The sequence below is a fragment of the Ceratotherium simum genome, chromosome 20 (assembly GCF_057802395.1).
Source record: "Ceratotherium simum simum isolate JZ-2026a chromosome 20, ASM5780239v1, whole genome shotgun sequence".
In the NCBI taxonomy this organism is placed as follows: Eukaryota; Metazoa; Chordata; class Mammalia; order Perissodactyla; family Rhinocerotidae; genus Ceratotherium; species Ceratotherium simum.
Genome location: NC_141919.1, coordinates 43,980,718 through 44,052,806, shown reverse-complemented (window position 1 = coordinate 44,052,806; position 72,089 = coordinate 43,980,718). Strand labels below are relative to the sequence as shown.

Below are 72,089 nucleotides of genomic sequence, written 5' to 3'. Positions count from 1 at the left end.
ACTGTTGAGTTTGAGATGAGTTTTATGGCCTAACAACACATTTCCCTCCAGGTTAGCCTGGATCCTTTAATCCTGAGACCAGACACAAATCTACCTGATTAAATAAGTATTCAGCAAGTATTTCTCCATCTCAAAAAGAGATGAAATATATCTCCATGACATATCTCATCAAATGCTATATTTAATTGTAGATAGACTACACTACCACATTCTCTGAATTACTAGATGGTTGACCCTGTTAAAAAGTAACTTTGAAAAGCAAGTGAAATATAGTGGTTAAGAGCTTAAACTCAAAAGTCAAATTTCTAGATTTGAATCCTGATTCTGTCAATTTCTTGCTATGAAAGCTTAAGGAATATCCATAAAATCTATGCCCTGGTGTCCTTATTTAATAAAAAGGAATATTTGCACTGATCTCAAATGATTGTTGTAAGGTTTAAATGTGTGTGTGTGTGAAAAGTACCTAGCACACTTAATAACAAATATAATTGTTAATGACATTATTAATACATTGACATTAATAGAGATGAATAAAGACATTCCATAACTCAGAACATTTAGGCTAGTTATAAATTTTGTTTAATCCACAATAGCATAAGTTATTAGAGAAGGAAAAGATTCTTAACAAGAAAGAAAAAGGTACATGGAGTGGATCTGTCCCATAGAGTAGTTCTACTAAGTGGGAGAGGCTTTAGTATCTGTGAAGTATAGATGGCTGCTAACACCCGCACTCAATATTACCCAGAAGACTTTGCTTTATGAACTGTGTGCCTATTACAGACAGAAATGTCCAGGAGAACATCAGTCCTTACTCACTCACACTGTCTTATAATTCAGTGTTTGAAGGGAACTACTCAAGTACCACTTAAGTATGGAAGCTGTAATATAAAACTAATGCTTATCTGTTACTTATGTAATAAGTGGAATTTCGATTTTTTTCTTGAAATTATGGATAATTTTCTGCCCCTTTCCAATATTTTATTTTTATTTGTATATAGCTTTTATTTTACTTATTTGGGAAAAGTTATCCCGACTCCTATATTAATGCTGCATTTATTCTTATAAGGCATATTTATAGATAGATCAAGATATCATAACATTTATTCTGATTATTTCATCAAATACATTTCAAATGCTAAGATGAGATCTAGATTGAGTTTTCGCAGTTGAAAATATGAATTCCTTAATACCTATCTACTTGGGGATATTATTACTTATTGTCATTGCCTGTGATCTAAACTCAAATAAATTCCTATTGATTTTATATTGTATATCAAGAAATAACAATCATTGCTGATGCAAATATGACAAAACTAATGACCTATATTAATTTCTCTGCCCTTATTTATTTTATATATGTATATATGTGTGTGTGTGTGTGTATATATATATATATATATATATATATATATATATTATTTTGAGGAAGATTAGCCCTGAGCTAACATCCGTTGCCAATCTACCTCTTTTTTGCTGAGGAAGATTGGCCCTAGGCTAACATCTGTGCCCATCTTCCTCTACTTTACATGGGACACTGCCACAGCATGGCTAGATAAGAGGTGTGTACGTCTGTGCCCAGGATCTGAACCTGCAAATCCCAGGCTGCAGAAGCGGGGCAAGCGAACTTAAGCACTACGCCACCGGGCTGGCCCACTCTGTCCTTACTTAAAGTAGCTTCCTTCAGAATTTTTAAAGGCAAATAGAATTTTCTCTTAACTAGCATTTTCCAGAAAATTATATAGAATTCTATTTGTGGTTAGAAGCCAAAAAGTAAAATACCTAGCATTAAATGGAACTATTTATTTAGTTTATTCCCTCTATTAAAGAACTAGTGTTTTAAAATTCCAAAATAAAATAGATCATACTGTTCCGGGAAAAGTTTACTCTCTTTAAGTTAGATAACATAAATTTGTGATGGGAAAGCTTTGAACTGGAAATTTCAGTCTCTCTTAAGCAACTTTCAACAGCCTACATCAAGTACATTAAACTGATAGCATGTAAACTCAGTTTCTTAAAGCAATCCCTGCTATTCATCCACAACAATGTTTTCAATGATTTGGTCTATTCTACAAAGGAATGAAAACAAGTGAATTACTAAGAAGTGCAATGTTTCTAAAAAGGACTAAAATTTCTAAAATTTATACTTCCTTAAATGGCTTTCATTGTGAGATGCTCAAGGAAAGACGAATAGAGATTGGATGACTATTAGGTCAAATTCTTCTAGGTTAAGTTGTCCAATGGGGAAAGGTAAAGATAAGTCTTTCCAATGGAACATAGAAATGAAACCAAATGGTGGTAAAAGTGGAGATGGTGGTAAAAAAGAGATAAGGTCAGCTCAAAGCACTTCAGGTGAGCTCACAAATTTGGGTTATAATGCAGATGTCTTCCCAGAAATGTCTCCTGGATGTAGGGATTGGTGATTTCAGTTTCCTGTGGTATATTACGGTTAAGTAGCTGGTATTACAGAGAAGGACAGTGACCCTTTAATTGGACACTTGGATGAGCTAAGGGATCCCAAGAGGCAATAAAATTCAGGGATTAAGAGTTTAGGTTTTAGATTGACAGACTTGGTCTTGTTTGTGCGCTGTCACTGGCTCACATTTTCTTCTAGTCAACTTATTTAACCTGTCTGTGGCCCTCCTTATCTGTAAAAGGAGGCTAGTAGTGGGATGTAAGAAACACAATTAATATTTGTTAAATGAAAGAATCTTTTAGAATCATCTGTTTTCTCTAACTTGCTTATCATGGGAGAACCAACAGGAGTTGGAGAATAAGAAAAAGATAATTGTGCCTCTCCCACCAGTTTAATCCCCTCTCCTCCTCGACTCATGGAAGCAAGTGTAGAGTTTGCCTTTTCATTCGCTTTCCCAATCTTTGTTGTTGTTTTCTAAATGTAGCTCATAGTATTTCCCACAAGGAAGGAATTAGGATGATGTTAATTTACAGTATCAGCAGTGGAACTAAAAATTTCAAATTCATAATAAGCGTTTTAGCTTTGGATATATAAGTACAATCTGAAAGTGTTAGGTATAAATTTTCCTCCAATATCATGTTTTATATCTCTGGCAACATCTGCCACTAGCATGTTTAAAAGAAACAAAATTATTTTTCTATAGATATCTGAGTGAAGACATGTTTGTTTACATGACCTAGAGAACAAAAGGTAATTATTTGGAAGGAAACAAGTATACTAAAACGAAAAGATACAAAAGGATAAGCAGAGATATCCACGCATAATATGGAAAACAGTCATTTCAGTAAGACAGATGATATTTTGTGACCCAGGGAAGTCAAAACTAAAAAAGGTTTAATAAGAATAATGACCAAAGCTATGTTCACTTAAATCATTCCCTTTACAGTCTATGTTGAATATATTAGCCAATTATATGATAGATATTGTGGAGAGAAAAATTCAACATTTTAAAGTAGCAGAACAGTTTTTACTTAGGGCCAACATAAAAAAATGCATGGTAAAAATTCAAGTCTGATAAGATTTCCTTCAATCTGGGACTAAGAGGGAAAAAAGATGTGTTCAAAAGCAGTACCAGTTGTTCACCTTACCACAATGAGAGGATGCTCAACAGCTAATTTGTTAGATACGTCCGTCTCTTCTTTTACCAACAATCAGCTACATTTTCATGAAATGACTCACTGTTCTGTCACAATACAACTGTTGATTTAGCTTAATTTTTTTAAATAGGCAAATAAACTTTTTTTTCTGTTTGTCTTTTATAACCCTGAGGAGGCATTTCTGCATTGGAGACAGTTTCATTCCACCTGAAATCAATGCAGTTGATAAGGCTTTCATTCATTGCTTTGTATACCTTTGCTCTCCAAAACACAATACCTGTCAGTAGTTGCCAAGCAACCATGACAACTGTGTGGTTCCTATACACTGGTCATTCATTGCCATTATGCAGTATTGTAATGTGTGTGTGTGTGTTTAAATAAGAATACAACTGTGAATCAGAATGAGACTCCTACAATAAACAAGGATAAGTGGAGACATATGAAACTTTTACTGACATTAGGTAATTTAGAATTCTTTTTATTCTGATTCTTTATGAGTGCAGATTCCAAGAAAATTGATCTTCTTTTGAAATTTAGAAAAATTTATTTTTATATCTATATTCGACTTACTGGGTATGCGTATTCATATAGTTGATGGGCGTAGAAGATGAAAGATTTTGAAGGATAGTGAATGTGCAGGAAGGTGTTGTGAGAAAGGTTGTCAAGACTGTAGGTATAAAGGTAAGGGTCTGTAGTGTCTCTCATCCTAGACACTCATCTTGTTTCAAGCTTTAACTATATTTTATTTTATACATATATAATTTATTTTAACATTCATTTATCTTAAAATGAATTAATATCCTACTATAACTTTGATATAAGATTGTTTTAATTACATATGTATATATTTATTTATTCATTTTTTAATAAAATAATTTATCAAAAAATATCATGTACATATGGTAAAGATGATTCAGAGATAAGGGGGAAATCCCAAAGGGAGAAGGCAATTTATTGAACTTTGACTCATTAGTAGACTAGATGATCTATATAATTCCCTGAAAATCTAAAAATTCTCTGATTCTATGAATGCCGTTTAAGTATCACCTAACCTGGGCCTTCAAATCCACTTATCATCAGAGATTATAATATCAGGAGAACCTTAAAAGGGATTGTGACTAAAATTTTCTGAGACTTCATACTTATTACATACATGCTACCTACTTCAGGATATGAACCTAGAAGGGGTTCTGGTACCAATTCCAACATGAGGGAGGTTTCCCCCACCAACAAGAAATGCTCTGGACACCAGCTGGTGTCCTACAACTCAACTTAATTCTGACACTACCCACCCAGAGATAGCATCAGATCCCATAGGTTAAGGGCTCAGTCCCACAAGACTGCCTCCCTTCCCCCCAATTCAGATGCCAGTCACATCCCCAAGTTATCATCTGTGCTTCTGAGTAACCAGCTACAGGTCGTAGCTTCCCACAATCCCCTCCTTGGGTTCCATTAATTTGCTAGAGTGTCTCGCAGAATTCAGAGAAACATTTTACTTACTAGATTACCAGCTTGCTACATAAGAATATAAACCAGGAATAGCCAAATGGAAGATATGCATAGGGCAAGGTATGTTGGATGGGGCATAGAGCTTCCATGCTCTCTCCCAGCAGTCACTCTCCCCACGTCTCCACATGTTCACCAACCTGGAAGCTCGCAGAATTCTGTCCTTTTAGGTTTTTGTGGAGGCTTCCCTACATAGGCATGGTTGATTAAATCATTGACCAACGGTGATTGATCAAACCTCCAAGCCCTTCTTCCCTCTGGGGAGGTCATGGGGGTGGGACTGAAAGTTCCAACCCTCCCTTTACATGATTGGCTCCTCCAGCAAGCAGCTTTCATCCTTAGGTACTTTCCAAAAGTCATCTCTTTAACAGAACAAAAGATACCTTTCTTGCTCTCATCACTTAGAAAATTCCAAGAGGTTAGGAGCTCTGTGCCAGAAAATGTGGATGAAAACCAAATATATATGAGAAATATATTTTGGTCATTTGAATGACTAAATATATATTTCTCGTAACTCACAATATTGCACACCAAAATGAGTTCAGCTATCCCAGTTACATCAACCTGAACCTCTAAGTACTTGGCAGAGCTCTAAGAATGCAACAGTAATTAGGACAATTTCTTTACTTCAACTTACCAAAAAGAAATATAAAATATTTATTGAAGATTCCACAAAGGAAATATCTCTCCAGATAAATAAATACCTTGTCTTAGTATCAGTGAGTACATAGTAAAACAATGATACCTATTATTTTATTCTGAGGTTAGTAAGAACTTTAAAATGTATTTATGAGCCTGGAGATATATATATATATATATATTTTGTGTATTTTGTGTGTGTGTGTGTGTGTGAGGAAGATCAGCCCTGAGCTAACATCCGATGCCAATCCTCCTCTTTTTCCTAAGGAAGATTGGCCCTAGGCTAGCATCCATGCCCATCTTCCTCTACTTTACATGGGATGACACCAAAGCATGGCTTGACAAGCAGTGAGTCAGTGCATGCCCGGGATCCGAACCTGCGAACACTCGGGCCGCCAAAGCAGAGCGTGCACACTTAATCACTACGCCACCAGGCCAGCCCTGAACCTGGATATATTTTTACATGACAGGCATTCCTTGAGATTTCATGTGTGCAAGGTGTTGCCTACTAAACTTCTACATTTTTTGGGCCATTTAGTGTATTTAACCATCACATTAATGGCCATAATAAGCCCAAACTCAGGAAAATACATTGTACTAGAGAACAACAAGTGGATATTTTAACAACCATATACTTAATCTTCCATCTGTTTCCAAAGATTGCAAGTATATTTTGTTGCTATCACATATTAAATTTTAGTGCCTGAAAAAACGATACAATTGTGCAGTTACTTAAAATATATTCTCAAACATTTTTTCCTGTTTTTCTAGTGCAAAAGTCTAACTTGCGTGCAAGACCCAAGATTTAAGTGACTAACAAGAACTATTTAAAATAGATATAGATGATAAGATTAAAAAAGTCATGTTAATTATCCAAAATATGACAGTTTCAAAGGGTTTATATCCATGAATTTGTAGTTGAAAGTTGAAAACAAGTCAATAGGGATGGCAATAATGAATTTCAGAAAAAGAAGAAAAAAATAAACCCCTCCTTCTCAAGTTCTGAAACAACTGAGAGAGATAAAGGAGTTAGGCATGTAAAAAATTACATTTTAGCTTTATTGCTAATAATGGCAAAGTTAGATTGTGTCTTTAGATGTGCTGAATGAGAGATGAGGAGACAGAGAGAGGCGAAGTGTTAGTAGAGTGGCCCTCCCTGTGTTGTGTGTAAATTGTGAGTTAGAAATAACTTATGGGCTGGCCCCGTGGCTTAGAGGTTAAGTGCGCATGCTCCGCTACTGGCGGCCCGGGTTCGGATCCCGGGCGGCACCAACGCACTGCTTCTCCGGCCATGCTGAGGCCGCATCCCACGTACAGCAACTAGAAGGATGTGGAACTACGACATACAACTATCTACTGGGGCTTTGGGGGGAAAAAAAGGAGGAGGATTGGCAATAGATGTTAGCTCAGAGCCAGTCTTCCTCAGCAAAAAGAGGAGGATTAGCATAGATGTTAGCTCAGGGCTGATCTTCCTCACAAAAAAAAAAAAAAAAGAAGTAACTTATATTGCATAGTGCTTCCCTTGGTAAAGAGTGAACTCAGAGCTTTACCTCGCTATATAGTAAAAACAACACTTAAAACACCCAGATCAATGGTATTATCTAAACATGATAGAGGAGGAAACCAAAGCGCAAGATGGGGAATGTAACTCACAGAAGTTCATAGAGCTCATTAGCAGCAGAAGCAGGAATGGAGTTTGGAAGCTGGCATAAAACAGGCATGCATTTATTCCTGACATGGCAACAAAACAGTTGTGTGACACCTAACAGTATCCATCACCTCTCTGAAACTATTTCCTATCTTTCAAGGTGAACTACAACTACATTTATCTCAAGATATTGGGGGGATTAAATTGAATTAGATAATATTTGTAATAGCACTTGGCTTATGGTCAATTATTGAACAAATGTTAGTTCCTGTTCCTTTTCCTATGCCCAAGTCTTTATTCCCAATCTGGATTTTTCCATTATTTTACAGTGTCTCTCTTTATCAAAGCTATTTCTAACTTGGAATAGATTGGACAAGTAATATGTAATAGATCCGTTCAAAGGAAAATGTAAATATTGGCTCAGGCAGAGAATTTGGTTTTCTAATTAAATACTAGCAGGCATGATATGGTACATATGAAATGTTTTCTAGCTCTGCCCCGCAACACCTGGTGCCTCAGTTGCCTACCATTGTAACATTTGCTCTGCTTCTGTCAATGACATGCTTTGTAAATACATTTCAACATCTGGACTTTATGAAAGAAATAGCAAACTATCTTGTTTGTTTTTTTTTAATTAAACTTTTTCAGCTTTCATACGTGTTTTTCCCTTCTTTGAAGGCAATAAATGTGTTAGCCTGGAAATAAAAAGTAAAGAGGGTGTTGGAACCTACTTTTGTGCTACCTTGAAAAAGTGTCATGGCCCTGATTACTCAGGCTGCCATTGCTCATTGGTATTATTATGTTTTGGGGACAGTAATTTTTAATAAATACTTCATAAGAGTTAAATCATAATCCCCCCACTTTTCTACTGAATAAATTTCAAGAGTGGCCATAATTTCACGGTTTGAGCCCTCTTAAAAACTTATTCATAGGAGCAAAACAAGTAAGCTAATATCTCAACATTTACTCACTAGTATGAAGCTCACTGCTTCAATAACTTAAAGAAAGTTATTTCCATGGGTGTAGTTGCTTTTAGAAGAGTGGTTAGAGGCAAAATAATTGAGCTTTAGTCCTAAGTTCATGAATTCAATCATTCAGCGTTTACTATATGTAAGTATCCCTTCTGTTCTAGGCAAAATGCTATATCTTGGCTTATTAAAAAAAAATTTAAAAAGACACAGCACCTATCCTGACAAGGTTCATGGTCTAATAGGAAGAAAGATAGGGTAAACAAAGAAAAAAATGACAAGTGCTTTAACATGTTGTTGGGAATGGCCAACTCTTACTAAATTATTGACTTAGGGGAGATTAATTATCATGCATATAATTCAGTTTCTATACTGAAAAAAAGCACACATTTCCTTACCAGTTTCATAAAGGTGTGATGAAAATTCAAGTGCTAACCTTTAAGCTCCTTTTTTCCCCACAACTAGGCAACTAGGATGATCAGTTCTCACACAGTTGAAGAATAAAGATTTTAAGGATTATCATCTTTATCACTTTTTTCAGTAATTTTTCAATGTTGACCTAAATCAGCAGGCTTTATTCACAAAATTCTCACTGACTCAATCTCATTTAGACAGTATCTCAGCATGTTACCAATGTCTACTGACTTTTCTTACTTAGAACTCATCTTAACAATTTGCAATTTACTTTAAAAATGGTATTGTTATCTCCTAGAATACTATGCTTGATTACTTTTCCTCAATCTTTTTAGAAAATTAGCCCCATTCTGATACTTTACTCTTCCTTTGAAGAGTGTTAAATAGGAGATCATTAGCTCGGAGATTGTGTACTCCATGTTTTAGCTTTGTCCTAAACTCTTAAGCACCTCAGAGAAGCCTTAGCAGACATTAATTGATCTGGATACTCTACCGTCTACTATTCAGGAAAATATAAGCAATACTACTGAACATTGATGATCCCGCACAGAAGCTTAAACCTGAAAATATTTAAAGTACAATAAAGATTCATGGATTAAGATAGGTATCAGGAATAAAAAGCACTATATATTATTGGATAGGATTAAAATTGTTAGATTTCTCCAGTTCACTAGTGTCTAAGGCTATAGACTCTCTAATACCTTTTTCAGACCCTGGACTAGACATGGTGCCAGTTATATTTCATTAGCCAGCTTTCAGTGGGGTCTTTTTGTATTCTAGGATCCAGCTGAATCTGGACATGCTATTTTGTGGGATACAGTGAAATGCAAGATAACTAGAAGGATCACAAGATGGATCTTAGATCTTCTGCTCAGAATACCTTATGTCACCTCTTCTATTTCACTGGTCAAAGCAAGTCACATGACTGAACCTTATGACAACGGGACAGGGCAGAATAATAATATTTCTCCTACAGAGAGCCAGTATAAGTAACATGACATTGGTTAGAGATGTATTCTATTACAGATGTGGTAGCAAATAATTAGAAATAATAATACAATTTGTTATAGATTAATTTTTAGTTACAAATTGTCATTTTCTTCCCTTCAAATCACAGACTACATTTAGTCCTCTACTGAGAAAATTCACAAAAGACTTGAAGTCCAGAATTTTGAAATAATTTCTACATCTAGATCAAATATGGCTCCTCTTGATCTGGGTTTATGAAATAGGATGTCAGGTTATTTGCCACTCCTCTCCAAAAAAATACGTAATAGTAGGACCAAGGACAAGATAATTGCAATAAATGCTTCCTTTAAGAAAGAGAAAAAATAGAAGTCATACAGTACTCACTGGCCCATAAATATTCTAAAATCTTGCTGGCAATGTTCCTAGATGAAGCTCCAGTAACGCTCCCCCATAGTTGTTCTTCAGTCCATCAATCACTATTCTCCTGGCTCCACCCCTCCATGGTCTTTTCTTTATATTCTCTTTGTTGGAGCAGACACATATGGAGAGAGCTGCTTCCTGTTTGTCAAAATGGGAGTCTGGGTTAAACTTACTTATTTTGTCTTGAGCAGCTACAATCGTGTTTACTGCTCACTGAGCTCTTTGAGTCGAACAAGTTTCTCAAAAAATTAGTTGGCTTTTTAACTATTTGATCCCAGTAAGTTCTGGATGCCAATAGTGACACCCACCCTTCTTTTTGATATATGCCTCTTTCTCCAGACTTACTGACAAGACACTTGAGCATTTCAGGTTTCATTGGCAGATTATGTCCTTAATCTTGTTCCCTTGAGCCATGTTGCCCACTGAAAGTTCAAGGAGCATACCTTAATCAATTAAGCAACTTTTAAAGAATTTTTGAAGACCATGCTCTTGATTTGAACCTAAGATTGACTCTAATTAGCTCATCTTGTATTATAAATTTTCTGTCATATCTATTTTGATTATCTCAGCTTGGATTATTAGTTTTCTGGCATTCCTAGACACTTGAATTTGGCCGGGGAAGAACATAGCATAGACTCTTATCAGAGACCCACTAGGCTCTGTGCTTCCCTCTTTCCCTGTTTAACTCTCTTTCTCCCTTTTGCCAGTACAGGAAAGTTCAATCTAGTTTTGCAGGTTTGAAGTAGAGTTAATGAAGAATACTGATTCTGAATAATCACACATTCTTCCACATCTATTATTTTATGCTTGAAACAGAAATTTTTAAGAAAGTATTGCATTTTTCTTTGTGTTCTGCTCTATTACCCTCCTCTTGAGACAAGTATGGTGGATTTTCTACCTGTCCAAATTATGATGAGAAGAAGAAAATGGGCATAGGAAACTAAAAAAAAATACAGTGATTGCTTTTCTAAATATTATCCTCCTGCAGATGATCTTATTAAATTTTCTTTCCTCCCTCTGTTACTATTGCCATTTTCCTTTGCCAGAGAGCTGAATCAGAAGCTATTGAGACAAATTTAGGTATACCATAATGATGACATTATACTAAATTCTTTACAAAGAAGATTTTTGTGAAAGTCTCAATATTAAAAGTTTGTTTCACTGGGAAGTAAGAAGTTGTATAACCACACTAAATTTTGGCTTTTTATCCATTTGGACATTTTTATAAGGTCCTGGCTTGGGTAAATTAATAAGAGTAGCTCCATTAACTGACATAGGTGATTTGTCTTAAACCTTTGTATTCAATCTTTTTATTATTATGTTTCTCTTTTATACCATTTGGTTAATTTGGATTAAACTTGTTTTTTTTTTTTTTCCTGTTGAGGAAGATTCACCCTGAGCTAACATCTCTTGCCAATCTTCCTCTTTTATTAACATCTTAGATATTTTAGGAAGTTAAGATTTTCAATTGTAGGCAAATGTCGGACAATGCTTTATTTTTCAGTCTTTCTTTTGTTTATTTTATATATTTACTGCGAACTAGCTACAGTAATATGGAGAAGACAGGCCTTGAAATGAGCTTACAATACAAAGTGATGAATAAATTGAGATGACAAAAATGTCTTATGAGAAAGTATTAGATGATAAACCAACTTGAAACCAATCGGGAGTGGAAAACAGTACAGTAATTTGAAAGTTTAAGATAAAGAATTGTTAACTATAACAGAGTTTTGGACTAAAGAGGGATTGGTTAATAGAAAGTAAAGAGAACTCTGAAGAATATAAGCATAGCAAATATAAGGAGCAGCCACTGCCACTAACTATGAGATAGAACATCCAAGGAAGAGCCCATGTCTTTCTCCCAAAGGCTGAGATCCAGACCTTGTTGGAGAGGGCTTGCCATGGCTCCCTGGATGGCAGCAAAGTAACTGTGGTGTTGCACCTGCAGAACTTGCTGGAAATCTACCCTCTAGAACTTTATAGAAACAGACTCTCTTGGATGTTGGCGAAAACTGTTCATGAAGAGGTATTTCGTCAGAAATACTCTGCTACAAAAGTGCAAAGAGGAAAGTGCACTGTAGGATCCAGGCACTGGAAAAGCCATACACACTACAGGAACTGACTGAGCAGAGCTCACAGGAAGCAGGGAGCAAACTCTTTTCTCCTGCTGTTTCTCTTTAGTACTTGCTATTGACAAAGTTTGACATGTGCCAGCCAAAGAAAAATATTTAAAGGGCCCAGATCCATTTTCACAGAACAAGCAAAATAAAAAAATGAATTTGGAGCTGAGAGGCCATAAATGGATAACTGCCATGGATGGCTACCCAACTGAATCTATGGGGAAGAGGGTTTGTCAGTGAAAATGTACTCAAGAAGCTAGCATTTGAGTTGAGATCTAATGAATGAGCAAGATCTGCTGCTGCCAGCAAAGAAAGAGAACTAGTTACTCTAGAAACAAGTTCTTCCTACCAATCAGTGCTGAAAGCTGATTACATGTGACAAAAATCTTAAAATGTAAAGGTATGCGCACAAACACACACACACAGAGGGAATCTTTGGAAACATAAATGAAGAAATAAAATCTAAGTAGTAAACAGGAGCTAGTTCTGGGCTTGCTGATGATGTTTGCCAGTAACAGGAAACCAAGAGTCTTAGGTGTTCAGAGCTGTTCATGAAAAGTGACAATGTCTTAAGCCTGTGCATGATAAAAGGTAGAAATTAGATTCTCATATTCAGCTTTGAAGCTCAAGGGAAAAATATAAATCAGGAAAAAATCTGCCCCAACACAGGGACATGAAAATAGTAACTTTCTGCCACAGCACTAGATAGAAAAAAACAAAAAATAATTTTCTCAGAGAGTCTGTAATGAAGTCTCTGTACTTACATAGGTTTTGGGCTTAAACGTGCATAACCAAGGCCTCTCAGAAAACCTAAAGCCAGTAAAATTAACTAAACATATCTAGAGTTAGTAACTCCTCGGGCACTTGACACGGAACAAATGCAAATCCTCTCTGAGGGACTCATCATCAACAAAGATCCTCAGCATCTTCTCTGATTAAGATTAGGCAAATATGAGCTCAAAACCCCAAATTAAAAACACACAAAAAATTAGGCCACCCAAAGAGAGAATGATCAGACAAATATAAACCAATGTTTCATAAAGCCCCAGGGCATAGCCAATGTGTAAAATATGTAAAGAGAGAGAAAAGGACAATCAGAACTATACATAGCAAGAAATCAAAATTCTTTAAAAAACATAGATTAAAACATGAAAAGAACTTTCTAAAAACAGAAAAAATTATGCTCACTGAAACTGAAAATTTATTCAACAAGTTATACAAAATATGGAGTACACTTGAGAAAATAAATTGGTATAGAAATCTGAAGAAGTTATTGACTGTAGCGTGAAGAAACAAATAGACGAGGTATCGACAATGAAATTACAAGATGTAATTTAAGTTGAATTGGAGTTATAGAAGGAAAAATTAGGGATTAGCTGCAAGATATTGGAAAAATAGTTGAGGAAAGGGAAGGAAATAGCTAGGCAGAGGGAAAGAGCAGTTGGGGTTAAGGTGTGTTATGGACTAAATGTTTGTGTCCCCCTAAGATTCACATATGGAAGCCCTACCCCTCAATGTGATGGTATTTGAAGATGAGGCCTTTGGGAGGTAGTTAGGGTTAGATTAGGTCCTGAGGGAGGGGCCATCATGATGGGATTAGCGGCCTCTCTCTGCAAGGACACATACTGAAGAAAGGCCATATGAAGATGTGGTGAGAAGTTGGCCATCTAACCCAAGGAGAATGCCCTCAGCAGGACTGATCAGGCTGGCACCCTTATCTTAGATTCCCCAGCCACCAGAATTGTGAGAAAAATTTCTGTTGTTTAAGCCACCCAGTCTACCTTATTTTTGTTATGGCAGCCCAAGCTGACTAAGACAGGGTAGGAGAAACAAAACATCCTAGGAAAAGAAAATGTTACGTGCAAAACTCCAGAAAGTATGTTGGCTAAAAATTCAGTCTTGGCTATATTATTGTAGAGTTCAAGTTCAGAGAAAAAATCAACCTGGAATTCCATGCAAAGGCCAGATCGTGAAGAGCCTTGTCACCTGTTCTTAAGGGTGGATTATATCCAAAAGGCAAGGGGAGCCTTTAAAGTATTTTTAGAGGTCGATTTCAGTTTAGGTAATGTTGAATTGAAGATTTTAGGTAAATATTGCATTAAAACTGATTATCTGTGGTTTAAAAAGCTAGTTGTTGGATGTGAGCAAAATAGCCGATTACACAGCTCCAGGCTCTCATTCCGCCACAGAGACACTGAGTTAACAACAATAACAGTTGAGGGAACTGGGGTGTGCTAATCCCAGCTCTGACTGGGGGCACCCCCATCCTTCTTGCTACAGTGCAGCTATGCTGTCCTTTTAAATAACTATCTTTTCTCTCCTTTGTTTTTCAATTCTAAGTTTGTAGTTTTTATTGAAACAACAATCCTATTCAGAGCTAATGACGTCTCTGCTTAAGAGCTTTGGATACTTTTTAATAGATTAAATCAAAATTCTTTGGCAGAACATTTTAGGACTTTCATAATAAATCACAAATAACATTTCTAGTCTCACTACCGGTTCCCAAACATCATAGATCTTATGATCCAGTACAATCCCTCAGATTTCGTGTTACCATTCATTTGCAGTGTTGTTGGTCAGATTAAGAGTATAGATTCTAAAGTCAAATTATCTGACTTCTAGTTCAAAATCTTCCACTCACCACCTGTGTGACTTTGACATGTTACTTGCCTCACTAGTCCTTAGTTTTCAAATATGTGAAAATTATACTGCATGCTCAATTAATGTCAGCTAGTATTTTGCTTATATTGGCCTTCTCATTCTCAACTTGCTTTTGAAAACTCAATGTAATGTCATCTTCCCTGTAAAACTTTCCCGGATTTTCCCTGCAAAAAATTCATCACTTTTTCTTTTGTGTTTTGAAAACATTTTCTATAAAGCTTTGCTAAAGAGCCTTTACTATCTGTTATCTACCCACTTATCTATTACTCTCTCTATCTATTTTCATTTTCCATTTCAGTTTGTAGGTCTGCCCAAGTAGACTGAAAACCAACTTGAAAGCAGGGACCATGTGTTATTCTTCTTTGTATTCCAAATATCTAGCATATAAGGAGTTTTTTAATGAATGTTTGTTGAATAAATAAATGCAAAAAATATAAAGGGATTCAATTATCAAGAAGATCATGCAAAGTTTGTCCCCAAAACACGAACACATAAAATTAACAAAAATGAGCAACCTTTAAAGTACCCTAGTTTTTAATGTTTTATTTCATATTCTCTTTAGAAAATTGCAGAATATCAGCCACAGTGAAAAAGTGTGAGTATTACCAATGCAAAGGGATAGAGACAGACTAAGAATTCTTGCTGCTTGATTATAAGGATGCAATGCAATTAGATTTGGTCTCTTCCCAGTTTAATTTAGTTTATCCCCTTGGGAGAGATCCATTCACCATATTTAATTTAGCTGTAACTCAGTGTAGTAAATATTTTCCAAAAAAGAAATCTTAATGAGTTGAAGACATGCACCAGAAATTTCTGATTTCTCTATGAAAGTGCTTTGTTTTTATTGTGTTAATAATACTTAAGAGGTAAATTTAACTTCCTAAAGTAATTCTGCTTAAGAATGTCATTAAAAACACCTCAATTTAGATGCCAATAGACCAAATTTAGATAGGATTTAGAACTCTGTTGGAAATTTTAATTTTTCCCCAATCTGAATAAAGGAAAAAAAGGTGATGATAGAGAAGAAAGGGAGGAAAGAAGGGTGGAAAAGAGGGAGGGAGAGAGAGAAGCGAATGAAGGAGAAGGGGAGGGGAGGGAAGGGAGAGAGGGAATCCCACAATGACCTGTGCTAGATCAAGATGAGACGGTGGAGTAGAGTGCTTGAGGGAGTCATTATTCGACCCAAGTCACAAAGTCGTTTTGTTGAAATGCTCAGATTTTATATCTCTATTACTTATGATAATCACCACAACTTTGCAGTTGACATTTAGCGTCCAACTTTTAGCGCACATCCAAAAGAAAAAGGTGTTCACCCAATTTCTGATTGAATATCAGTGATGCAACCCTCTAAAAAGAATTCTGACCCGGGTTACACTCCTTATCTTATTGTCACCAGCGTGTCAGCCGTGGATTGAAGCCTGCTCCTAGAAACCAGAGCTTGGATACATTGTGTAGTAGGAGTTGTGTTCATTGCCCTGAACTAAGATTAAGGACGTTGACCAGCTCTCACGTGGTCAACGTCCTTAATCTTAGTTCTACTATAGGAAATTCAACAATCTTGGAAAGCTTCAAAAATAATTGCACAACTGTGAAACTTCATCAGTGCCAAAGAATCTATGGTATCAAAACTAATATTGACTATGATTCCAATCTGAAGGGATCTTACCAAAGAATGGTAGTGTATATTTCAGCATTCTTTCTCTTTCCCTGGCTCCCATGTGATTTCCATCAAGTTAAGAGATCATTTTTCCATGTTCCAGGATATCTTCACCAGGGATCTAGAAATCACGCTGTGATATTTTCCCTTTTGCATTATTATCAGTGATTCATTTTCTGAAACAAGGACTTGGCTGACAACTTGAAAAATGGCAGAACAGAATCCTCCTCAGCATTCGTCATGATATTGCCTCCGTGCTGTTTAAAGCAGCAAAAACTTTATTTTGAGAAGAAACTAAGAAGATACGTGTATGCGTATGACTTGAAAACACTAGGGGAGAAGATAGCTTAGGGGGAAAACATGTAATTTAAAAAGTCACTTTTCTGGTCTCACATCTATAAAGTAAAGGATGAACATTGATATCCTTGACTTTGACAGACAAGATTCAGAAATGAAAGCTTTTAGAGCTTGTTTTGAAAATCAAAACAAAAGTAAAACATATAATTTCTTGGATTCTGATCATAATTCAGCAGAAAAGAGAGGGAGGGAGAGTATCATAGAGAGAAAAATGTTTATAAAGATAGTGGCCCTGAAGCATAGATTCGGTAAAGACAAGGAAAATGTTAACCCCAATGGAATCTAAACCAATATGCACAGGGAAAAAACTCTGCAGCTGCACCTTTTCACCGTTGTGCATATTCTTTTGAAAAGCACTTCTGCCAAGTGCAAAGGTGAATGAATGGTTTTATCTTTGGGCAAGTACTGCCAAGAGAAATCAGATTGTGAAGGGCTCACCGTACCCCAGCGCAGTGAAAGAGCAGAAGCAGCAAGAGCATGAAGGAATCTTATTTAAACGCTATCAATCTGACGGGGATTGTAACTATCTCTTGCAGACAATTTCAAACTTGGGTGGTATGAGGGGAAATGCGTGGATTTTGGAGGCAGACACATGGGAGTTTGAATTTTGGCTCTGCTACTAATTGTATAACCCTCAGAAACAGTGATGTGAAGCACGTATTATGGGCTAGGACATTAAAGTGGCATTTTTGATACTTTTGATAACCTAAAAATATTCAATAACCCTAGGCTTCTAGCCACCTTCTTCTACAGAGGTGTTTGATATGCATTAGTTACCTTTCTTTTCCTCTGTATAAACCTAAATAAACCACTAGTGTAGTACCTTATCTATATCTGCACAACTGAATAAAAAGTGAAAAAGTCCTCGTTGATGTCTATATATTGTTTGGTTTCTACAAATAAATGGTCTGTAACTCATATAATATAATTGTCTTAACCTCCCTTTCTCCTCCTAGTCACTGAAATAGTTTTCTCACCCAAAACTAGTGTTTTAAGCTCTAAGGTCCATTTCAAACTCTATGACTTTAAGAATCATATATACCTTATTTATCATTATTTCAAATTCTTGAATCCTAAAATCTAAACTGGAATATTTGGAAGAATAGTTACTCTGTGGAGGATGAGATATCAAGTCAGAATGAAACCTGAGTTTACAATTCATCCAAAGGACAGAACTGAAGTACATGATGGAATTAGGCAAAAATGAATGACTGGGTTCTTAACTGAGCTGAATGAGTACAGCAGGAGCTCAGAATAGGAGAAGGAGTTAAAGTATAGAATTGTAGTTTTAAAAAATACTGGTTCTATAAATAGGGGTTAGTGATGTACGAGGTACATGGCTTAGGTATGATGCTTTCTCAGCCTAAATTCCTCCTTATAACTTGTTGCAAAGACGAAATAGCCTAACTCATGCAACGCAACTGACACAGAGCTTTGCACATGGTTGGTACTCAATATATACCTTAGTATTTTATTATCTACGTGGAGTAGAAGAATAAGAGAAATTCTGATGGATAAAATATGACTTGAAATGGTCGCTGAAGATTTGATAGGATTTTAAAGAGTAATCTGAGTGGGATAATTAAAGAAGTGTTCCAAATGGAAGGAGGAGAATGAACAAAGGCAGGGAGGCAGGAATGAACATGCTTCCTTAGGAGACAACAGAGAAAACTGCCCACTTTAGAGCAAAAGATTCTTCGAGACAATAACAAATTTGATAATAAATTTGGATGCCAAATAGGCCACCTAATAAAGATCATGTAAAATAATTAAAATTTTTTTTCCCAAATTATCTAAATCTTTTGTCAAACACAACTATATTTAGAGAATGACTAATCATAGAGAAAAGCCTTGCAATAAATTCCACTTTTACTCTTATCTGTCATGACAGGCTAGTTATGTTGCAATAACAAATTACCCCAAAATTGCAATGGCTTAACAGAACAAAAATTTATTTCCACTAACTGTACATGTCTAATGTGTATTAGCTAAGGTGTCTGAATATCATGGCTGCTCAGAGACACGACACTGATGAGGACTCAGTCTCGACACATGCTTCCTTTAATGCTAAGGCAGAAAAAGCGTCATGGCAGACCACACACTGGCTTATAAAATTACAGTGTGGAGCTGGAGCGTGCCATTTCTCCCACAGTTGGTTGTCAAAGCAAGATGCATGGGAGTGGGTAAATGCAATCCTACTCAAAAGAAGAACAGAATATTTTTGAACCAGCCTTAATTACTCCATAATTGTAAATCTTCATTTTGAATCACTGCTGCCTACTATGCTAAACGCAAATTTAGAATGTAAATATATCTTCTTATCTGGGAAAATGTTTGCTATCTATTTTTATTGTATGTTATGTACATTCTTTTTGAATTGATTTTTTTAGTGGTTGCCTTGGGGATTACAATTATTCTCTCAATTTATAACAATCTAGTTCAGATTAATACTACCATAATTAGAAGAGTATACAAAATTTTTCCTCTTATTTAACTCCCTTCCTTCCTCAATTCTTTGTGCTTGTATTACCATACACATTCTATCTTTGTACATCATAAGCCCATCAACATAGTTTTATAATCACTGCTTTATGCAGTTGGGTGTTTTAAAAAATCACTTAGGAAAAGAAAGAATTAAAAACAAAAAATACATACATGCTGTTTTTTATATTAACCTATGTAGTTACCTTCACTAGTGTTATTTATTTCTTTGTGTGACATCAAATTACTGTTGGGTGGTCCTTCGTGTCAGCCTGAAGGACTCCTTTTAGTAGTTTGTATAAGGCAGGTCTGCTAGGGACAGATTCGCTTGGTCTTCATTTGATAAGACATCGGGGTATGTCTTAATTTCTCCTTTATTTTTGAAGGTTGGTTTTGCTGGATATAAAATTCTTGACTGACAGTCTTTTTCTTTCAGCACTTTGAATATGTAATCCCACTGCCTTCCGGTCTCACGGTTTCTGATGAGAAACCAGCTGTTAATCTTATGTATCACTTGTATGCGTTGAGTCACCTCTCTTGCTGCTTTGAAGATTCTCTTTGTCTTTCCACAGTTTGATTTTGATGTGTCTAGGTGTGGATTTCTGAGCTTTTCCTTCTTAGAGTTTGTTGAGCTTTTTCAGTGTAAATCAATATTTTTCATATTACTTCAACTATTCTTTTTGCTTCCCTCTCCTCTCCTACTCTCCCTCCCCCCACCGTTCTCCATTATGAGTGTTTTTTTTTTGCTTTATGGTGCTCCACAGGTCTCTGAGGTTCTGTTCATTTCTCATCATTCTTTTTTCTTTCTGTTCCTCAGACTGTATAATGTCAATTGACCTATCTTCAAGTTCTCTGATTCTTTCTTTTACCAGATCAAATTTGTTGTAGAGCTCTTCTAATGAATTTCCAATTTGTTATTGTACTTTTCTACTCCATAATTTCTATTTGCTTCTTATTTTTAAAAATATAATTCCTACTCTTTACTGATATTCTCTATTTGGTGAGATATCGTTCTTGTGTTTTCCATTATTTCTTTAGATATTATTTCCTTTAGTTCTTTAAACATATTTATAATAGTTGACAAAATCTTTGTCTGTTAGTAAATCTAACGTCTGAGCTAACTCAGGGACAGTTTTTATGGTCTGCTTTTCTTCCTGTACATGGGCCATACTTTCCTGTTTCTTTGCATGTCTCATAATTTTTGTTGAAAATGGGTATTTAAAATAATATGTACATTCAATGCTAAATTCCCTGCACTTAGAAGAGTGAAGGGTCCATAATAGATGCCTGATATTTCTTGCAAGAATCAATGCAAGTGAATATTTTCTAAGTGACTTTTGACTTTCTTCTAGCTCCTTCTATGTCCTTTGTAATTTCTTTAATTCCATAGTTCTGAACCTGACACTGTAATTTCTTATGATTCGTTCCAAAGCTGAAATAAAGAAAGAGTTATTCAAAAGGGGAAACGTGACTGAGCCAGAGGTCGCACAATGTCAGTTCTAGCTCTATCTCTGCCCTCCTCTGTCTCTTGACCCTGGAAAGTCACTTTCAAGTCTCTGAGTCTCTCTTTCTCACTTATGTAAAATAAACTGCCGAACAATTCTTAGGTCACAGAATTGCAGCAAGGCTAAACAAGATTATGGGTAAGCACTTTGTAAAATACAAAATGGACACAATTGAAGGGCACTACTAAGCCCAGTACTACTAGTTTTCCAGTTTCTGGTGAAACTTTTAGGAGTCATGGCAAGCAGTAACTGTTAGGACACCTACTCACTTTTGCAAACAGGTAACGAGGCCAATTTCACTTTGTACTGTTGGTAAATTAAATTCTATACAGGTAACGCTGATATTCATGAGGAATTTAGGCTTGGTGAAGCGTGCTGTTATATAAAATAAAATTGCATTAATAAACTTATTTCTGTGCTTTAATCTTCAAAAGCAGCTACTAGGAGAAACTCTTTGTACCGTACAATTGGGAGAAAATTGGACTGTGATAGCTCATCACAACCACAAAGAAAGGCCATATGTAATAAAATAAAAATGCTTTCAGTGTGCAAACTAAGGGAGGCAACTTTCTTTAAAAATATAACTCGCATTAGGTGAAATTTATATGGATTATATTGGTAATACTAAGCATTTCAAAAATTTTTCCATATTTCTATGGACTTTAAAAATGAATCTACTGATTGTAAGATTAATCCAGATGGATCAATGAAACTTTTTTGTAAGGCTATGTTTCTAAAATAATGATTCCCTTTGAGGTCTTTTGGCATTCAGTCCTCTTATAAGTCTTTCTCCTATTTGACTCCTCGCATCGATGAGTTCTCAACCACTTCTACTGTTAGCTCCATCATTAAGCTAATATAAGGGAGACCACAATTCATTGTGCATCTGGTCCTTACAGAGCATCCATTTATAAGAGGCTTACAGTTCAGAACGCAGAATTGAACAAGATATAGTCTCTCTCCTCTAAGTATGTTGCAGCTAATAAGTATATGAGAAATTATTACAAGTGTTTTGAGAGGCGCCATCATACTTTCATGGAGACTGGTTTAAAATACTGATGGTTCACAGAAAATAGAGGAACTAACCTGTTCTGTGGTTCTGGGGAAGTCTTCAGAGGGCAAGAAACACTAACATTGATCTTAAACGTTGCATGCAATTTCACCAAGAAAAAGAGATTGATATTTGCTCTCCATGCAGGAAGACTAGCTTGTGCAAACATACAGAGACACAGAAATGCATGAACATAACATGGAAGGGTATACAGAGAGATTCTGGGTAACCAGACCATACTGTACATAGAATAGCAAAGATGTTACTTAAAAAGAGAGTGGACACCATGATATAAAAGGCTTTAAACTATATAACAGAATTTGGTGAACCTCTGAGGATTTTTTAATAGAAAATTTTTATATGAATTGTGTAAAAGTCATAGTAATAGCAATAATAAATATTTTAGTAAGTCAGAGCTGTTTTAGTTTATTTACTCTGACATTTTCCAAAGTGTACGGGGAAACATGTAACAGGTGGTGAGATGCTACTTTTCCTTCTGAATTTATATTATTTTCATTGTCGGAGTATTTATTTCTCCCTGATCTTTTACTTATTTTTTTTTATAATGCTGTACACATGTTTTCGTACATTAGCTCAATTCCTGTTTGCAAGGGGGCTTGGTATAAAGGTGTACACAAATGTAATATATGTGTTAGTAAGAAGATGGTGCTATGGCTCAGTTGATTTTACATACAGGAAAAAAAGTTACAACAAATAGAATTCATCTATATCTCTGGCTATGTATCTCACAAATCCAGATGATTCTCTGAACTGAATGGGAAAATACAAAGAACTCAGTGGAAACTATTATTACTATGAGAGACATAGCCCTCAAGCAATCTAATTTTTACCTTTTTCTATGAAAATACACTGTATTTAACATACATTCATTTTAGGCATTATTCCTTTATTCTAAATTCCTTTTATATATCAAGTCAATATTCTTATAAAATGTTATATCACACACACACATACACACACACACACACACACACACACACACACACACACAGAGTGTCTCTTAGATGTGAGAAGGAAAAAAAATCGGCCTATAGAGTGATTTGCGTTGTGGCCACAATCAACCAGATATTTGCATGAACCACGTGTGATCTTATTTTGAAAATATATTGTCATTTTGGAAGCCTATTCCTTAGTAGTCAATTTCATTCATACTTCTTCAAACGTTTGAAACATTTAAACTTCTGATAATTAGTCAAGCTGAAACAAAATATCTAAATAAATAGGAAATCATATGAACTGTTCTGTCCTCATGAAAATTATAGCTCTATTAGTCTTAAATCAAACCAATGTGAATATTTGGAAGAAATTCGATGTCAGCCTTCAAAGAGATTTATTCAAAATACATACACATTCTTAGAGTAAGATTTGGAAAAGGTGGCCATCTATGAATATTCTTCTTCACACAAACCAAATAAATGTGTTCATAAGGGCTGATGGACAATTTAGTGTGTTTTCATTACTATTGGCCTTTGTTACAGTCTTATTTTATAGCTTTGTGCATATATCATGTTCATTGCGACCTTCCTAAGTTTCCCTAAGTAACTATTGTACTAACAAATAAGTGCCATAAGCACTTAAATTAGAACAGAGATGGCATTTTAGAAATATTTTCTCTGTTATTCCGGCCTTTATTTATTTATAGCCTGAATTCCTTTGTTCGTGTTTAAGTATTTTAATTGAGTTAGGCAAGAGCTGATATTCTACGGACAATGTGAAATCTTGGTCAATTCATTCTAGAAAAACTTAAAGGAAATGGCCCATTAAAAGAGTGTTTATTAAGAAGGGAACTTGTGTGGTATAAAGGAAGGAATCCTGGACTGAGAATCAATAGGATGGTGTCTACTTGAAGTTACTTTTTATCTTTCATTATTTTGAAGCTGAACCCCCAAATTCTCTTATCCACTGTCAATCAAGAATTCCTAACTTCTTTTCTTCCTCACTTCTTTCATTACTTCCGCTTCCTAATTTATCTTTCTCCCTCACTCAACAAGCTTATATGCCAGGGCCAGTGACATCCTTACACTTTTAATGAAATTTAATTGTGAGTTTACCTCTTATAATCAGACACCTCAGGCTTTCTAAATTGAAAGTTAACAAATTCAATAAAGTAATCATTTGGAAACAGCTAGAAAGAATGCCAAGACTTTCCAGTTTTTCAAAAGAAGAGAGATGTAAGTAAAAATAAGGCTTTTTAAAGCGAGACACATAATCACTGATTCATTTACAGCACAAACATTTAAACGAGTTTTACTCCTTAAAGTGGTCACCCTAGTATATTACTCAAAACATATTGGGGTTCCAGCCATTATGGAGCAACAGGGCCCAGATTTACCCCGCACTTTATAAAACAGAAAACCAGATGATATATAAGAAATTTCAGTTTTCAGATATTGGACAGTAAACAGAGAAGGACGTGTATCCCTGAGAAGAGGGATACAAACAAGATGAGCCCTACCATTGCCCCCGTTTACTGCCTGGGGGCAGTTTTCAGACAGCTGTGCAGTGGGGAAACACAGACAGAGTCAAGAGGTCTTATGACAGAGCTCAGAGTTTGAGGAATCCAGGAGGCTGGCATTTGCAAAGCAGGACACCAAAGGAAAGGTACATTCACAGGGAGAGAGTGATATTTAGTTCCTGAGATCTGAAGAGGAGTCTCTTCAAGGCTTTGGTTGAGTACCAATCTGTGCAGGCATGCCAGAGAACTACTTGACGCCAGGGAAAGAACCACTAGAAAGCAAGAGGGCAAAGAATTCCCAAAGCTTACGGAGGGCTTGGAAGAGTTTGTGTTCCCACTTGACAGTTACTTTGAATCAGTTTAATCCTTTTGAGGTTTGTTTTAAACCTTCTTTTAGAGTAGGTTTGGAACAAATTTAGGAGAACTATTGGAGCTCTACTACTAACGCATCACCTTCAGAAGAGTCTACTTGATGCGTGTGTTATGAGGTCCTTCTATTTGCTAGACTAAGGATTGCAACAATAAATGAGTCTTGACCCTTGTCTCATAACATATATAAAAATTGTCATGAAACGGATCATTGACCTAAAGATAAGAGCTAAAAATATAACATTTCTAGAAGAAAACATAAGAGAAAATATCTGTGACCTTGGGTTAGACAAAAATTTCTTGAATAAGACACAAAATCATGAATCATAAAAGAAAAATGTGTTAAATTTCATTTCATCAAGATTAAAAATGTTTGCTCTTCATAAGACACAATTAAGAAAATGAAAAGTCAAGACAGATTGTATGACAATATTTGCAAACATGGATCTAACACAGAATTTATATGCAGAGTATACAAAGAACTCTTACAATATGATAATAATAAGATGAAAGACTTGATATAAAAATAGGATAAAAAAGAAAGTAAGGAAGTGTTCAAACACAAAAGGATGAGGCCATATCAAAAGGTCACAGTAAATACTATAAAAGAATATGACAGAAATAAGATCAAGTATCTCAACTCTAATGAATATGTTAAATACCATGTTAGAAGGAAGAATTTCAGATTGGGTTTTAAAATTCAACTATGTGTTGCTAGAAAATTGTAAAATCCAAGTTTGATGGGACCTGAAGCTTGTAAATGTTTGTGGCTCTCTTTAAGAAAATGAATATACCATTATAAATACAATCTGTTACACAGCTTTGGAAAGTTCCTGAAATTGATATTTTATTAGTTTGATGTTAAAGCTGCCTCTAGTCACAAGATTTGCATATAAAACAAAATGAATAAGAAAGCTAAAAATAGAGATTACCAAAGGCAAACCTAAACAAAAAGAATAACAGTAATAGATAAATAAAATTCAATACAAAAATAATTAAAAAAAAATAAAGGGTCAGTTTATTTTTACAAAGTTGCCCCAAAAGTATAATAATCGTGAATAGTTTTGTACTGAATGAGACAACATACATTTAGAATGTGTTTGGAATAAAGAAACTTGAGAGGAAAAATATTTTTATATAGAAGTATCAACCTCTTGCAATTTAAGAACATTAAAATATAATTAAGGGCTTAAAAATTTGAATGATGTAATTTGGCTTATATATATTATTGAATGATACAATACATGATATATAGATATTAAATTTTTTAATTTTGAGTTTAATATTAACTACATATAAGTCTAAAATATTGTAGAAACAAAACTTAGAATTTTGTTAAGAGGCTATATCTTTATTTTAATTGTCCATAGAATGTTTACTAAACAGGACCCAATGCCAGGCCATGCTTCAGAGGAACTGCCAGTTGAAAATTCATTGAAAGATTTTCATAAGAACTTACTCTATTAAATATTTAAAGAGCCAAACATTTTGTCTATAGGTAGTGGTTATCTGGTTTATCGTTGTTCTTTTATTTATTTATCCTTTACACCTTAGTTTCTTCCAAAGTTTACAAGAGACATTTTCCAATGTCCTTTTGTGATGAATTAGAGATGATTTCTCCCCCTTTTCAATTTTGGACCACTACAAAGTGGCTCTCTCTATTACCCATTACTGGGCTTAATTAGAGTTATTTGGTAAAAGTGTTCAAATATGTGGCCTTGGGTAAGATATATCTGTGACTTGAATGCAATGATACTCATTCAAAACAACTCACAAAAACACTTGAGAGGTTAAATTATGAGCGTCTGAGAATTTTAACCATTTACAAGTGCTATTCAGGGGCCAGCCCGGTGGCGCAAGTGGTTAAATGTGCGCGCTCCCTCCGCTTGGGCTGCCCAGGGTTCACAGGTTCAGATCCCAGGCATGCACCGACGCACTGTTTGGTAAGCCATGCTGTGGCAGCGTCCCATATAAAGTAGAGGAAGATGGGCATGGATGTTAGCTCAGGGCCACTCTTCCTCAAGAAAAAAGGGGAGGATTGGCATCGGATGTTAACTCAGGGCTAGTCCTCCTCACAAAAAATAAATAACTAAATAAAATTAAAAGTGCTATTCAAATACGAGTCTATGACTGTAATTGTTCCTATTTCATTCATTGCTATCATACTCATCTTTTCCTGATATACATGGAAAAGAATGATTCTTTTCTTTCTTTTCTGATTCACCCATGAGATCGTATATTTGCAACCAGTATGTTTCATTTGACTGCTTGGTATATAAATGAATTCTCACCTCATTTTGGAATTTGAATCAGTTGTTTAAACACTCAGTGGTGTCCAAAATCTCTCTCAGTCCCATATCTCCATCAAAAACTGTCCTGGAATCCTGGAGACTTAAGCAATACAAAGAGGTATTCTTGTTTCCAAATGCCTCATTGTTGAAAAATAACTGGAGTAACTCAATAGTTCCAAAGAGGAACCCACGTTTTCTACTACGGTTGCTTCAATCTCTGCCATACATTGTACCTCTTAAAAACACATACAGTAAGAGTTATACTTGTTGACTGCTGAGATGATTCCAATAGTAGTCCAGTTTCCCACAAAGGCACTGGGGCAGTTCTTTTAAGAGAGAATGATCCTATTCCTTTTGAGTTATATTCCTAGGCTTTTGCAAATATTCCTCTTCTTATCTTCCAGAGGCCAGCTCAGAAATCTCTTTGATATTGGAAAGGATAACCCTCTTCAATACACAGAAAAGAGAAATATTGATACGTTTAATAAAATTGGAATAAAAAACCTTTATGACAAAGATGCCAAAAATAAAGTAAATTGACAAGCCTCAAACAGAAATAAAGGGAAGACATACTATATAGCCACGCATAGCTTAATGACAGGGATACCTTCTGAGAAATGCATCATTAGGTGACTTGGTCCTTGTGCAAACATCACAGAGTGTAGTTACACAAACCTAGACGGAATAACCTACCACATAGCTAGGCTATATGGTACTAATCTTATAGGACCACCATTGTAGATGTAGTCTGTCATTGACTGAAATGTCATTATGTGGCATGTAGACTGTTATCTATTTGCCCTTAGGTCTCACTGTGTTGCTTTGTAAAGTTGTCAGGGAGTTGGAAGCTGGTAAAGCCCTGTTATGGCTGTGAGGGGTGCTAGCCTCACACTGGTGAGGGCAAAGCAAAAGATGGATGGAAGAAATGTGAGCTCTTGATGATGTTGCTGAGCTGCTGGTTTAAGCAATTTTGGAGACTCATTATCATGGACTCTGTTGACTGATATAATAGTTTCCTATGGCTGCTGTAACAAATTACCACAAATTCAATGGCTTAACACAATGAAAGTTTATTATCTTACAGTTCTGGAGGTCAGAAGTCCAAAATGGGTCTCAGTGGACTAAAATCTAAGTGTTGGCAAGGTTGCATTACTCTCTGAAGATTCTAGGAGAGAATCCATTTCTTTACGTTTTCCAGTTTTTAGAGGCTAACCATTTTCTTTGGTTTGTGGTCCTCTTTCACCTTCAAAGTCAGCAATCCCATCGTTTCCACCTCTACTTCCATTTTCACTTCTCTATAACTCTGACTCGACTGCTTCATGGTTTCACTTGAAACCAAGCTTGTGGTAAAACTGGACCCATCTGGATAATTCAGAATAATCTCCTCATCTCAAGGTCAGCTGATTAACACCCTTAATTCCATCTGCAACCTTAATTCTCTTTGGCCATGTAAGTAGCATATTTGAAGGTTCCTAGGACAAAGACATATTTGGGGAGCTGTTAAGTTGCCTAAAACAAGTGATAATAAATTTCCCTATTGTTTAACCTAGATAGTTAAGGTTTTCTGTTGTGTGTACTTAAGTTATCTTGACACATTACCCTTTAATTTCTTGCAGCTGCTGTTACTAATTGGTATCACTTGTTGAGTCCTTTATGGAAGCAAACACTTTAACTTATTTAACCCGTTTAATTCTTATAATAACCCTATGAGTTAGGCATTAACATCATCCTCTTACAGAGGGAAAATTGAAGGATAGACAGATGAGACAACTTACTGAAGGTCCCCATAATTTGGGGTTTTAACTACTACGCTACATTACTTCTCTGTATGTTTGACATTTACATAAAGAAACAGAAATAGAAATGGAGTTCAAAGCCGAAAATAATCAAACAAACTTTAAAAAGTAGAACCTCAGTGATAGGAATCACTCTTGTCATTTTAATAATATGGCCTGAACCTATCATCACGGGAGTCCATACTTGCACACTGTGGTGTGAAAATACCTGTCACAGGCCTCTCTTTGTTTTCTTTTCTGAATTGTCAAAATAGACTCCTCTTAATTGTCAGTGAACTTGTTGAGAAGAGTTCTTGTTTGAAGATCTCATTCCTTTGCATTTTCAGTGTGCTGTTGTGGTTCTGCTTGTCTGGCCATCCTGACTGATGTGTTATGTTTTGCATTTAGTCAACAGTGTGTTTCATTTGCTAGGTGTCAACTTCAGTTCCTTAGAAGATCCATTTTTTTTTCAACTTGTGCCTGCTTTTCAATCTCTTCATTTATTCCTTCATTTTAGTATTTTTAAAAAAATCTATTTATTCTCAGGCATCAGTTGTTTAATTAATGTATTATAAGAGGTAAATTTATAATCAGATGTCTCTCGACTATTAACAGAAGTCAAGAGAAAATTGTAAATAATGATTTAACATTAGAAAAGTTTACTAAATATACCAGGCTTTTTAATTTTTATAACAAAATGTCATTGATCTTCAATTTATATTAAGCATTATGTTAATATGTCTAGTATATTAGAAATAATAAGTATATGAAGTTACCCTACATTTATTTAAAACTTGTCTTTTAATTAAATTGTAGCTTTTTCATCTCCTTGAGTTGAATGTGGAGAGATGACAATTTGAGTACATGCAATGACTCAATTCAACAAATGTTTATTATTCGTAAAGCACTATGCTGTACTATGGTGAATTCAAAATTTGACCCAAGTTTCTAACTCTCAAGGGGGTTCAGTTTCATAGTGGAGTTAGACTTTACACATAAAAGTGTATTTTAAAGCAAAATGTTAAAAGTATTCTGAAGAAAGTACAAAACTATTGGAAAGAATGTTTCTCCCTGGCATTTGTAGATTTCATGCAATTCAACTTTTCCGTTTAAAAGTGCCTGATTACAAGGCTCATCTAGGGTGCTTGTTAATTATACAGAATCCCCACCTTTTCTTGAGTGTTCTGATTTGGTACCTTCAGGAGGACTTGAGAATTTTTTTTCCACAAGAAACTCTTATAACTCTTATGCTCAGTCAAGTTAGGGAGTTACTAATATAGAGGAAAACATTTGCACTAACCTTGAAAGATGGGCAGTTATTCAGGGAGGTTATTGAGGGCAAAAGTATTTCAAGCACAAAACCTCTTGAACAAATGAGGCTGAAATGGTAGGATGGCTTCCAGTAATACTCGTTCATCCATCTATCCGTTCATTCATCAAGCAATGCAGGGTAGAGAGAATACAAATATCAATAAGACACAGAAACTCCCCTTTAAGAATTCTTTGTAAAGATTGAGAAATAGATATATAAATAAATAGTGATGCAAATATTCATTCAAGTTTATAGACATCTATGAAAGAGCTAAATGATCCCTTAGCTTTGGAGAATGAGGGACTCAGTGATTGATAGTTTTGTTCATGAACTTCAAAGCAATGTATATCCCGCAAAATGTCAGATTTCAAAGAAAAGCTGCCAGTGCTAGTGAAATGGTAGTTCAAAAAGGCAGACTGTTGAAAATTCTGGATATGACGACAATTTAAACATACACAGCTCACTACCCCTGCTGCAGACTCGGAAAGAAATGAATATTGGCATATAAAAATAGTGGAGACAGGAGAAGAAGGAAAAGACAAATGTAAAAGCTGGCGTAGTTATTTCTCACATTCTCGATGCCTGCGGTTGGGTCTGGGATCTTTGATCGCTGGGTTAGAAAGAGAGACTCATATGACAACTGGGGTTTGTAGAGAAAAGACACTTTCGTCTTTTTAGAAAATTGCTTTGATGAACAATTTGATTATGAAAAGCAAATTAGGCCTGGTTCTGGAATGAGAAGCTTAAGACAAAGGGAGCAATTACATACATGGTGTGCCTGGATGGAGGTAATACGAGATGGGTTTTGGTATCCTAAAGGTAATTTCCAGGTAGGACTTTATTTTGGGAAGTTCTGGAACATGAAGGGACAGGTTTTTCTGCTGGGAATGCTCATTGCTTTGTTTCTGTCTTCACCAGGCTTCTAAAGAATGGAATAATAATGTAATGTATCTCTTCATTACCAGATCTTCCAAGGAAATGATAATGTGTCAATGAAACACCAAAGTACATCACTTATGACTAACTACCTGAGGTAAAATCCCACATTTGATGTGACCTCAGTGTGTGGGCCTTTTAATAAATCTCTGAATCCTCTCTACCTCAGTTTCCTCCTCTAATAAAAATGGAGAATATTAACACTGGCAGTACCCAGTTCATAGAGTAATTGAGAGAATTAAATGAATGTACTGCATAATGTATTCAGAAAGTTGACTTCTGCTTTTGGAAATAAAATGAGGGGACATATGAAAAATCCACTCAAGGTATTTAGAGTGAAATAGGAGGCATAGATAGCTTTTTTTTCTTTATTTGAAGACAATTAACAGTATACAACATTAACATGAGAATTGTTAAATGATTCTGCATTGTAAAATAAGGCAGTGACCACAGTAATGCAAATGCAAGATAAACAATATATCTTTGAGTAAAAAGCTTTACTATTGGAAACTGAAGTAAATTTTAGACATTATGCTTAGTACTCTCAAAGAAATTTAAAACAAAACCAAAATAACTTGTGATGATGGATGAGAAAGATAGAATGATATGACAACTGGCTCACCAAATAAAGTTAACAATTCAAAGGAGAAATGTGAGAAAATAAGAGCAGAACAGTAATAAAAATTCCTTTTGGATGAGTAAAACAGAAATAGTGGTGCAGGGCAAGGGCTTGAACGCTTAAGCAGAAGGCATAACAACTAGAAGAAAATGAAACTGAATAATACTATCCTAGACTGCTGATGGACTTCTAAGATGGATAGCAAAGGCAGGAACTTTACAGAAGAACAATGAGAGGTTTAACTGGATGACACTGAAAGATGTATATTATAAAATGAAGAAAATTAAAAGGCAAATAAACTGGGGAAAATGATCCCATCCTGTATGAGGTTGAGATTTCTTGGCGTGCTCCTAAAACCCTCTAGACAAAGTCAGAGTCAGACTAATCAAGTTACATGACTATTGGTTTATACAGATTCATTGAGTGTAGTGGGTCACACGAAAAGATAAAATGTTTACCAGGTGTATTTGTTTCCTAGGACTGCCATAACAAGTTACCACATACTTGGTAGCTTATAAACAACAGAAATTTATTCTCATACAGTTCTGGAGGCTAGAAGTCTAAAACCAAGGTATCAGCAAGGCAGCATTCCCTCTGAAAACTCGAGGGGAGAATTCTTTGACTTTTCCAGTTTCTGGCAGCTCTCGGCATTCCCTGGCCTGTGACTGCTTCACTCCAATCTCTTCCACCTCTCTTCACATTGCCTTCTCTTTCCCCTGTGTTTCTCCTCCGTGTGTCTCTTATAAGGACAGCTGTCATTAGATTTAGAGCCTACTCGGGTAGTGCAGGATCACCTCATCTATAGGTCCTTAACGTAATTACGTCTGCAAAGACTTGTTAGACATGAGGTCACAGTCACAGGTTCTGGGGATGTAGACATATCTTTTTTTTTTTTAATTTTTTGTTTATTGCAGTAACATTGGTTTATAACATTGTATAAACTTCAGGTGTACCTCATTATACTTCTATTTCTGCATAGATTACATCATGTTCACCACCCAAATACCAATCACAACCCATCACTGCACACATGTGCCAAATTATCCTTTTTGCCCTCCCCTCCTCCCCCTTTCCCCTCTGGTAACCACCAATCCAATCTCTGTCTCTATGTGTTTGTTTATTGTTGTTATTATCTACTACTTAATGAAGGAAATCATACGGTATTTGACCTTCTCCCTCTGACTTATTTCGCTTTGCATAATACCCTCAATGTCCATCCATGTTGTCACAAATGGCTGGATTTCATCGTTTCTTATGGCTGAGTAGTATTCCATTGTGTATATATACCACATCTTCTTTATCCATTCGTCCCTTGATGGGCACTTAGGTTGCTTCCAAGTCTTGGCTATTGTGAATAACGCTGCAATGAACACAGGGGTGCATGTATCTTTACGCATTGGTGTTTTCAAGTTCTTTGGATAAATACCCAGCAGTGGAATAGCTGGATCATATGGTAGTTCTATCCTTGATTTTTTGAGGAATCCCCATACTGTTTTCCATAGTGGCTGCACCAGTTTGCACTCCCACCAGCAGTGTATGAGAGTTCCCTTCTCTCCACATCCTCTCCAACATATGTTGTTTCCTGTCTTGTTAATTATAGCCATTCTGACGAGTGTGAGGTGATATCTCATTGTAGTTTTGATTTGCATTTCCCTGATGGTTAATGATTTTGAACATCTTTTCATGTGTCTGTTGGCCATCTGTATATCTTCTTTGGAGAAATGTCTGTTCAGGTCTTTTGCCCATTTTTTAATTGGGTTATTAGTGTTTTTGTTGTTGAGATGCATGAGTTCTTTATATATTTTGGAGATTAAGCCCTTATCAGATGTATGGTTTGCAAATATCTTCTCCCAATTGTTAGGTTGTCTTTTCATTTTGTTGACGGTTTCCTTTGCTGTGCAGAAGCTTTTTAGTTTGATGTAATCCCATTTGTTTATTTTTTTCTATTGTTTCTCTTGCCCGGTCAGACATGGTGCTTGAAAATACGTTGCTAAGACCGATGTCGAAGAGCATACTGCCTATGTTTTCTTCTAGAAGTTTCATAGTTTCAGGTCTTACATTCAAGTCTTTAATCCATTTGGAGTTAATTTTTGTGTATGGTGTAAGGTAAGGGTCTACTTTCATTTTTTTCCATGTGGCTATCCAGTTTTCCCAACACCATTTGTTGAAGAGACTTTCTTTTCTCCATTGTATGTTCTTGGCTCCTTTGTCAAAGATTAGCTGTCCATAGATGTGTGGGTTTATTTCTGGGCTTTCAATTCTATTCCATTGATCTGTGTGTCTGTTTTTGTGCCAGTACCATGCTGTTTTGGTTACTATAGCTTTGTAGTATATTTTGGAATCAGGGAGTGTGATACCTCCAGCTTTGTTCTTTTTTCTCAGGATTCCTTTAACTATTCAGGGTCTTTTGTTGTTCCATATAAATTTTAGGATTCTTTGTTCTATTTCTGTGAAAAATGTTGTTGGAACTTTGATAGGGATTGCATTGAATCTATAGATTGCTTTAGGAAGTATGGACATCTTAACTATGATAATTCTTCCAATCTAAGAGCACGGAATATCTTTCCATTTCTTTGTGTCTTCTTCAATTTCTTTTAGCAATGTTTTATAGTTTTCGGTGCACAGATCTTTCACCTCTTTGGTTAAGCTTATTCCTAGGTATTTTATTCTTTTTGTTGCAATTGTAAATGGGGTGGTATTCTTAATTTTTCTTTCTGCTACTTCATTGTTAGTGTATAGAAATGCAACTGATTTTTGTATGTTGATTTTGTATCCTGCAACTTTACCATATTCATTTATTACTTCTAAAAGTTTTCTGGTGGATTCTTTAGGGTTTTCTATATATAAAATTATGTCATCTGCAAATAGTGACAGTTTCACTTCTTCCTTTCCAATTTGAATTCCTTTTATTTCTTTCTCTTGTCTGATTGCTCTGGCAAGGACTTCCAGTACTATGTTAAATAGGAGTGGGGAGAGTGGGCATCCTCGTCTGGTTCCTGTTCTTAGAGGGATAGCTTTCAGTTTTTCACCATTGAGGATGATATTAGCTGTGGGTTTCTCATATATGGTCTTTATTATGTTGAGGTACTTTATTTCTATACCCATTTTTTTCAGAGTTTTTATCATAAATGGATGCTGTATCTTGTCAAATGCTTTCTCTGTATCTATTGAAAAGATTGTGTGATTTTTATTCTTCATTTTATTAATGTGGTGTATCACGTTGATTGATTTGCGAATGTTAAACCATCCCTGCATACCTGGAATAAATACCACTTGATCATGGTGTATAATCTTTTTAACGTATTTTTGTAGGCGATTTGCTAGTATTTTGTTGAGGATTTTTGCATCGATGTTCATCAGTGATATTGGCCTGTAGTTTTCTTTTTTTGTGTTTTCCTTGTCTGGTTTTGGTGTCAGGGTAATGTAGGCTTCGTAGAATGAGTTAAGGAGCTTCCCCCCCTCCTCAATTTTTTGGAAGAGTTTGAGAAGGATAGGTATTAAGTCTTCTTTGAATGTTTGGTAGAATTCACCAGGGAAGCCGTCTGCTCCTGGACTTTTATTTTAGGGGAGGTTTTTGATTACTGTTTCGATCTCCTTGCTGGTGATTGGTCTATTCAAATTCTCTACTTCCTCTTGATCTAGTTTTGGAAGGTTGTATGATTCTAAGAATTTATCCATTTCTTCCAGATTGTCGAATTTGTTGGCATATAGCTTTTCATAGTAGTCTCTTATAATCTTTTGCATTTCTGAGGTGTCTGTTGTAATTTCTCCTCTTTCATTTCTGATTTTACTTATTTGTGCCTTCTCTCTTTTTTTCTTGGTGAGTCTAGCTAAAGGTTTGTCAATTTTGTTGATCTTTTCAAAGAACCAGCTCTTGGTTTTATTAATTTTTCTATTTTTTTGGTCTCTTTTTCATTTATTTCTGCTCTGATTTTTACAATTTCCCTTCTTCTACTGATTTGGGGCTTTGTTTGTTCTTCTTTTTCCAGTTCCTTTAGGTGCATTGTTAGATTGTTTATTTGAGATTTTTCTTGTTTGTTGAGATAGGCCTGTATTGCTATAAACTTCCCTCTTAGAACCGCTATTGCTGTATCCCATAAATTCTGGCATGTCATATTTTCATTTTCATTTGTCTCCACATATTTTTTGATTTCTTCTTTGATTTCTTCGTTGACCCAGTCATTGTTCAGTAGCATTTTGTTTAATCTCCATGTATTTGTGTCTTTTGTGATTTTCTTCCTATAGTTGATTTCCAGTTTCATACCCTTGTGGTCAGAAAAGGTACTTGGTATTAGTTCAATATTCTTAAATTTATGGAGACTTGTGGCCTAATACGTGATCAATCCTGGAGAATGTTCCATGTGCATTTGAAAAGAACGTGTATTCTTCAGTTTTTGGATGGAATGCTCTGTATATATCTACTAGGTCCATCTGTTTTAGTGTGTCATTTAAGGCCAATGTTTCCTTATTGATCTTCTGTTTGGATGATCTCTCCGTTAGTGTAAGTGGAGTGTTAAAGTCCCCTATTATTATTGTATTAATGTCTATTTCTGTTTTTATGTCTGTTAATAATTGCTTTATATATTTAGGTGTACCTACATTGGGTTCGTAGATATTTACAAGTGTTATATCCTCTTGTTAGATTGTTCCCTTGATCATTATGTAATGCCCTTCTTTGTCTCTTTTTACAGTTTTTGTTTTAAAATCTATTTTGTCTGATATGAGTACTGCTACCCCAGCTTTCTTTTCATTGCCATGGAGTATCTTTTTCCATCTCTTCACTTTCAGTTTGTGAGTATCTTTAGGTCTGAAGTGTGTCTCTTATATGCAGCATATAGATGGGTCTTGTTTTTTTATCCATTCAGCCACCCTATGCCTTTTAATTGGAGCATTTAGTCCGTTGACGTTTAAGGTAGCTATTGATAAGTATGTACTTACTGCCACTTTTTAACTTTTTTTTTTCTCTCAGTGTTTTAGTAGTCCTTCTCTGTTCCTTTCTTCTTCTATACAGAATTAATGGTCTCTTTAGTTTGACCTCTGTCTGAAAGCTCTACTCTTTAACTCCCCTCCTCCCTCCTGTTATGTTTTTGATATCATATCTAACCTCTTTTTTGTGCATTTGTATCCATCACGTTCTTATCATGGAAATAGATAATTTTTCCTATTTGTCTTCTTCTCTTTTCCCTTTAAATCAGTCCCTTTAACATTTCTTGTAGCACTGTTTTCTTTTTGATGAACTCCTTTAATTTTTGCTTGTCTGGGAAGTTTTTGATGCCTCCTTCCATTTTGAATGATAACCTTGCTGGGTAGAGTATTCTTGGCTGTAAGTCTTTTCCTTTTAGCACTTTAAATATATCATGCCACTCTCTTCTAGCCTGTAAGGTTTCTGCTGAGAAGTCAGTTGATTGCCTTATGGGGTTTCCTTTGTATGTAACTTGACTTTCTCTTGCAGCTTTTAGGATTCTCTCTTTATCTTTAATTCTGGACATTTTGATTATGATGTGTCTTGGTGTGTGCCTCTTTGGGCTTATCTTGTTTGGGGCTCTCTGTGCTTCCTGTACCTGGATGTCTGTTTCCTTCCTTAGATTAGGGAAGTTTTCATCTATTATTTCTTGAAATAGATTCTCTGCCCCTTTGTCTCACTCTTCTCCTTCCGAGACACCTATAACACGGATGTTAGTGCTCTTGGTGTTGTCCCAGAGGTCCCTTAGACTGTCCTCACTCTTTTTAATTCTTGTCTCTTTTACCTGTTCAGCTTGGGTAATTTCTTCTGGTCTTTTGTCCAGCTCGCAGATCCGTTCTTCTGTATCCTCTACTCTGCTTTTGAGTCCCTCTAGTGAATTTTTCATTTCCAGTATTGTATTCTTCATTTCTGATTGGTTCTTTTTTATATCTTCCATTTCTTTGTTGACATTCTCACTGAGTTCATCTATTCTTCTCCCCACATCAGTGAGCATCCTTAACACTCTTTGTTTGAACTCTCTGTCAGGTAGGTTGCTCATTTCTGTTTCACTTAGTTCCTTTTCTGGTGTTTTGTCCTGTTCCCTTACTTGGAATGTATTCCTTTGCCTCCTCATTTTGCCTCTTTCCCTGTGCTTGTGTCTATGTATTAGGTAGGTCAGCTACATCTCCTGCTCTTGGATAGGTGACCTTATGTAAGTGATGGCTTAGGAGGCCTGCAGTGTGCTTCCCTCAGTTCTCAATGTTCCAGGGGTGACCCCTATGTGGGCTACGTGTGTCCTTCTGTTGTGGCCTGTTTGCTCTCCCAGTAGGCGCCGAGGGAGGCCGAGTTATGCTCCTGGCCAGCTGTTGTAATGCTCAGCTGCTTGTAGTTGTTGTGGGCCCTTTAGTCTCTTTATCAGGTGTGGGGAGCCCCAGCACAGTTGGCTGCAAGTTCTAATACCACATTTGTGTTGCAGTATTTCTTTGAAGTGAGTAGGCCCCCAGCATGGCAGGTTGTTAGGCTCAGGGCCTTACAATTGCTATAAGCCTCCAGCCTTTAGGTCTCTTGTCAGCTCTGTGAGGATTGCAGCTGGGTGGGGCTGGCCTCAGGCACAGGAGCACCCAATTGTTTCAGGCTTTAGAAGGTGGGGCAAACCCCCTATGTGGGTCTTTGAGAAGCACAAGTCTTCTGCAGCTGACAAGCCCTGCCGCCCACAGGTCCACACACACAGTCAACACAGTCCTGCCCCGTGTGCTTGCCCTGACCTCCCAAAGCAGACCCAGTCTCTCCACGGCGGGAGCCCAACACACTCCACCACCACCCCACATTCTCCACCAGCTCCTTGTGCACGGCCTGCCCCGCTGAAGTCAGCTCAGTTGCCAGGCAGCAGAGAATCCAGTCACCAATCGATGCAGGCCCACAAGTTGCCTAAGGGCTTGTTGTTGGGTGGGGCCAGTCTCTAGGGTGGGCTGCCTGCCCTGGCTGAGCTAGATTAAATCGGTGCTCTAGCGGGTGGGGCGGACCTGGGCTAGCAGGCCTCAGGGAGAACTCCAATGGCGTCTGTGTCAGCACGCCCACACCAGGCCACAACAATGGCCGCCGCCAATGTCCCAGTCCCTGGAGAGGTCTCACCTCTCATCGAGATGCACTCAGGGCCTGTCAGGTGAGTCTCTTTTCACCACAGCACTGTGCACCTTTCTTTCTGGTGATTTTAGGTTGCTTTCTGAAACGGGTGAGTTTGCGCGTGGGCCCTTTAAGAGCCGGTTTTACTGTCTTTGTGAACCAGCTTTTCTGGGGGTGCTCCCCAATGTTTTAGTAGCAGGCAAAGTCAGATATTATGCCACTCATCTTGACTGTGCTGGGTCCACAAAATGCCCCCAGCGGGTGTGCTCCCCGGCTCAGGGCCCCGCGCCTCCAGGGAGGCTGCGTACCTGTGTGCTGCTCCCAGGCGGCCGTGAGGTGCTGTGGCTTGTGAAGGCGGCGTTTTTTCTCTCCAGAAGGGAGTCTCTGCCTCTTCTACCTCAATTAGGACTGTCCGTTGTTGCAGGAGTTCCTCTTATCCAGCTTTCAGTTCTGTCTCAGGGGTAATTTTTCACGAGTAGTTGTAAATTGGCTGTGTCCGCGGGAGGAGGTGAGTTCAGAGTCTGCCTACGCCGCCATCTTGACTTCCCTCTGGAGACATATCTTTTTGACAGTTACTATTCAACCCACTATACAGAACTGTTATTTACCCAACTAGAGGTACTTTTTCCATTATGGTGGCTTATTCTAGTCAAGGAAACATGTGTTTTTGAATCCTAAACTTAGAGTTATCTACTTCCTTTCTTTCTTCTCTATGTAACTAACTTCTTTTAAGAGTGTGTGTGTGTGTGTATGTGTATGTGTTTAGAGGAGGGGGTGGACACTTTCAGTTTTAACTACTGTATTTTAAAATTCAACTTTAGTTTTGGGAAAAGAGAGTTGTTTACTTTTTGGCTCTGACACTTACATAACTCTATGAATCTCCTTGTGTGCTGGCATTTTTAATAAATCAGAGCTGGATTTTTTTTTTCCTGCTTTATTCATAGCAAAAAGTTTAACACAAAATTATATTGGTCAGAAATTTTTTTTATGAACTTTCCTTCTAACATATACATATTTTAATGCTTAAAATATCTTTCTTGATCTGAGGATCACATAGTCTACATCCTGTATCTCATATCTATATTTGAAAATCAGGCCCTAAGATCAAAAACAATAAAATCTGACCTTAACTGTGCCAGAAAAATCGTAAATGTTCAGTAAATAATTATTGAATAAATGACGAATGACTGAATGTTTTATTACAGGTTTGTGTAAATATCAGAACAAGTTCAAGGTAAGGACAGCTTCTAAAAGTCCCCAAATTTTCCACTCCCCAAGGAGAACTGAAGCAGGTTCTGGTGTAGACCTTTAAGAGCTTGGAAATTCTAATGTGACTGATTGTAAGGAAGAAAAACGTCGGTGCAAGGTCAGGCCAGCACTGTTGCAGGAGTCCTATGGTGGGCTCCTTAGTCATTTTAGAAACTTCTAGGAACTGTCATGAAGATACCACCCTCAGGAACTGCAAGCACACTGTTCCCATACAAACCTGCCTTTTTTACTGCCAACAGTCTTAAGTCACAAACACACAAAAAGTTTATTTTATCACGTATCTTCAGGGAAGAAATCCATTGTATTTAGAAAAGGGAAAAAAGCACAGATAAGTTAAGTGATGTAATCAAGACCACACAGCCTGCCTGCCACTGAATTAAAACTCATAACTGTGTCTTTTAGTTTCCTGATAATTTCTACTGAAAATGATAGTGAAACTCACTAAATGCAATGTGAAATTGTGCCTAATGATAACTGCTGCTTCACGAGAATTCCCTTTCTCTCATTACATACAGAACTGATGAATGTACAGTCAGACCACAAAATATATAGTGGCCAGCGATTCAATAAATGATTTAGTAGATTCAAGCAAAGATCATGTTAAAGTTTATGAGAAGCTTAGGTCCAAGAAGATGCAGGCATCTAAATTCTGATGGTGCTCAAATGTTTCAGTGCCTTATTAATCTTCTCTGTCTACACCGTCTTTGAGACTGCAGCAAAGAAAAAATATGATTGATTGTGCTGCAGGATATGTGCTTTCTGCATTTCCGTTAACTATAAAACAAGCACCATTTTAATTAAGCTGCTTCCAAGCAATTCAGGTGCTCTATAAAAATATAATGAAGCAATTAAGATGTGTTACAAGTGACTGAGATATCCTTTTCATTTGAAAATGTAAAAGTGGAAGTCAAGTCTTTTTTCTTTTTTACTCTCCCCACCCTCAAAGCAGGGAGGCCGTTTAATCTCAAGAAAAAGAACTCTGGGTTTAAGTGAAATATAGGTTGATTTAATATATATAATTAACTTTTCCTAAATTTAGCACACAAGCAAATACAAAGGAATTATTTTTACTGTTATTTGAGGTTTGAAGACATGTGTAAGTGTTGCAAATTATATTAGGGCCATGAAAATACCCTTTTATTATTCTCATGGAAATATTAACTGTGGAATCCAAATAGAGCACCATGAGTTTTTCTAAATCATATGTAAGAGTGAAACTGAGACAATGATCTAGAAATTGTATTTACTTGAATATTTAAAATTTTGAGAGACACAGGAGAGTTGAGACCTTTCTTATCTGGTATATTGATTTACTCTGGGTGCATTAATACGACCTACAGGCAGAATGATGTACTCTTTGCTTGCATAAGAACAAATAAGCTTTTTGTTTCCATCATGAAATTATCATTTACTAGATTCTGTCCTCCATTCATTCAGTCGACTGGCAGATATGGTACCAGGCATGATTTTAGGTTCCAGGGTTACAAAGGACATCATTACACAGTTAAATTGCCCATGAAGAGCTTAATATTCTAGTGTGCAGGAACTAACAAAAATAATGAAAAAGTGAAACAATAAAATAATATAATAACACATCATGGTAAGTGTTAAAAGGCAAAATAATATCAACTTCAACACCAACTCTAGGAGGCTGGTCAGGGTAGGTGACTCTGAGGAGCTGATTGTATATAGCCCTGGAGGAAATATCTTTGTACAAAGCCTTGGAGAAAGGGCAGGAAAAGTTGATATTTAGAATGACAGTCTAGAAGGAGACCAATTAAAAAAAATGCATAATATATAACAAGAGAATAATCCTTACTTGATTTTGAAAATTTGACTATTATAAAATTTACCTGTTTACCTAGCCTAAATGTCTTATGCTGCAGGTTTAGGCAATTTCCAACTCAATGGAAATAGATAATTGTATATGAAATCCAAAGTATGCCGTTTTACTTACAAGTCAGAGGAAATGGAAACTGAAACAAATACTGGGAACAATATAAGGCCAGAAATTAGCAATACAACCACTGGTACAACAGACATCATCCTTGCAGATAAGAATGTAGAAATTGGAGAGTTTACGTTAATTGTGTGGTATTTCATAGGTAGAAAGTGGCAGAATCAGGATATAAAATCAGAGGTAATATGACTACAGATCTTAGGCAGGGAGGTAGGTAGATATAGGTAAATAAAACAATAGATTAGATAGATAGATAGATAGATAGATAGATAGATAGATAGATAGATAGGTAGATAGATAGATATCCTTATCTTGTATTCTGCCATTCTTGTTATTTTTTTCTTTATTAGTGGCCCAGCATGAATGATAGCATGGAAAAACTGGTTTGACTGTTAATTGCTGTTGTTCTATAATGCTTTATTTATAATTAATGTGCTAATTCTTTGGTTTATTCCCTGGGACATTTTCATTATGGGTGCAATTTTATAAAGCAACTGAATAACTAAATAAATGTTACAGCCGCCTTCTAGTTAGCAGGCTGGTCCAGATGGAATTGAATATCACGTTCCTGAGGAACTTGTTTCTGCCCAATGGCAAGAACCTATGCAAAAGCTAAACTGAGATGTTAGTAATTCCATTTCAAGAATTCTCTGAAGGACGATTAGCTGCAAAGACATCGAGGGCAGGGTACCTGCCAGTGAAAGCAACAGAGTGGGTAGTCTCCTGGAGAGGTAAATGCTTCTCAGCCTGAATTAATGAAAACTTTGCAGAAGGGGCTGTGGAAGGGGGCATTGTGAATTGTGGAGGATGCTAACGCTCTATTTTTCAAATGATACTACCATGGGTTTTCTCCTCCTGTTGCGATAATTTTTAGCTATTGGATAAGAGGAGTGGAGGAAAGAGGAGGAATAGTTGGCAAAGAATGGTATGTGTGTGTGTGTGTGTGTGTGTGTGAGAGAGAGAGAGAGAGAGAGAGAGGGAGACAGAAAAATAAGGAGATGCTTCATCAAGAATAATGGGAAACAAGACTAACAATACGCTGTCTTGCTTCATTAGTACCATAGGAACCTTGAAAAGCTGAGATTTTCCAGTGTAGGTCCCCGCCTTCCTACCTTTCTCTACCCTACTCCTTCTTCCTGGCCGTCTTTATTGATTACCCTTGATTGTTGATTGTGTACATGGAACCATGCTAGTGAGTGTGACTGTGTGTATATGAGCCAGCTCCTAAAACTAGCAAGAGTCCATTTTAAGAATAAAAGAAAATTTTTGCAAAGTGGTTGTTCAATGGTTGGTAGCTTGAAATTGGCCAGAGAGGAGTATTTACCTCACTAAAATAGGCAACCACAACAGATCACCACTTTTCTCTTTTTCCTGTTTGGAGAGCCAGTTTACTGCACACCACTTGCACATACATTTATGTGAGGGTGAGTGTGTGGCAAGGGGGCAGAGCACATACATTTCCCCTGCCCTTGGAGACCTAGAACATAGGAGGTGAGCAAAGTTGAGAAAAGAGTAAACTACAATATAAGGTAATGGGAGGTCACGTCCGTTAGGGGCAAACTGTGGTTATAGGTGTGCAGCACATGGAGAATTCACATTCAGCTGGTAAGTAAGATGTCAGAGAGTAGTTAATATTTGAACTTGACTGTTAAGGGCTAGTAGGACTTCAGTCTGTGGAAGTATAGGAAGGAAGGAGGGGTGGGAGCAGTGGCTGTCTCTCAGAGGAAGGAAAAATGAAAAAAGTCCTCGTGTCATGAAAAGAAGCCTGGAGTTGGCTACTCTCATTTGGCTGGAGCCTGCATGATATCCAGGAGATGTGTGGTAGGATAGGGAAGCAAGTGGAGGACTTAGCTCAAGGTAATTACATAACAAGGCAGTAATATTTTACTGCCTTGGCTCAATCATTCATCTTAAAAGAGGCAGAGTGGAAATCCATGACTCCACTAGATTTCTGACCTTGGTCATGCTTTTTAAACTTTCTGAGAGTAGTTTCTTCAGCTGCAAAACATAGATTATAGTAACTGCCTTGTGGTATTCCTAAGGAATTAGAAAGAAAATCTTAGTTCTAGTATGGAAAATTGCAAGCTTTAAATGCCATGATACAGAAATGACTGGCATTTATTGAGTACTCCATGGGTTCCTCTAACTCTCAGGAAAGAATCATGTGGGAATGTTAACAGCATGGAGCAGACCTGGTTTCTGTACTTACCGAAGGTATGCGATAACCTCAGGAACGTTTAGGGGCATTGAGTTCAAATCCCTCTACCCTCCAAAATAAAACAACACACGTGTGAGATTGTGTGTGTTTAGTGTTTTGGGGGAAGAAAAAGGACAAGTAGTTAGTAGAAATTGTGTTATTCAACAACTTAGAGGGGAAAAAAGAAAAATATTCATTTGGTAGGTTCTCCATGTATTTACATAAGTTTGATGTTTTCATCCTAATGTAAGATTATTTGGATTTATATAGACACAGCTCGAGTAGATCAAGAGACACATGAATTGGTAAATGCTGTTAAATGAGGGAAGGTTTAATGAAGGAAATTAGCTTTAATCTTGGATTTAAAGCTATAAGTGATGTAGTTTAGAAGATAAAATGTGAGAATTGTGTTGATAAAACCAGTGATGTGGGAATGATGTTCCTTCACATGAATTTGCCAGTTCTCTTTGATTCAAATTGGTTTTATTAAAGAGTTGAATTCTTGCAATATATATAGTGTAATTTATAACATGGGTCTGAATGATAAGAGCAGAGTATAAAAAACATCTTCATAAATGTGCAAAGGTTACCAATTAACCTTAATTTCAGATGTCTTTATTGTGGATAAGCTCACATATGTGAGTGAGCTTCCTGAGGGCAGGGATGAAGAATAGGACAATTGCTCAAAGAACAGGATTTGGAACCAATCTCTCTGGCTTCAGGACATGGTTGGCCATTATTAGTTCCATGACCTTGGAAAAATGATTAAACATATTTGTCCTTCATTTTCCTTATCTAGAACAAGGAAAAATAACAGTATCTACCTAGTAGGGACACCTTAAGGGTTAAATGGGAATACACATGTGAACATAGAGTAGGCACTATTCCGCAATGTTTGAGCTCCTACTGTGTTTCAGACTTATTTTAGGCACTTGAGATAATATGTGGTTAATATAGACTTCTACCCTAGTAGGTCTTGTATTTCATCACATTTTAGCTAACATTGTCATTATTTCCTTTGCTATCTTTGTTTTTATAAAACCTAGCACAGTGCCTGACTAGTAAGAGCTCAGGTAAAGTTGCTGAATGAATGTTCAACTAAAGCTTCGTTGATGGCAAATAAACAACACACATGAATGAATAGAGTAAAGGAAAATACTTTGAAAAGTTAGGAAATTCTAGGAAAGAGACTGAACACAGCGCAGAACAGAGTTCTTGACTGTGAAATATCTCAGAAGAATCTGTTTGCTACAATGGAAATTCTAATTGTACAAACAAGCAAATCCTACCTTGACTCTTTCTTTTTCTAATGGCAAAAAAAACCTAAGGGAAATTTGATGTTGTCTATGAATAATTGTAGAAATAGGTTGTTCTTTTAGCTGTATTGGTCTTTGAAATTTATCCAGACTATTAGAGAATTAGAGATAATAATTCAAGTGTCTGATAGAGTAACAAATGAGACATTGTTTTACTTTTCACTCAATCACAACTGCTAGAAATAGCTAAATAGATGAAACCCCTCAATTTAAAATATATTGGTATTAGTTATCTCAAAGCAGATGTTTCAGGATGTATTAAGGAATTGTATCTCATAGAGTTAAGTATGTCTAATACTATTAGGTAAAAGAGAGAATCACTGCTTAATGGATCAATTCCATTAGGCCAAAAAAAGAAAGCAAAAATTGCAAGTGGTTTCACTTTAGAAGACAGCTATAAAAGTCAACTACCTGCCCGCTGAAGTTCTCTGCCCCTCTTCCCATGCTGTTTCTGTTCTGTCAGCATTGCCAATATATGCGGCTACTGTACTGTGGAAAGTAATTATATTATATGGCAGATAAAACAAGGGGGTATGCATCAGATTATAAATAACTTAATTTTGCAAAGGAATTTTACGTCTTAATCTGCTGGACTATCACTTTCACTTAGGCTCTGAAACCAAATTATGTTATTGTGTTCTGTGATATAATTTAATAACTCATCCATAAGGAAATGTCAGGTCGCATTTGCAACAATCCAGGGGCCATTAACCCAGATGGAAGGTCATTCTGTTTGAGGATTGTAAATGAACCTGTCCAACAAAGTTTTGGTTAGGGACAGCCAAGGACTCATTACGTAGTCAATTTACCCAACAGCTTGCAAGAACCACGCCAACGCCAAGGCTGTTCTGTCCTTTGAAGTTTGAAATGGATTTGAACATACAGGAATTTTTACTTTCATCAGGCCAAAAAGGAAATTGCTTTTGCAAAAAGCAGTCATTTCCATATATTGCTTAGAACATTAGAATAAAAATTAAATGCATTGTTGAAATGCCACTTGTGGAATTTTTGCTTTTTTCTTATACATTTTCATCTTTCCCTTCTAAATGCTGCCTTTCCTTCGTAGTGGAAGACACCCACACACACACACTCACTCACACATACACACTCACACAAACATAAAATAAACCATCCAAACAACACAGGAATGTGCAAAGAAATGTACACTTCTGAAAGTAAAAATATTCGGTTAAAATAATTATATCTCTCTTCATTTACTTTTTGAGTTCCTTCTGTAACTTTTGATTATCCACACTAAGTGATTTAATATGAATACTCCAAAACAGATAATTAAATACTAGTTTTCATTTATTTAATTATTTATTTATTTTTTTGTGAGGAGGATCAGCCCTCAGCTAATATCCGTCGCCAATCCTCCTCTTTTTGCTGGGGAAGATTGGCCCTGAGCTAAGCTCCATGCCCATCTTCCTCTACTTTATATGAGATGTTGGCACAGCATGGCTTGACAAGTGATGTGTCGGTGCGTGCCTGGGATCTGAACCTGCGAACCCCGGGCAACCACAGTGGAGCGTGCACACCTAACCACTACGCCACTGGGCCGGCCCCTAAATATTAGTTTTTATTTAGATTTTTAAAAAGACATTAAAAAAAATCTGGATGCAGCGATGTTATTTAAGTTATTCTTTAGAGCAAAGAACACAGAATTCGTTGTTATATTAAAACATGATTTTATAGCTAGTATATTTGCATTTTAGAAAATGAAGGATAAATAGCTAACATATTTATCCGTAATTGCACATCTATGATAAATTTTTATATTTGTGTGTGTTTACATCTTTCAAAGCATATTTTACTGACTTAGGTTTACTGACTTGGTTATGTAAACATGGGTTTACTGACTTGGGTTTACTGACTACATATAGAGTTGATCGTCATTATTCATGGATTCTGTATTTGTGAATTTGCTTACTTGCTAAAATTTATTTGTAACCAGAAAAATCAATACCTGCGGTGGTGTTGCAGTCCTTTGTGGACATGTGCAGAGGGGTGAAACATCTGAATCAGCTATCGTGCAAATTCCCAGCAGAGACGGAGCAGAGATTCTTGTCTCTGCTCTCATACAAAGGGGACCAGAGGATGGAGAAGGTAGGAGGCAGTGCAGTGTAGTGCAAGGAGCACTAGCTCTGGGGATGGTTGGACAGAGTTTAAATCCCAACTCTGGTACCTGTTACTGGGCAGCCTCAGGCAAGACGCTTAACACCTCTGAACCTCATTTTCTCTTTTGTAAAATAAAGAAAATAAAATCTATCAGGATGAGTTGTTTTCAGGATTTAAGATTATAATCTATGTGAGATATGTATCTATAAGTACATATTTCCCCTAGGGACAATAGTTTAGTTATTTGCTAATTCAGTGTTCACAATGACTTTATAGAACATAACTACCTTGAATAAGAATCAACTATATATGTATATCTTCGTGTGTAATTAATATTTATGCATATATGCATTCATGCCATAACATGGAGTGAGAACTCAAATATATATTTCATATAGAATATGAATATTTTCACACATCTTAATAAATATCTTTGAAAATATTCTTAAGATTGCTTTATACATGTATAGACTTTTACTTAGAACTGTTCTCCAGATAGGTATTTATTTTGATTTTCCAGTTCTTTGCCACTCTAAATTGTAATGAATATCCATATCTGTAAATTATTATACTTTTCAACTTATCTGAAGAGGCAGAAATTATGCCCTTTTGGAGATATAATTATTTAGTAGTTTAGATGATATAGTTACAATCTTTCTCTGCTTCAAAGGTTCTGAACACTGTTTTTAAGTATATTTTTCCTACGAAACAGGAAGAAGATACATATGACACTTCCACCAGAGTATACCATCCGAGTTGCACTGGAGTGAAATGGCAATAAGAACCTTGGGATTTTATCTAGAACACCCGTTTGTGTGAGTGTGTCTCATATCAGAGAGAGGAAAGAAAAAAATGCAGAGGGTTTCCATCTCGCTCTAGGCAGAGCATTCAAGACAGATAAGGGAAGCTCTCCCCTGTTTGGGGGTTCTAGAGCTCTTCTGCAAATCAGCTGATGAAGATCCTTACTATGACTTACTTATCCACACAACTCTAAGTGGTAGCTGTAGGCAATCAACTAGAGTCAATGCTTGTACAGACCAGGGTCTTCATAGAGGACAGAGACCTAGGCAGTTCACACCATCAGAATACCTAGAAAGTATTGGCACATGAGCTGAATACCCTAGGAAAAGCAAAGCCAACACAATGCCAGAATACTGGCCAGTTGAGTCCTGGTCCTAATTCTGACAATATCTGATTGGATGAACTTAAGCAGAATTCTTGAATATTTGGATTAAATGTTAACTTTAAAGATTCCCTTTATGGTATTTTTTTAAGGTATGTTTCTTGGTAAATTGTGAAATAATCCAGGAAGCCATGCACTGCTTTTGTCAAAAAGTGATTAAAACAGAATGTCTTATTTCAGTATGAGTTAGTCAACTGTTCCATCTTGTCTCATTTCTCTTGTTCCCTACACCAGGAGACAACTAAAGAGCAGTATCTCTTGATATAAAAGCAGTTAAGGGTAATATACCTTCTTACTATTAAGCTTGCTAATTTTTTTTTACTGGCTCCTATCTTAGCCATTTGAGAGAGGTCAGTAAATCATTCTGGATCAAATACCTCTTGCAGAGGACAGCAGAATAAGAGAGAATAAGATGATTAATAGGTTGATAATGTCAGAAGGACCTTGAAAGCATCATTTGTAGATACCATGCCTGCAGAAAATGGAGATATAAGTGCATAATCAAATTACTACTTTGCTCTATTATGTTTTTCTTTATAGTGCTCAATAAGTCAATGGACAAATTCTCTCCTAAATCCACAAAATGAAAAAAAGCCTGTACTATTAGAATGTAAATAGTAACTAGATATAATAATATTTCTAATTAAGATTACTTACTATTTTGTAACAGCAACAAGCAACGAGTCAAGTCCATGTTGAAGCTTTGATAAGCTCCATAGAGAACCTATAGGAATTGAACCTATGAGATTGAAAGATGAATCTAAAAAATATAATAGTAAACCTGGGTTAATAAGCTTTAGGTTGTTGTTGATGCTGTTTCCTTTGTTACCTGCATGAGAGCAAAGAAATCACTTGACTAGACCTTTCTTAATGTTGCTTATATCAGTGAGGATTCAACCAGAGAAGCAGAAAGCAAAATCAGTAGGACATATACATTTAAATATATATATTTGGGTAAATAAGTCTGAAATCTTTAGGGCAGGCAATCAGCAAGGGAAATTCACACGCAGAGTGATATCGCAAGCTGAAACTTATTGTCTACAGTCAGTGTCCTCTTAACTCAGCGAAGGCCTAATCCCTCTTTTAGAGACCTTCCAACTGATTAAATCAGACCCACCCAGGATAATCTCCTTTTTGATTAATTTACAGTCGATTGATTAAAGACTTTAATCACATCTGCACAATCCCTTCACAGCAGCAGCTAGATTATTGTTTGATTGAATAACTAGGAGATGGTGTTTGCATGCCACAAAATGATTGCTTCTTTCCTTCTGTTTTCCACCTCTTGTAAGAGAATATCCCTTGTGGCCCATGCTAACTGGGAACATACTAGAAAGGGAAATATGGGAACCGTTGTACAGACTAGTAACTTTGACATATTAAAAGCCATGATAGTTCAACCCTTGCCAACTTAGCACCCATATACGTCTCTTAAAACCATAATTTCTCTCCAAATAAGATAGCAGCCAAGTTATACTTCTGCCTAATATGATACAAATATTCCATGTTCAATCAAAAACACGCTAACTATTCCCCAGAGAAAGATATGAAGTCTCTGGGTAATCTCTTCTCCTTTGATTTCTTGTGACTCGAATACTGAGATAAATGACGAAGGGATAAGAGAGGGGAAACCACAATATCTGGTTAATGTACATACAAAACGTATTCGTATAAAAATAAGGAAGAAATACTCATAACTATTGCAGCCCTCTTTTCTGACACTGGTCATATGGTTGCATCTTCTTCCAATCCCTTCCATATTCCCTTTGCCCTCAGTAGCCACTTCAGCTGGCTGTGGTTCTTTTCCCAGTGGGGTGATTTAAACATTCATAGCTGAAAGGTCTGAGTCATTAGCACTGCTAAACACATAGTAGAATTAAAAAAAAAAAAAAAATAAGTTTCATTACCTGAGAGGTACCCTTCCATTTTGAATAGGCAGCCGCTATATAACCAGTAGTGGTAATCCGCATATTTCTTTGCCTTTACATAAATAAGGGCTGAGATTTTGTCTATATTATTATAGGACAACAAGTACTGGAAACAATTGGGTTGATTCTGTTTCCTAATATCCAGTTTCATTTCGTATTGTAGAGAACATAATAAGTATGGCCAAGCATATAAGTGACAATACTTAAGTCACCATTATTTCTACAACCAACCACAGCTAGCATCATACTCCACAGTGAAAAGCTGAAGATCAAGAACAAGACGAGGATGCCCACTGTGTTCAAAAACTTACAGTTCTCCATCCCGTGTAGGGAAAAACCCAGTTCTTCCTACTATGAGTTTCTTTGCTGTGAGTCTCCTTTACTACTATCACAGAATACTTCACTTCTGGTCACCAGAAGTGTGGAGGTTTTTCCCCACATCAAGCCATTCTCTGAGACATCAGCTGAATGTCTTATGATTTAACTCAATTCTGATGCTATCTACCCAGATCCCATGGGTTAAGGTCTCAGTCCCACAAGACTTCCCCCATCCTCAACACACTTCAGACGTGATTCCCTGTGCTTCTGATTAACCAGCCTTAGGTCAGAGTTCCAACAACCCTCTCTTTGGGATGGATTTCTGCTAGAGTGGCTGACAGAATTTAGGGAAACACTTACTTATGTTTACCAGTTTATTAAAGGATATCATAAAGGATACAGATGAACAGCCAGATGAAGAGATACATAGGGCGAGGTCTGGGAGGGTCCCAAATGCAGGAGCTTCTGTCCCTATGGAGTTGAGTGTGGATGTGTTCACCAACCTGGAAGCTCTCCAAACCCCATTCATTTGGGTTTTTATGAAGGTTTCATTTTATAGGCATGATTGATCAAATCATTGGCCATTGGTGATCAGTTCAACCTCCGGCCCCACTCCTCTTCCAGAGGTCTAGGGGTGGAACCAAAAGTTCCAACTCTCCAATCACAGGGCTGTTTCCTCTGGCAACCAGCCTCCATCCTTAGGTGACCTAGGGGCATTCCAAAAGTCACCTTATTAACACAAAGAAGGATACTTTTATCTCTCTCACCACTTAAGAAATTCCAAGAGGGGCCGGCCCCGTGGCTTAGCGGTTAAGTGCGTGCGCTCCGCTACTGGCGGCCTGGGTTCAGATCCCCGGTGAGCACCTACGCACTGCTTCTCCGGCCATGCTGAGGCCACGTCCCACATACAGCAACTAGAAGGATGTGCAACCATGACAGACAACTATCTACTGGGGCTTTGGGGAGAAAAAAAGAAGGAGGAGGATTGGCAATAGACATTAGCTCAGAGCCAGTCTTCCTCAGCAAAAAGGGGAGGATTAGCACGGATGTTAGCTCAGGGCTGATCTTCCTCACAAAATAAAAAACAAAAAAATAAAGAAATTCCACGGGTTTTAGAAGCTATGCTAGAAATAGGGATGGAGATCAAATATATATTTCTTATTATAACTCACAGAGTCACACCCACTCTCATCACTTATATTCAACATAGTACTGGAAGTCCTGTTAGAGCAATTAAGTAAGAAAAAGAAATAGAAGGCATGCAAATTGGAAAGGAAAACTAAAACTATCTCTATTTGTAAATGACATAATATGTATAGAAAACCCTAAAGACCAACAAAACACTGTTAGAACTTATAAATGAATTCAGCAAAGTTGCAAGATACAAAATCAATATAAAAAAATCAGCTGCATTTCTATACACTAACAATGAACTAGCAGAAAGAGAAATTAAGAAAACAATCCCACTTACAATTGCATCAAAAAGAATAAAATACCTACGAATAAATTTAACTAAGAAGGTGAAAGATCTGTACACTGAAAACTATAAGACATTGATGAAAGTAATTGAAGAAGACACAAATAAATGGAAAGATATTCCATGCTTATGGATTGAAAGATATTCCATGCTCATGGATTGAAAGAATTAATATTGTTAAAATGACCATACTACCCAAAGCAACCTACAGATTTATTGCAATTCTGAGCAAAATTCCAATGGCACATTTCACAGAAATAGAAAAAACAACCCTCAAATTTATATGGAACCATAAAAGACTCCAAAAAGTGAAAGCAAACTTGAGAAATAGGAACAAAGCTTGAGGTAACATATTTCCTGATTTCAAGCTACGTTATAAAGCTACAGTAATCAAGCAGTATGGTATTGGCATAGAAACAGACACATAGACAAATGGAACAGAATAGAGAGCACAAAAATAAACCCATACATATATGATCAATTAATTGATGACAAAGGAGCCAGGACTATATAATGGGGAAAGGATAGACTTTTCAAAAAATGTTGTTGGGAAAACTGGAAAGCCATATGCAAAAGAATTAAACTAGATGCCTATTTTACACCTCACACAAAAATCAACTCAAAATGGATTAAAGACTTGAATGTAAGACCTGGAAACATAAAACTCCTAGAAGAAAACATAGGGGTAAGCTCCTTGACATCAGTCTTGGCAATGATTTTTTTGGATTTGACACCAAAATCAAAGGCAGAAAGGCAAAAATTTTAAATAAGTGGGACTATATCAAAATAAAAATCTTCTGCACAACAAAGGAAACATTTAACAAAAGGCAAAGGCAACCTATGCAACAAGAGAAAATATTTGCAAATCGTATATCTGATAAAGGGTTAATATCCAAAATATAAAAAGAACTCATATATCTCAATAGCAAAGTAACAAAAAATCCAATTAAAAAATGGGCAGAGAAACTGAATAGGCATGTTTTTCCAAAGAAGACATACAAATGGCCAACAGGTACATGAAAAGGTGCTCAGCATCACTAATCATGAGGGAAATGCAAATCAAAACCACAAGATATGACCTCATCCCTATTAGAATGGCCGTCATCAAAAAGATGAGATCACAGGTATTGGTGAGGATGTGGAGAAAAGGGAACCCTTGTGCACTGTTGAGGAGAATGTAAGTTGGTGCAGGCACTATGGAAAATAATATAGAGTTTCCTCAAAAAATTAAAAATAGAGCTACCATATGATCCATCAATCCCACTTCTAGGTATATATCAAAAGGAAATGAAAACAGGATGTCAAAGAGATATCTGCACTCGCATGTTCATAGAAAAGAAGAATGTATACCTCATTCTTGAGATCAGCAACTCTTTCAAGATTACTGTTTGAGAAGCTTCAAAAATTTGTCCGTATGGTATGAGTTTTATGATCACATTGTATTTCATAATAAATTTACATTAAAATTTGACTGCATTTATAATACCTATTTTTATCAAATTACTCACATTAATGACATTTTGTAGCATTTTATGTTTCTTGCTTAAACTTCTCTGCTGCAAAAGTTATTTAGGAATGATTACAGTGAATGAATAAACTGAAGTATTAGATCCGTAACATCACAGCAGTTTTGTTTTTTTTTGTTTGTTTGTTCAGTGAAAGTAGCTACTTCACAGTTTTACCATAACTCATAGTTTTCATTAAATAAGTTATTCCAGGCTGAAATGTTATCTCTCTTTGGATGCTTACAAAATGTAGTTTACGTGTGTTATAATTGAAAGAGAATAAAACATCTAGCGTAATCCAAGGCATGTTGAAGATTCTTTACTTTAATCCAGCTATATAACAAACTTCTCATCCTACATAATTTCTTCTAAAACTTGTTTCTTCAAATCTTCAGCAGTGATATGCTACAACTTCAAACACTATTTACTGATAAAAATGCATTTCAGTTTGTTGCCATACCATTTTGCATATATTATTTTAACCATTTTTACCACATCAGGATAGATATGAATTTCTCACATGGTATGTGGCTTTTAGCTTTTTGCTTTCAAGAAACCATCAAAAAGGCTTTTAAAAACTTATCATTAGTTTCAGTGTCATTTATAAAGTATTGGATTAAGTTTTGATTGACCTAAAACGTTAATGAAAAATTGAAGAGGTCACATTTTATGAATTCTTGGCAAATCAACCTAATACAGTAGCCACTATTTTACAATTTTGATATTTTGGGGTTACTTCTTTTAAAATCTGATTAGTCGTTGCTGCTATATTAATTGTGGGCAAACAGGAGCTCTTTCTATTGTTGTTTACTAAGAGTATAAGCTTACTATATTCTTTGAAAACATCATTTTTGATGACTGGAAAATGATGTTCATTTTTATGAATTATACCGTTGTTTACTTTCCTTTATAATATTTTTTAACACTTACATATTTTCTTTTTAATTAAAAAAATGGTAAATAGTGGTAAAATAAATGCCCTCACATTTAGATCTTAGTGCAAACTTTGTACTATTTCTTTGTGATGAAGACAAGATTCCTTTAGTTGTGAGTAGTATTGTCAAATTACATCCAGGAAAGTTTACTTCAATTTATATTCCCCCAGCAGTGAATAAAATTGAATGTTATATCAAATGCTTCATAATGATATATATTTACTATTTTAAAATGTTCTTAAAATGAATATTTGAAAATGATATCTCATAGTTAAATTCCCATTCCTTTGGCTATTTGTGAGGTTGATTTTTGTGTGTTATTTTACTTTTGCTTTGTACCTTTTGCTTGTAATCCTCATTTTTAATCTATTTGTGTGAAATTTTGTACAGTAGGAGTTTTAACTTGTCATATTTGTCACGTACAAAATTCTTCCAGGTTTTTTTGTCTTTTATTTTTTGATATTTATTGATTAATGAAAGTTTTTAGTTTTTATGAATTCAAATCCAACATTTTATTTTTTCTCGTGATGAGATAAGTCTCGTTGGCTTTATTATGAAATTAAAATTACTCTTTTATATAGTTGAAAAGAAGAAAATAGAAAAAAATAGAAATAAATGACCCAGAAACAATTGTTATAAATAATTTGACATATATCCATGAATATATTTTCTAAGTAATATTTATATATTTAAAATAATGTATCTATAATTTTGTATCCTATTTTATTCACAAAATATCATCACCATTTTCTATGTCTTTCCAAACTTCTTTGTTTGCACCATGAGAAGACAGTATAATTTATAAAGCAAGTCATTTTACAAAGTTGTGAATTTAAAAATAATTCTATATATGAAAAGCATATTTGGACATATCTTTGCTATATATCAAGTTATTAAAATAGATAACTGTGAATTAAGTATTTTTGTCTCAATATAGAAAATAAATTTTTAATGCTGAAAAATGGGAAAATGACATTTTTCTACTATCATCTTGCTGACTTTTAAAAACTAACAATATTCATGAATTAAATTGTTCCTGATTTAATTGGGTTTTGTTTTTGTTTGTTTTAAATTATCCTTTTCAAACAGATCACACTCTCCACCCACTTGATCGTGAATCCTTCAAGAACAAGAATTTCATCTTCCTCATCCATCTTAATATCCCCGTATGTATGGTGTAAGGAAGGTAACTGGAAAATTTTAATTCAGTTCAGTTCTAATTTTAACTCTGATACCACTGAGTTGAAAATTCAGTGACATGAATTATTTTCCACAAGCCAGACTGATTGCCTCTTTATCTGTCATCTTGAGAAATCATTCACTTGAAAACGTAAAGTAAGTAATCTAGTAAATACTACAACCTTCTTTCCATCCACATACCTCACACCCAAAGTCTGCCTCTGGAATACTGAAATTTTGAACAACTACTGTTCCAAATATTTTTAAATTATTGCTTAGGATTGTGGTTGCTGTAGTTGTTCAGAAAAATACCCCAGTCTTCCTCAGAATTCTATACCATTTAAGCTTATATCATATCTAGACTCTAGATCTATGCTTCCAATATGGTAACCAACAGGCACTGTGGCTATTAAGCACTTAAAATGAGACTAGTCCTCACTGAGATGTGCTGAAAGTCTGAAATACACACCTATTTTTCGTTTTTTTTTTTACTTTTTTGAAATATGGCTACTAGATAATTTAAAATTACGTATGTGGTTCATATTATACTTCCGTCCGACAACACAACTCTGGATGAATGAATCTCTTTGACTGATTACCACTTGTTCCTTCCTAACATTAACAGATTGGTTTTTAGACTGTTCAACTTTGTCTAGATCAAGTTAAATCATGGTTATAGACACAGCCTCAATGTGTATGGTATGAAACTTTCTCCCACATATTTGATTTTTGAATAAAGAAAAATAAGTTGGGAACAGATGTGAAAAATAAAAAGTAAAATATATTATAATTGGACAAGCTAATTAATAAATTAAGTCTCCCTGTCCATACATACAACCTGAAGCAGCAAATTGAGAATGAGGTGTTGGGTTCTGGTGTCTTAGCAGAAAGTCAGGGCAAAGCCCATCCGAGAAGTTCTGGAGGCAGCTGCTGACTGGAGCAGCACGCACTTCTCCAAGCAGCAATAAAGTCCTGGTTGACAATTTTTCCAGGAAGTTTCTGACAAATAGCACATACTGTTGTTTACATTTTTGTGATTTAACGTCTCACTTAAATTACACAGGGGCACATAAATGTGTTCATTTGATCACAGTAATTTCACTGCCACTAACATTACTAAGTACATCACTATGAGAAACAAGCTAGTACTGACTTTACTCCTTTCCTCTGTGGATAATGTACTAGAATGAAACTGGAGTGACTGCTGGTTACAGTTAATATCACATTTCAGCTCTGAGAGGAAGAACGCAGTATAATGCTTCTTTAAGTGATTTCCTTTTATTTTTTGTTTTATTAATTTTTTTCAGTTATTTTCCTCTCTACATCTTTATTATTTTTTACACTAGGGGCAATCCTAAATAGCTACATTAAGTAATTATGCATCTATTTATTCTTTCCTTTTTTTACAACACACTCCAGAGGTCATATAATTTGTGTTTTAAAGTCAGGGGTAATGATATCCTTTCATAGGAATAGTAAACACTCATTAATGAAAAAAGATTTATGACACTGAATTTTGGAAACAGCTGGGTGAAAATACATAAAAAAATAATCAAGTCTCCTATACCCTGATTCCTTTTGCTTATATCTATATATTAATATATAAAAATACCAGTGCCTTATTGTAGCGCTGTGGAATTTTAAAAACCACCACAAACAGGTGTTTCTAAGCTATAAATCCATGGAGTATCAGTTACTGAAGTACTAAAGTGAAATCATATGTGGAAATTTTACCAACAGAGATCTAGCTCTTCAGGGCAAGATGGAATATTAAAAATGAAAGAGGGAAGGAAGAAGGAAAGAAAACCACTAGAATGTTATGATCACTATGTGTTTTATTGGGATCAACGCTATCTTATTTAATCCTCACAATAGCCCGTTATTCTTATTTATATGCGAGAAGAATAAAAGCTTACGGAGGTGAGGTAACTGGCCTATGTTTCCATGGTTAGCAGTGTAAATATTTGGTTACCAGGTATTCAAGTACTACTCCTTTGTGTTCTATTGCCAAGGTAGCGACTTGGAAAGTGGCCCTAAAACCAACAGGTATAGGTAGGGCAAATGGTTTGGAGAAGCAAGAAGATTCCAAATGATGAAGTCCCACCACTGTAACTGGTGAGAATCATTGCTGAGAAGAACATGGGAAAAACTGGAGCATTCAGCAATATTAATTACAGTTCAGGTGATCTAAACATCATTTATTTCATCCTCACAAAAATCCTGTGACATTGATATTATTATCACCAATTTGTTCCTAAAATAGATGCTCCTAAAATTTGAATCGTTTGGTCAAAATGCAAACAAATGGTAAATGTCAGACCAAAGAGTGTCTGTCTGACTTCAAGATTTGTTCTATCAACCACTATGCTATGCTGTTTCCCAATTGACTGGTTGTTATCATAAATAATAGCAAGAATAAGCCCAAAGAATTAAACAGATATAAAGAATTGCCTGACTACCTTAGTCTAGAAATTCAAAGAAAATGCTTTGTGTATGCGAGTGGGAACTATAAAAATTGTTGTAATTCCTGAAAAACAAAGACTGAGGCAGAAACTAACTGCCAATACTTTTGGGGGGAGGTTCAATCCCAAGGCAGCATGAATAAAGGAAATTAGAAGGTGAAGCAGGGAAGGAAATTAAACAAAGCGAGAAGGTACCTGCCACACCAGCCACTGTTTCATACTGAGCCACAGGGACCTGGCTAGAATAACAATGCCTTGAGCAGTCTACCAGGAGGAGTAAGAAAACTTACGTGCCTGGATCTCCCCCATCCTGCTCCTGCCCTCCACCCCCAGTTCCTTTTCAAAGTTTGTCCCACAGAGATGAAAGTCCTCTATATTTCGGGGTTGCATCATCCAGTGCATCATTTCACTGGCACCCAGAAGTGTCAGGACAAAGGACCAGAGACCCTGGGTATGTGATTGGAGGAGTGCTCAGGACAAGAATGTAGTTGGTTCACTGTGGCTACAGCAAGACAGAGCATGGGTTGAAGATTTGTGTAACAGTTAAGACTGAGAAAAGCTGTGGAATACAACAAGTGGGCAGACACATTATATGTCTAAGAAAAACAAACAGGGAGATGGATGGGGTAAGGAGGGAGAAATTAAGGTAAGAGAAAAGCATCAAGAGGATGAAAATCATAAAGACAGGGCTAATATAATTCATAGTGTTCTATTTTTTTAATTAAACTTTATTTTGAAATAATTGTAGATTCACATGTAGTTGTAAGAAATAATACAGAGAAATCCCCTTTACCCACTTTCTTCCAATGATAAAATCTTGCAAAACCATTGTATGATATCACAATGAGGATATTGACACTGATACAGTCAAGATACAAAATATTTCCGTCATCACAAGGATTCCTTATGTTGCCCTTTTATAGCCACACTCACTTCCTACCTCCCTCATTCACTCCTTAATTCCTGGTGACCACTAATCTGTCCTCCATTTTTATAATTTTGTCATTTCAAGAATGTTTTTAAAATGGGATCATACAGTATGTAACCTTTCAGGACTAGGTTTTTCACTCAGCATAAGTTCCTCAAGATTCATCCAGCTTTGTGTGAGTATCGCTAGTTTGTTATTTTTATTGGTTTAGATGTACTACAGATCGTTGAACCATTCATCTGTAGAAGGACATCCCGCTTATTTTTGGGTTTTGGCTATTATGAATAAAGCTGCTATAAACGTTCATGTACAGGTTTTTGTGTGAATGTAAGTTTTCATTTCCCTGGGATAAATGTCCAAGAGTGGAACTGCTGATTCATAAAGTAGTTGCATGTTCAGTTTTTTGACAACCAATTTTCCAGGGTGACTGTACAATTTATATTCCCACCAGTAACGCATCAGTGATTCAGTTTCTCTATGTCATCACCAACATTTGTTCTCTCATAATTTTTTAATTTAGCCATTATGATGGGTATGTAATAATATTTCGTTGTGGTTTTAATTTTCATTTTCCTTATGCCAAATGATGTTTAATGTCTTTTCATGTGTTTTGTCATCTGTATACTCACTTCAGTGAAATGACTGTTCATGTCTGTAGTGTATTTTCTTTCTTTCTTTTTTTTTTTTTTTTGAGGAAGATCAGCCCTGAGCTAACATCCATGCCAATCCTCCTCTTTTTGCTGAGGAAGACCGGCCCTCAGATAACATCTATTGCCAATCCTCCTCCTTTTTTTCCCTTTTTCTCCCCAAAGTCCCAGTAGATAGCTGTATGTCATAGTTGCACATCCTTCTAGTTGCTGTATGTGGGACGCCTCCTCAGCATGGCCAGAGAAGCAGTGCATCAGTGCGTGCCTGGGATCTGAACGGGGGCCGCCAGTAGTGGAGCGTGTGCACGTAACCACTAAGCCATGGGGCTGGCCCCTGTAGCCTATTCTCTAATTGGATATTTTTTTTTTCACTGTTGAGGTTTGAGAGTGCTTTATATATTCTAGATACTAGTCCTTTGTTGCGTATGTGGTTTGCAAATATTTTCTTTCAGTCTTTGGCTTGTCTTGCATTCCCTTAACAGGGTATTTCATAGAGCAAAGTTTTTAACTTGGATAAAGTCCAGTTTATTAACATTTCCTTTTCTTGATTGTGCTTTAGTATCAAGTCTAAGAATTATTTGCTTCATTTTAGATTCTAAAGATTTTTTCCTATATTTTTTTTCTAAACATTTTAGAGTTTTGTGATTCACATTTAAATCCACTATCCACTTTGAGTTAATTTTTGCAAAAGGTATATATTTAGGTTTGGACTCAGTTTTTGGTTTACGGGTGTCTAATTGCTCAAGCACCATTTGTTCAAAGGGCTGTCTTCCTTTTGTTTAATTGCCTTCGCACCTTTGTCAAACGTTAGTTGGGCGTATTTGTCTGGGACCATTTCTAGGTTTTCTATTCTGTACCATTGATCTATTTGTCCATCCCTCCACAAACACCACATCATCTTGATTACTGTCGCTGTATACATTTAAGTCCTGAAATCAGGTAAAATAATTTTTCCCAATTTATTCATTTTTTCCCAAAATTGTTTTAACTATTTTACTTATATTGAATTTTCATATAAATTTTAGAAAAATCTTGTATAAATCTACAAAAATCTTGCTGGCATTTTGATAAGAATTGTGTTAAACTTGTATACCGATTTGGGAAGAATTGACATCTTTGCTAAGTTGAGTCTTCCAGTTGACAAACACGGTCGGTCTCTCCATTTATTTAGACCTTTTTAGATTTCTTTTATCAGTACACAGTAGTTTTTATAAGTCCTGTAGAAGCTTTGTTAAATTTACACCCACGTATTTCATGTCTTGTTAAACGATTATAGATAGCACAGTATTTTAATTTTGGTGCCCATGTGTTTCTTGCTAATTTATAGGACTACAATTGATTTATGTGTATCCTATGCCGTTGCTTTACTCACTTACTCATTTTAGGAGATTTATTTTGTGTATTCCTTGGGATCGCCTACATAGACAATCTATGTGTTCTGCAAATAAGTACAGTTTTATCAGTCTTTCATCATTAATAATAATGTTAGCTGTAGGTGCTTTGTAGATGTACTTTTTCAAATTTAGGAAGTTCTTCCCTAATCCGACTTTTGTGAGAGTTTCTATCATGAATGGATGTTAATTTTTTTCAAATGCTTCTTCTGCTTTGATTGAGCATATGATTTTTCTTCTTTAGCCTGTTGATACAGTCGTGCAATGGATTGAATGTTTGTGTTCCCCCCAAATTCATATACTGAAATCTTAACCCCCCATGTGATGGTATTAGGAGGTGGAGACTTTGGGAAATAATTAGGTCATAAGGATGGAGCCTTCCTGAATGGGATTAGTGCCCTTATAAAAGGGACCCCAGAGAACTCTCTTCCCCTCTCTTTCAGCCATGAAAGGATACAGTGAGATGGCTGTCTGCAACATGGAAGAGGGACCCAGACCATACCGGCACCCTGATCTTGGACTTCTAGCCTCCACAACTGTGAGAAATAAATGTTTGTTGTTTAAGCCACCCAGTCTATGGTATTTTTGTTATAGCAGCCTGAACTAAGACAGGTGAATTATATTGATTGATTTTCAAATATTGAACTAGATTTCCATCCTTGGAATAAATCCCATTTGGTCATGGTGTATAGTTCTTTTTATACACTGCTGAATTCTATTTGATAATATTTTGCTAAGGATATTTGCATCTATATTTATAAATGATATTGGTCTGTAGTTTTCTTTTTTATGCTTTTTCTGATTTTGATATCTGGGTAATATTAGCTTCATAAAATGAAATGGGAAGTTCTCTTTCCTTTTCTATTTTCTGGAAGAGATTATGTAGAATTGATTTTAATTCTTATTTAAATATTTATTAGAATTCTCCAGTGTAACCATTTGAGCCTGAAGATTTCCTTTTCTGGAGTTTTTAAGTTATGAATTTAATTTAATAATTATAGAGCTATTAAAATGATCTGTTTGATGTTGGATGGTTGTGGTAATGTGTTCTTAAAAAAATAGGTTCATTTCATCTTACTTTTCAAATTTCCATGTGTAGAGTTCTCCATAGTATTCTCTTTTTATCCTTTAGGTATCTGCAGAGTCTGTAGCAATATCCTCTGTTTCCTTCCTAATACTGCAAATTCGTGTTGTCTCTTTTTTTCATTATTAATCTTGTTTGTTATTTGTCAATTTCATGGATCTTTTCAAAGAATCGTCTCTTTCTTTCATTGATTTTCTCTAATATTTTTTGTTTTCATCTTCAAATGTTTCTTAACTTTACTATTGTCTTCTGGTTTATTTCGGTTTATTTTACTCTTATTTTCTGGGTTCTTGAGGTGGGAACTTAAGATTATTGTTTTGAAACTTTTTCTCTCTTCTAACATATGCTTAGCGCTATAAATTTTTCTCTCAGCACTGCCTTAGCACTATCCCACAAATTTTGACATATTGTACTGTTATTTTCATTCAGTTCAATGTATTTTTTGTTTCCCCTTGAGATTTTCTCTGTGACTCTTGGATTATTTAGAAGCATGTTGTTAGTTTTCAAATGTTTGGAAATTTTCCTGTTATTTTTCTGTTTTCACTTTTCAGTTTGATTCCATTGTGGTCAGAAAACAAACTTTGTATGATTTCAGTTTTTAAAATTTGTTGAAGTGTGTTTTATGGCTCAGAGCATGATCTATCTTGGGATATGTTCCACAGGCACTTGAAAGGAAAGTGTATTCTGCTACTGTTGGGTGGAGGGTTATAGTTGATTGGATATTACTGGCTGGTGATATTGTTGAGTTCGTCTACATCCTTTCTGATTTATGTCTAGTTCTATCTATTATTTAAAGAGGCATGTTGAACTTTCCAACTTTAATTCTGGATTTGTCTATTTCTCCTTTCAGTTCTAGCAGTGCTTGCTTCAAATAATTTGCAGCTTTGTTGTTTGGTGCATAAACACAGGATTGCTGTGTCTTCTTAGTGGATTGACCCTTTTACCAAGATATAATGTTTGTGTCTCCGGCAATTTTCTTTGCTCTGAAGTCAATTTTATCTGATATTAATATAGACACTGCTATTTTCTTTCAATTAATGTTTGCATGATATATCTTTTCCCATCCTTTTACTTTCAACCTGCATATTTTGTTTAATTTGCAGCGAGTTTCTAGTATACAGTTCATAATTGGGTCATGCTTTTTTTTCAGTCTGTCCATCTCTGTCTTTTTTTTTTCCTCCCTAAAGCCCCAGTACATAGTTGTATATTCTAGTTGTAAGTTCTTCTAGTTCTTCTATGTGAAGAACACTGAACTTTAACCACTGGGCCATCACAGCTGGCTCTCAATCTCTGTCTTTTAATTGGTGTATTTAGATCATCCCTATGTAATTTAATTATTGATATGTTAGAGCTTAAGCATGCTATTATATTTTGTTTTGTTCTCTCTTTATTCTCATTCTTTATTTTGTTTGTTTCTCTTTCTTTTTCCCACCTTCTTGTGGGTTTCTTGAAGATGTTTTAGAATTCTATTTTGATTTAACTCTAGGATTTTTGAGTGTATCTCTTTGTAGAGCTTTTTGATGGTTGCTCTAGCCATTACATTACATATACATAACTTATTAGTCTACTGTTGTCATAATTTTGCTAGTTTGAGTAAAGTGTATAAATCTTACCTCCATTTACTTCCCTTTACTTTCCTCCATCTATAATATAATTGTCTTAAATATTTCCTTTACATGCATTTAAAACCATTAAACCTTTAAAAATGGTTACAGTATCAAACATAATTTGAAAAACTCAAGAGCAGAAAGAAAATGTATTGGATTTATCACATTTTTACTCTTTCCTTATTCTTTGGTTCTTTTTAATGTTTCATAAATCCTTCTTTTATCATTTCCTTTCTGTCTAAAGAAATCCCTGTAGCTATTTTTTAGCTACGCCGGCAACAAACTCTCTTGCCTTTCCTTGATCTGATCATGTCTTGATTTTTCTCTTCATTTTTGAAGGATACTTTCACTGGACATAGGATTCTAGGTTGACCATTCTTTTCTTTTAGCACTTGAAAAATATCGTGCCATTTCCTCTGGCCTCCATGGTTGCTGATGAGAAATTTGCTGTCATTAGAATTGTTTCTCATCTACAGGTAAGATTTTGTTTCTCACTGCTTACAAATTTTTTTCCGTCTCTTTTGTTTTCAGAAGTTTAACTATCATGTGTCTGGTGTAGATTTCTTTGGGTTTAGCCTGTTTGATGTTCATTCAGCTGTAGGTTTATGACTTTGCCAAATTTGCCAAATCTATTACTTCTTCCACTGCTTTTTCGGCACTGTACTTTTTCTCCTCTCCTTGTGAGACTCCTATGACATGAATTTCATATCTTTTTTAGTCCCACAGGTCCCTGAGACTCTGTCCATTTTTTTCAGTCTATTTTCTCCCTTTTGTCTACAGTGGGTAATTTCTATTGTTCTGTATTCAAGTTCACTGATTCTTCTCTCTGTCCTCTATAATCTGGTGTCAAGTCCACCCGTTGTGTTTATAAGTTTTGGTTATTGTATTTTTCAGCTCTAAAATTTCCATTTGGTTCTTTATATAGTCTACTTCTTTGCTGAAATTTTTCTATTATTTTACCAACACTTTTTATCTTTTCATTTGCTTCAAGTGCAATAATAATTGTTTCTTGAAACATTTTTATGAAGCTTATTTTAAAATCTTTGTCAGATAATTCTAATATCTCTATCATCTTGGTGTTGGCATCTATCTTTTTTCATTCATTTTGAGATCTTTCTGATGAGTAATTTTTTTTTATTGAAACTGGATATATTGGGCTTTATGTTAGAAGGCTCTTGATCTTATTTATAAACCTTCTATTTTAGCTGGCTTCCTCTGAACTTCTCTAGCAAGAGAAGGAGGTAGAGGCTCTACTCTGGGTTCTCTATCTGGCTTCTGTTGACAACTTAGCTGGCCTGAGTGAGGGTAGAAGTTCCAGTTCGCCCTGTACCAGGCTCCACTAATATCTCCCTGTCTAGGAAGGGTAGCAGTGCCTCATTACTGTCTACACATGGCCTCCACTGCCAGTGGAGGGATAGGGAGTGGGAGAAATGTGGCTTCATTATCACTGGGCAATCATCCAAATCCTAACATTCCACCAGACCTCACCCAACACTACCCCAATGGGGAGGGAGAATGGCACCTCATTACTACTAGGTGGGGTGGAAGTCCAGTCTCACTATGTGGCCTCCACTGACACTGCAAGATTGGGGGCCTCATTACTACCTAGTGAGGTTGAGTATTCCAGCCTCTTACTAGTTCTTCTGTCACACCAATGGCAGGGGCTGAGCCATGGGTATACTTTGGGGGGGGGATAGTGATTAGGGCATCCCATTAGAGCTTTTTGAAGGCACAAGTCCAGGATACCCACTTGGTTTTTGCTGGGTGGGAGTAGAGACCATCATTTTTTCTGTGATATTTAGCTGGAGAAAAGGAGTTAGTATCTAAAATTTTTCCATCTTGCTAGGCTTCCCCCTTCCACTTCCCCTGACAGAGAGCAGCCTCTTGCTGGGGCTTTTTTGTCTCTACTCGTTGGTGTTTCCAGTTTGCCAGCTTCTTCAACTCTAAATCTGGGATGTATGAGGCAAAAAGCAAATTAAAGTGAAACTCAATACTATGTGGCTGCTTGGGTGCCAGGGTCCCTATTTGGTCTGCTTTCTTTTCTCTCAGTACTGTTATTTTTGTTTTATATAATGTCCAAGATTTTTAGTTGCACTTTGGATAGGAATAAGGAAAAGATCTACTCAATCTTCCCTGAAGCAGAAGTCATCTTCAATATTTTAATTTTTAGAAAATTATAAATTCACATATAAAATATAACTATTAACTGAAATAATTAACCAGAATATTCCATTTACCATATGAGACAATGTATTATTAAGTAATGAAAGCATAGCTACGCTGAATTACAAAGTAATATTAGCTAATATTTAATGAGTGTTCTCTCTATGTTAGGTAGTCTTAAAAATACTTTTACATAAATTATTTAATTTACTTTGTACAGCAACGCTACATGGTAGGAACCATTATGTTTCTCATTTTGGAGCCAAGGAAACTGAGCCTGAGGAAGGCTAAGCCAATTTCTTAAGGTCTTTCAGCTAGAAATAGTCAGAAACACCCTTTGAACCCAGGCAGCTGAAATCCAGAACTGGTGTTTCAAACCATTATGCTTGTACACATTTGTTTCCTCTGCCAAGTACGGTGCGTGTCCCCTTCTCCACTTTAAAACCTCATCCTTAAAGTTCCAGCCTAAATGTCATCTCCTTGGTGAAATCTTCCTTAAAGCCATGCCTATTTTTTTTCATCTTCTATTCTCCTACAACTCTTTATCCACAGCATTTCCATGTTCAGATATTTCCATTACTTGTTCTGTTTTTTTTGTTTCTCCCATTGTACTACGGACTCCTTGAGGGGAAGCACTGTGGCCCATTCATCCTTAAGCACCCTCACTACGTGACAATATTGTAGCAGTTACTCAATGACTATTTGAATATAATTGAATAAATAAATAGATGAATTGATAGATTTATGAATCAAAACTTAACAAAGTACACTATAGTCTTGTGTTATAGGAAAGGGACCCATGACTCATGCATCTTGTTCTGACAGAATCAATAATTAGTGCAAATGTATAATAAAAGTCATCATTGCACATTAAACAAGACATTGAGAATTGAGGCAATGCAGAATATAAAGTGTACTTTGTTGAATGAATCTGAGCCACATGAAAAGCATGATGGCATAACGGAAAACACTGGGAAGCTTTGAAGTCAGATATCTCTGGGTTCAAATCCTTACTTCTTCATATTCTCTTCATATTCTAGTTCTGTGGACATGGCATAGTCATTTAAAATCTAGGTTCCTCATCTGTAAAAGGAGAGTAATTTCTATCTCAAGTTAAATGTAAGGACTAAATTGAATGTATATGAAATGGTTAATGCAAAGTAATTTCTCATCTGTTTCCCCAGTGACTGTCTTCCAACCCTGAATTTTTTAAGTCAAAAGACATTTGCTCTGGAGCCTGTTAAAAACAATAACAACAATAATAACAATAATTTGCTGTAGTAATAGTAGCAGTATTGCATTCTTCGGTGAAAAGATCTAATGAGCTCAACACCTGGTCTCATTATTTGTCTCAAACTTGGTAATGTCCCTCTAGTTTTCAACCACTTTGATTTGGATCACATTTTGTATTTTTCAAAGTTTCTTTCTTGGGATATTCATGTTTTCAGGACGAGGCCTCTGGCAAGATGGAACCTGGGAAAGCCAAGAGGCAGGCAGAGAGCACGTGCAGACAACTATTTATACACTTCTGCCTCCTACTGACAAGGGTGGTACCCTAACCCCTCTAAAACTAATTGGCATTTGCGGTTTAAGCATCTCTGTTGACAGAGAGGACTGGCAGAAACACTATTACACAATTGTTTGCTTTTGCTCTTGTATTGATTTCAGAAAGACATTTCTTTCTAGAGGTGAGTCTTCCTGAATGGGTAATTACCACAGGAGATGTGAGGGAAGAGAGGTCAGACTTTAAGGCATTTTATTAACATTATTCCTCTCCAAAATAATATAAAACTGGTTAGAGCAAGTTAGTAACCTATGTTTGCATGCTAGCAAATGGCAGAAGGGTCAAGAATAAAATAACAGGTAGCTCTTGAGTAAATAGAAATGTATTTCCTAGAGCAATTTCCAGGGCTGAAGGACAAATGAGTTCAGCTGCTCAGACAGTGCTATTATACTTTAAAGAATGTGTGTCCTGTGGTTCACATTTTTCGTCTAAAAAAGAAATATAATATAAAAATAAGGATTTCTACCAGTTATTGGCTTTCATAAAGAATTTCAAAGACAACCTATACAAAACCAAACTTGTATTTTGCACACACATGTTCCTTCTTCAGGAATCCCCTTATCTCACTTAATGATCGGGTCATAAAATCAATTTTCAAGCCAGAAATCTTAGATTAGATGCGGCTCCTTATCATCCATAGATTCAATTGTTCACCAAGTCTGGTTGATTTCCCTTTTAAATGTCTCTTGAATCTGCTGCCGTCCTCTATCTGCAGAGCCACCAGCTGAGATCGGGCATTCAGCGCCTTTCACCTGGACTACTGCAGTAGCCTCTGCTGCAGTCAGATAGCTGTCCCAATATCCTTTTTTCCTTTCTGTCTCAGCAATACAAATCCTGAATTTTAGCAGGATATATGACTTCCGAGAATAATAATTGCATTTCTTAGCCTCTTTTACAGCTAGACATGGCCATTGTGAGGCTAAATTCTGACGAATAGGACAAAATTAGAAATGGTAGGAGTGAATTTTAAGACATTTAAAGAGGGGTGTCATGCTTTTCTCATTTTTTTTCTTTATTTATGCTGGCCAGAATACATATGTGGCAGATGGAAATGGAGTAGTCGTCTTGGACCATAACATAAATGTCCAGCGTTGCAGATGGGAAAGCAACAATATAGAAAAAGTCCAGATCCTTGTCAACTGAGGAACCATTTTGATAACCTTAGACAAAGTTTAAACTTCCTTTTGTTTACATTACTAATATATGAAGAATATAGATATTCTTCATTTGAAGCTAAACCAAATCATGACAATCAGAGCTTCTTAACTATTTCCTTTGCCTCCCTCTTATTTCTCTCCAGGAGAGGGAAACACTGCCATGAGACTGTGCTTTCTGAAATATAAATGTCAGCATGTTATTCCTGTATTTAACAGCTATCTACAGAAAATTATTACCAAAGAGACCAAGGTCCATCATAATCTAGTTCCTACACCCCTTGCCAGTCTAGCACCCACTGGGGGACACACATAGAATGTCCTTTAGCGACTCTGAACTACATGCTTCCTAAACATACTATGTTCTGTCTTTACTATCATGTATTCTGAACTCTGCAGCAAGATGATCCCAGTAAAAGCTGACTCAGGTGTTGTCACTCTTTAGCTCAAAACTTCTAGTGGCCTCCCATTGCACTCAAAGTAAAAGTTAAATAACTTACAACGGCCTTTGCAGCCTTACCTGATTTGGGTATCCATTATATCGTCCCCACTTCTCTTGCTTATTCTGCTTCAGGTGTTCTTTGCCATCTTGCTAAAACAGCAAGATACGGTCCAACTTCAGGGACCTTTGCACTGCCAGCTCTTCAACCTAGAATGCTCTTCATTAGATATCTTTCCTCTCATGTCATCTTTTCAGTGAGATTTCCCTTAACCACCCTATCTAAAACTACAATCTCTCTTTCCTACACCAATTCAGACACTTCTGATCTCACTTCTCTGCTTTATTTTTCTCTACAGCACTTATCACTTTAACATATCATATAATTTAGCTTAGTTTTTCTATTATCTTACTCTCTCAACACTACCAAATATAAGCTATATAATATGTGCAGTCACATATAAGGGCTTGCCGCAAAGTATGTGCTCAATAAATATTTATTATTATTGGTTAACTTTTCCCAAATTTACGGCGAATTCTTGCCTTGAATACCAAATGATACCTCTATGAAGACTTCCACAACTATGTCCACCCTCAACACAACTTCACAACCACAGTGTTCCCATAACACTGGGTGTAGACATTTTTTGCAAGAACGAGAATACTTTTAAATAAAAATGAAATTTAAAATCAATTTAAATTTAAAATTTATAAAGAGGTACTCATTATATTCCACAATAAAACTATATGAGAAATAACTTATCTTTCTGTTCCGTGATCTCCTATTCAGAGTCTGAGTGTGAGGAAGTCATGTTCATGCAGGACATGTTTCCATATTCACTGCTGTTAGTGAATCTTGAAGTCATTGCATGTGCGTTTCATGTCTGAAATTGGGCAAGTCATGGTCTGAATTCATTTGGTCTGGTGGTCTCACATACCCTGCCTGCTGTGGAGTGATGTGATAGGAGAGCATTTGCTGTCTGAGCACAGTAAACACCTTCATTAACATTTATACCCTTCCTTGTAACTATGTATATATTTCATGTGATGTTTTTTTATGTGTATATGTAGTATATGTGTGTATATATATATCCTTTAATATCCATTTTATCTGAATATAATAACGTATATAGCTATTTCCTTCCTTATATTTATAAGCTCCTTGGGAGCAGAAACTCTATGTTTTGTTTTGTTTTTTTTTTTCCTGAAAATCTGCAACACATAGCAGAAAGCATGTATATCAGTTAGGATCCTTTTGGCTATAAGTGACAGAAAACATAGGTGCAAACTGGCTTAACCAATAAAACGTTTAAGGTGGACTCCAGAAGTATAATGTTCTGCAGCTAAATGATGTCATTCAAGACCCAGATTCTTTCCGTCTATATGCTTTGCTTACGTTAGGAAAGGCTTTATACTGAGGCTTAATCACCTGGTAGTTGCAACACAACTGCTGGTAACATTCAGATTAATATGATTCATCGTCCTAGTCCTTCAGGAAAGGTAGACATGCTCAAGGAAAGAGAAAAGAACATTTAAAGGGAAAATAATACCCTGCTCCCCTAGCATGGAAAATAAACCCATTCCTTCACATGCCTATCGCTGGACCAAAGGGGGCGTGCCATAATCTGGTCAGCATATTCCACAGGGATGGAGATGAAATAAAAACATGAAAAAAATTGATATTCTTGAAAGAAAGGGATTATGAATGTTGGGATAATCGACATTATTAAGCAATCAACAGTGCTCATTAAGCATATAGGAGTATACAGTTCTGTTTGTTGGATGAAGGTTCATTGAATACTGCTTGCTTTTAGAGACTTGTAAATATTCAATTTTTGCAGAAATTTGTCAAAAAAATAATATTGATATTATATAGCAGAACCTTTCAAAATAATCTCCAATTCCCTCATAAATGATATTTACATTTATTATAATATTCTTCTGAAACTTATATAGGTTATTTTAATATTGTTGTCTGTTTCTGATTATTTTTGCTTAGAACTCCCTACATCCTGTTTGCAAATTAAAGTTTAACCTATAAAATTTATATTATAATTTTATTTTGTCCCTTTGTGGAAAACTAAATAATGCTATCTAATTAAAAGTCCTGTCTTTTCCTAAACTCTTGCATGAATTCTAAACAGTACCTCAGTTTCCAATGATTTCTCACATTTGAGCCACCATAAAGCCCAACACCACTGATGGAATCTTGTAACATCAAGTCGTCAACAATCTCATGGAGAATCTCCTTTGTCCTTGGCAACGCCTTGCAGACTCAAATATCCCACCACCTGCCATGGCTAGCTTGCTCATTTTTGAGCTATTCTTAGATAAATTCAGGTAGATACCTCCCTGGCTTCCACCCAGGACCTACAATGTGTTTCACATTCTCCTAGTCCACATGGTTACATGGTTGCTGCTGCCTGACCTGTATGAACCCACATCTCAAGATAAT

General features: G+C 36.0%; 1 long non-coding RNA gene across 1 annotated transcript; it reads left to right on the top strand.

Moving 5' to 3' along the window:
- The first annotated feature begins 38,745 nt into the window (after window positions 1-38,745).
- On the top strand, window positions 38,746-62,184 carry LOC147914445 (uncharacterized). The gene is made up of 3 exons (XR_015555326.1): window positions 38,746-38,850; window positions 56,106-56,182; window positions 62,067-62,184. It is a non-coding gene; the product is annotated as an uncharacterized LOC147914445 (long non-coding RNA).
- The last annotated feature ends 9,905 nt before the right edge of the window (window positions 62,185-72,089 follow it).